This window comes from Botryllus schlosseri, chromosome 1 (genome assembly GCF_051294905.1).
Source record: "Botryllus schlosseri isolate E-star chromosome 1, Bs_hap1, whole genome shotgun sequence".
Classification (NCBI taxonomy): domain Eukaryota; kingdom Metazoa; phylum Chordata; class Ascidiacea; order Stolidobranchia; family Styelidae; genus Botryllus; species Botryllus schlosseri.
In genome coordinates this window covers 15,743,058-15,805,606 of record NC_137236.1, presented here as the reverse complement: position 1 = coordinate 15,805,606, position 62,549 = coordinate 15,743,058, and the positions used below count along the sequence as shown (strand labels likewise).

Genomic DNA, 62,549 nt, shown 5'->3' with positions numbered 1-62,549 from the left:
AAACATGTAGTGCAAAGTTATTCAGTTTAGTGGAAATACCACATTTCAGAAGTCATGATCACCCCTCAACATTGTCACAAAATGTAATGAAATCAGTATGGTCGAAAAAATACCAAATTATCTTTAATGTGATGTATAACAGGCAATATATTCTTTGTGGTGGGATAAAATAAGGTACATATTTAAACTGTGACATATGGCATTCTGTTTTGACCTCATATATAGGGATACTGGAATACTCGACTCGAAGCATATTATTATTAATAAGTGATTCAGAATCGAATCACTCAGGTACTCGATTTTGCCAAACCCCAATCGTAACCCAAAGTATAGATCACTAACCTACGGCTAGGTGGGCAACTTAGTTGTCACACTTGAATACCCACTACCCAGACACTGATGAGACAGGTAAAAGCAGCATAATTGGTCATGGTCATCCTATAGTTGGCCAGGCCCTCCGGGCGGTCAAATTTAACAATACTGATCGTAATCGAAAGCTATCGTTGCCCTGATTCCGGAAATACAATTTAAATCCTGGTTTGAAAATCGGCAATTTTCCGAATAATCGCTCGATATAATTTCCATTATCATGGTCGATTGGTCATTGTGTTCGGATTGTTAGGAGTGGTTCCATTGTCATGTTAACATATTCCAAATCAGCGCGACACTAGCTTTCGATTGAGACCAGTCTGATTAAATTTTAGCTCCCGGGACGCCAGCTATATAGGACTACCAATTACGCTGCTTTTAGCCGGCTGTGTAGTGTACACTGTGCACTAGGGCTTTTCAAAAATGACTTTTTTTCTCAAATCGCACTGGCTACTTGATAAAATTGTTAGGTTGGTTAATTTAAGCCTACACACCAAATTTGGTTCAATTCCAACCAGTAGCCGCATTGCTACAGGAGAAGAAAGTTTCTATTCATTATATAAAAATAAATAACAAAAAATTTGAAAATTTTCTGTTCACCCCATGAAAGTGTTAGGTTGTCTATAGAAACGATGTTCACCAAATTTTGTTAAATTCCGAACAGTGGAAGCGGAGTTATTGCCATCGAAAAATTTGGATTTGAATAAAATAGTATTTACGGTGGGGACCACAATAATACATAATTGAAGAATTGGTGTGCACTGTGCACTGTGCAGCCTCATTTTGCCGCCCCCTTGGAGCCTGCCGCCCCTGGCGCAGAGCCAGAACCGCCAGGTGGCTGCTACGCCACTGGGTATAGAGACACGCTAATCGAGTGCATTATTTAGTTCAAGGTCGACGTGTGTGTGTAAAGTCAGGGAAAGAGCGTCATCAAATCCGATTTGAAGCTGCGTTCCGAAGTCCGAACTCAGAAGTAAGTAAGGCTTTAACTCGGCAGTGATCGAATCTCGAATCAGCCATCTACGATCAGCACCAAAGTTACTGGCGCGCTAATATTAATAGTCTGAGAGCAGACGGCCGAAGTGCGTGCTCATAGGGTCTTAGAAGGTTTGAAGGTTAAAATTGACAATATGTATTCCACTGATTGTAAATTTGAGCGTCAGCCGTTACCGCTCCGGGGGATTTGGCTGTGACGGGGCAGCAAAAATCTGCATAAAACCGAAATTTCGACTCATTTGTACAGCGTCAGTTCCGAAATTTTAAGGAAGAACAGAATATGTATGAGCTGACGAATGATAATGGTGGTAACGCGAGATATAGGCGTCAGAAGATAGGCTTTAATAAAAAGTTCTTGGCACATTTTCCTATTCACGACCGGAACGGGAGTAGTGTTACAGCTAATATTGAGTTTTATTGTGGTGATTGTCAGAATATTCAATCGGGTCACCAATATCTTCGCAAATTAGCAAAATCAGACCACTTACCATGAAGTGAGCCCTTCAGGTTTCAGATTTCAAAATTGTATTGCCTTATTTAAACTCCACGTCTGCACTGAAATATTGCTAGCTTCCGAGTCCAGATAATTAATACCGAGTTGTAGCCTCGACGCAAGCTTTTTACTAATTCGGGTCACCAATGTCTTCGCAAATTCAGACCACTTACTTATAATATTTGCGTTTTTCTCCGTCCAAAGCGAGAAAATCAGATTCCTATGACAACGGCGATGCTAACGCATAATGTAGATTCGATACACCGTGAATAAAAGAGAGATGCAATCATGCATGACTATGTAAAACCCGCTTCGCGAAGTTCATACACTCATTTGATATGCATCTCTTGCGTAGTAAAGAGTGGAGGCAGAGAAATCAGGATTATGATAATTAATTTACGCCCAAGTTATCGCGGGCCCCGTAAGAAACCAATAAGTTTGTAGATAATAGAGGAAAGTCACCTACGCCATACCTTCTGTACGGGGCACGATCACAAAACGAAAGAGTTTCCGATGTTTTTTCAAATAGATACTGTGTATTTATTTATATCTATTTGTATTTGTGTATCTGCATGTTTGTTGGCGAGACGAAATAGCGGGTAACATTTCGTGTGACATCAGAGCTCACTTTAAAATTGTGAATGGGTGCGATGTACACTGTACAGTGATCCTAATCTATTGAATATGGCCCTACAGAACGTCAATCTTACTGAGATTGTATTAACCAAGTCGTTGAAACTCATCATCCTACGATCATCAACCGCTGCACTCACTTTAACATTGAGCCCCGATAGGCTTCGACATTCTCCGCTTTAATAGCTACAACAGCTGTTATGATATTAGACGCAGTCATACATGACAATATTTAGAAACCCGTTACGCAAAGTTTTGATTTTAATTGTTACACATTCCTTGCTTAGAAAGGGCGGGAACAGAGTACTACCAGATAAAACGTGAAAAATGTCCTACGCCATAGCCTCAGTATATAGAATGATCGTTGCGTCAAACTATTGCTCATGTTTCCCTAAATTCAAAATGCTGTAACGTATGTAGAATTTCATCTACATGCTGCGATATGTCCCGATCGAATTTATAAAACGTGTATGTGGCACCGGCTTTTCCGTGTTGATATCTCCTTACTGGTACACTCACTACTATGTCACTGAAACATTAGGAGTGTTCAAAATTGACTTTTATTCTCAAATTGTACTGGCTATTTAATAAAATTGTTAGGTTATCTCATTAAAGGCTGTACACTAAATTTGGTTCAATTCCAACCAGTGGCCGCTTTACTACACGGGAGAAATTTTTTTTTATTATATGAAAATAAATATGAAAATAAAGAATTGAAAAATTTCCGCTCCGTAAACACTATTTATTCCAATCCAAAATTTTTCGACGGCAATAACTCCGCTTCCACCGGTTGGAATTGAGCCAAATATGTCGAGCATCGTTTTTATTGAGAACTTAACAAGTTCGTGGGGTGAATAAAAAAAATTTAAATTCTTATGTTCATTTTGATATAATAAATAAAAAAACTTTCTTCTCCTGTAGCAATGCGGCTACGGATTGGAATTGAACCAAATTTGGTGTTCAGCCTTTAATTAGGTAACCTAACAATTTTATCAAGAAGCCAGTACAGTTTGAGCATAAAAGTCATTTTTGAACAATCCTACAGAAACATACTACGGGTTTCAAGAAAACAGTCTGGCATATCTCTCTGTTGTTGGCAGAGAGGCACAATAATGCTCTTCGATGGCTTTTTTCAATCCAAGGTTTACACGTGTATAAAGTCAGATAAATGGCGTCATCAAATGGGATATGAAGCTCTAGTCTGAAGCTATTTTCTGAGCTCGGTATTGATCCAATCTAGAATCAGTCATATCGCAATCTTTTTTTCTTATTTATAAATAAAATACAATCGTAACCAACTAAAACCAACAACTGGATGCTGTATTATCTATTTGATTGCGAGAATAAATAGCGAGGAGCAATTCGCGTGACACCAGACCCCATCCTTGATTGTGAATGAGTGCGATGTTTCAAGTAATCCATCGAATATGACACCAGAGCAAGTCACTCTCACGGTGCCTTGATTAACAAAGTCAGTAGCAGTCATCTTCCTAACATCCTCGACTCTAGCACTTAACTCAACATCGATTTCATAGCTAACAGAACTGTGATATAATGAGTTTGGCACTTTTGCACCATATAAAAACTCGCGGCGCGAGGCTATTATCTCCACTTGATACGAGTCCATTACGTAGTAAGGGGCAAAAGTGTAAAGTATGAAGTTATCCTACGCTGTCGGTACGATCGCAATGGGACAAAGTATCCTGTCGTTTTTTAAATTCGAATATTCGTAACCCGAAAACTATAGCTAGTAACTACATATTATACTATGTTATCTAATTGATTGAGTGTAGAATTAATAACTATTATCCCGGTTCTGGCCGTAATGACAGATGAACAAAAATGTATTTATATGTCAAATTAAAGATAGTTACGAAGATCACTTTCAAAAGCAAGTCCCGCGTTGACTGAGCACAGCCTAACCTGCGGAATCGTCGAGGTATTGAAATAAGGACACATGATCTCGCGATCTGATTTCAAAACGTGTCTGTGTTGCGAGCTGTTCCATGTTGATCTCCATATGGGTACACTTACATATGCTACCTACTGTAATATGCCACGCTAGTACCCGGAAATCAGTCTCGCACAGGGCATGCATGTATACTGTTGGCAGAAGGCACGATAATGCTCATCGCGTACTTTTTCAGTCAACAGTTGTCATGTCTATAGATGTAGAACCAGGAGAACAGCGTACACAAATGCTAGATGAAGCTGGAGTCAGAATCGATATAGAGATCTCAGTACTAATTCAATCTCGAATAAGTCACGTGCTACATTAAAGATCAAGTCAATCTCGTCCAGCTGATGTTTGCATTTTTTCTTTGTCATCTGACGCGAGACGATGCCGTAGTCAGAATTGATTTCTTGAGCTCAGTAGTAATCGATTCAGTATGGTGCTAGATTCAGCACCAAGTGATTCACGCCTTAACGGTGCTCGCATTTCTTTATGGCAAGAGAATTAGGTCAAATAGACAGCTTAACTCTAAAGCGCCATACAAATTGGATACACTGTGCGGAAATGTGAGACGCCCTCATGCATAACCATGCGATAGCTCGTGATGCCAAGATTTTACGTACATTTGGTATACATCTATTGTGTAGTCAGGGTAGAGTAACAGTGGCCTTCTATACCTAAGTTATTTTAGGCCACGAGAGAAACATAATTATTGAACGAATAACCAAAGGAAAATTTTGTCAGTACGTGCGGTACGATCGCAACGCCAAACTGTGTCCTTCTGTTGCAATTCGAGTAAACTTATCCTATTTAAAACTACGACTACATGCTGTGATGTGAATTTGCTTGAGAGGAGAATTAGCGAGTAGCATCTCGTGCGACATCACGACGCACTCGATTGTGAAGGACTACGATATCCCTAGTAAACCATTGAATATGACCCAACAGCAAGTCAATCTCACGGAGCTTGTATTAACCGAGTCGTTGGAAGTCACCATCCGAACATCATCAAATGCTGCACTCAATTCAACAGCGATAGGCTTCGACCTTTGCCGATTTCATACCTACAACAGCTGTCAGGAAATGAGAGACTCACTCATACATGACGATAAATAAACACCAGGCCTGAGGTCGCTGTGTCAATTGGTATAAATCTCGTGGTGAAAGCAGAGTAACACAGAATTTAACGAATGTGCAAAGAAAACGTGGAATGGTGTCCTACGCCATAACCACAGATCACTACGCCTAACAATTATTTATCGACGTTTTTTTCATTCAAAACTTTGTGATTCATGTGGAACCACATATACAAACATGCTGTGACATAGATTGGTTTGTGAGAAGAGTTAAGAAGTTGCGCCATGTGCCGTCAGTGCGGTCGAATAATTTGAATATTTGTTCATCCTTTCATTAGAGATTCAATTCAGAATATTTGCAATGTATTTACTGATATCTACCCGTACCAATACCCGTAGTTGGGGATTGAATCCAGTTTGTAATAAATAAGCGGATAACTAATTTATGGTATTATTCGGTTATGTCAATGATATAAGCTCATATCTCCAGACATCAGTAAATCTGTATTCATTAATTAGGGTATTGAATTCAATCCAGGGAAATCTACGATAGGGCACAGAAAGTCGAACAAAAGAAGTGAGCCATGAATATTTATTGGCGCCTCACTCAGCAGCTATGATTTTCATTGCAGCGACGTCATATTTATTCGAATAAAGTGCTTCTTTAACGGGATACAACATCATATTTAGCAAGAAATCTAATATTCATACGACGATTTGAATAATATTGTGGTGTTTATGTGGATGGCTAGTAATTCCGCATTTACGGTACGCCGCTCGACAGGGATAAAATAAAATTAATATCTTCCAGACTTTCATGCAGTCGTGAGTAAGCTATCCAGCGATTGAATAATGATGACGTCATGACTTAAAAAACAACAAATAAAAACCATGAAAAGAGCATGTTCTAGACAAGGGCCTTGTTTCAACACGTTTGTTTTAAATTGATTTTTGTTTTAAATGCAACCCTAATTCTATTGCCGAAGTTAAAGATATAATAAGAGATCGACCGGGAAAATATGTTAGGCTGTACTATATTATAACATCTATTTCAGTCTTCCGGTATTCTTGTAGCGGAATAGATTATGGACTCTGAGATGAAGATCGTTTACAAAAAATCGGAACCGCACCAGAGTAATCTGTTGTCGCAATTGAAAGCAAATGGGGAGTTTTGCGACGTCACAATTACATGCGGACACGTCGAAGTTATGGCGCATAAATGCGTTTTGGCCGCATCCACGGAATATTTTAGGGGGATGTTCTCCAATGACACGTACGAAGCCAACACCGGAACTATAGACTTCTCTTCGGCAATGACTCCCGAGGTTTTGAGCCAATGCGTCGACTTCATTTATTTGGGGTCTGTGGGGATCTCCAAGCTATTAGCGAAAGGCCTGCTTGACGCTGCGGAAATGCTGCAGATGCCGAAACTATCAGAACTATGCGTCGAATTCCTGGCCGAAAACATTGATTTGACAACGTTCGCGGAAGTGATCAACTTGTCTCGTCTCTATAACAAGGATGCTTTAAATGGGCCGATATTGACATTTCTTGATGCTAATCTACATGCGCTCGTAAAGTCTACCCGTATCAACTTGCTGGATTACGAAATGATGGATTATTGTTTCGATTTGATGAGGGGTTCGTTTCGATCATCCGAGCTCATAAAATGGGCCGGGCTGGTGGTGTGGACGAACGCGAATGTAGAAGAAAGAAAAACACAATTTCACGATCTATTTCTAAAGATCGATTTACAGCGCATTCCGCGAGAAATCGTGAAAAAGCGAATTTGTACAGTGAATCTGATTGATGGCTCGCTGAAATGCCTGCAACATGTCCGAAATTTCTTCGCAGGCAAGCTACCTCCCGCTGAGAACAGGATCCCGCCGATGAGCCACATCACGTCAATTAATAAAGCTACGAAAGTGGTTTACCAATACGATTTGTGCAATGAGACGTGGGAAAAAGCCGGTGAACTGCCATCAGCTGTTGGCCGGCATTGTCAGGCTGTGGAATATCAGGGGATACTTTACGTTGGCGACAGTGTTTCTTTGCACGCCTTCAACGGGACCGAATGGAGATGTGTAATGACAATGGGGGAAGACGACGGTAGCGACGACGACGGTAGCGATGACGAAGACGAAAGCGACGACGAAGACGGTGGCCGCGATAAGTCACAGTATAATCAGATTATTTGCACAGGAAAATGGGTGATAATGGTCTCCATTCGGTCAACTATGATGTTTGATATAGCCTCTGTTGAGGGGCACAGGGTGGATTACGAGGATATGCGACATTCAGATGGATTTTCTGTTGCGAGCGATAAAAAGTCGGTTTATGTGTTGGGCGGACAGGAAGGACATACTGATGCAGACGAAAACAATTCTGTTTCAAGATTGATACTCCAAAAAAAGGAGTATTCGCAATCTCCGTCGATGATCAAGGGGAGGGCGTACGGGGCAGCCATTTGGTACAAGGAATTTCTGTACGCTCTCGGAGGCGTCACGTGTACGGTCGAATTCCTAAACGAACAGACGAGGCAATGGCAGATATTGAGCAATTTGGAGATACAATGTCGACATGTCAAAGTCCACCTTTCCGACCAGCTGTACATATTCGGCGGCGTGTTGGGCACTGACGTTAAAACTGTTGAACTACGCGAGCTTGAAATCCCCGCGATTGAGGCGCAACCTACCAAACGCAGTGCTGGCGACATGGAGGCATGCTGCGCGTCGTATGCCAAGTATATCAAGATTTCAAATTGACCATTATTGTCCAGTGATTGGTTCTTTTTCTTGTTCAATACATTATCCATTGTGTGCGGCATTACATTGGACAATAGAGTCGAGTCATCATTCTAGTTGCATTATAGTATCAAAAATGCAATCAGTTGTAATTCAGCATTTGTCCCAATTTGATTTCGGCATGTACAGAAAAGCATGTAAATAAAAGGCATGCACACTAGATTTAGGAAAGGAAAACATAAAAGTAAGCGACAAAAATGAAGGGAGCATGTGCCGGTATTGGCGAGGTCGATATGTCAGATTGCGGTCAGGTGATCTTGAGGGCGGACTAGTATTGATTCAGTGGAAATTGCATTTGTTTATATTTGACGCATGTCGGATAGCCGGCGAGATGCTGTTATGCACTGCAGGTCCGGCATACTCAATAGAGCGATGCGCTTCCTTGTACTCCATCCTGATCATGTGATAGTTGTTTTTCGAGGACGCGCGTGTGTTGTAGCTATGCGCATTTCATGTCGATGTGAAGTCGTGAAGTAGTAGTTAAAATTGGTGAGACTTTGACCACAATGGAACTGATACAAACTTGGCAATTTCAAGCTTCATTCATATCGTCCATGTCTAGAACTCCAAATCTTTTGAGTAGCGAATCGACGTCTCAACAAACAATCATTTCTAGCTTCTACCACATGTTTTACTGTTCAATTATATACAAAATTAATGTTTGCTTGATATTGTTCTTTTTATTCATCGCTTGATTATAGCAAACGGATATTTGAATTCAATCCATTTGGCCGATGGCGAGCGCATTCTGCAGTAGACGTTCCTATGATAACTACGAGTATAGTATTTATATATTGGCCCGGTTCAATTTCTGAATCGATATAATAGAGGTTTAATATTTAGCTGCCTTTATGGTAGTAATGAATCGTAAGTAGTAAGTACAGTATTGTAAACTTCAAAATAATAAATCAGAGGATAGGCCTAATAATATTCCGCATGCGAATAAAGACCTTGCTATAATTGAGCTCTTATGATCAGTAATATATCCATAAGATTTGTTTGACAAAATATGCACACTCCCGCATTGTCGATGTAACTAATCTTGGATTCATAACGCATTTCCACGCAGATCGTGTATCACGCTCGAGGGTAGCCAAACCCCGAAAATTCGGCGCTTCTTCGATATACGCCCGAGATCGAAACAGTGTTTCACGTAACACCAGCAAGTGCTTCCCATACGCACGATACAATTTTATAACCGTAAAAAATTTTTTTTTTGGCCTTTGGAGAGACAGATATTAGGGTTGGAGGTGGGTTAGGGTCGAAGTTGAGGTTAGGGTATCCCAAGATTACGGTTGGGGACGGGGTATTAGGGAAGAGGAAGGAGGGATATTACGGTTGGATGTGGGTTAGGGTCAAAGTTGGGGTTAGGGTATCCCAAGATTAGGGTTGGAGAAGGGGGATATTAAGGTTGGGGGAGGGGTATAAGAGTTGGATGCGGGTTAGGGTTAGGGTCAAAGTTGAGTTTGGGGTATCCCAAAATTAGGGTTTGGGAAGGGGAATATTAGAGTTGGGGGAGGGGGGTCTTAGAGTTCGATGTGGGTTGGGGTTAGGGTTAAAGTTGAGGTTAGGGTTTCCCCAACCCTAATTTCCCCCTCTCCCCCAACCCTACTCTTGAGATACCCTAACCCCAACTTTGACCCTAACCCACATCCAACCCTAATCTCCCTCGTTTCTCTTCCCTAATACCCCCCTCCCCCAACTGTAATCTTGGGATACCCTAACCCGGACTTGGACCCTAACCCACATCCAACACCAATATATCCATTCCACCAACCCTAATATCCGCCTATTCAAATGAAGAAAAAAAATATTTTGACGTTTATAAATTTATATCGTGTTCATGGGGAAACATTTACGGGTGTCATGGGGAACACTGTTTTGATCTCGGGCGTATATCGAAGAAGCGCCGAAAATTCTACTGACAGCCACCTGCAGTTCAATATTAATTCCAAGCTTCCAACAAACCGATATTATTACATTTGCAGCCGGGAAATTTGTTAACTGATATAATTTAATCAACTTTACTTATTAATTGTCAAATTAATCGTGTCTAACATAACGTTGCGCTACAAGCCTGTGTTGTAACGGCAGTGCCAGCACGCTGCCTCACAATCGCATTGTGGATGGCTATGTCTGTAATTCGAATGTGTAAACGTGGACATCACTGCCAAACGAGTTCATTTCTCGCTTGCGATTAGGAAGACAATGAGGATTTGAAAAATAGATTGCCACACAGGTACCGCCAATTCTGTATTCTTCTCTGCGATTAATTAACGTATTGTGAAAAACTTGAATCAGATTCAAATCCGCGATAGGTCGGTTAAAGCGAAATATAGCAGGGAGTATTGATTGCCTAGGTATGAGGGCAATTTTGATTTGACATATATACAAACTTCATATCGAGCCTAATTTATATTATTGATTGTTTGCCATAGACTAGAAATAGTTTACGTATAATTTATAAATTTTGAAGAAATCTCTCGCGGCATCATTGCGAGATTTGAATGGCACACTAGTAGCCTATATGCCGCGGCGCACCGGTTGAGAACCACTCTGGTCATATGTTAAAATGAAGCCCCGCAGTTGGCGCATGGTTTTTGTACGCTTCTATATTTCGTTTTCCGATATTTTTACTGAAGTGGATCAGCTATAAATGTTTTATTTTGTTGGAAGCTTTTACGCCGAGTTCTCTTTCCTGTCGTGACTCTAACCATGCTGTCTGGCCTGGTATAGGGGAGGGCAGTCCTGTCGAGAAACTGGGTCGAGCATGGGCCGCAGTGAAGAAACCGTGCCAGCAATTTGTAGCAACGACGAACAACCGCGACACCATAGAAATTTATTTATGCAGCTAGCATGCGAACGGGGAGAATTAAAATTATATTGTAGCTGTAGTATACTATTACGGCGTCTTTCAGAACAACATGGCTGTAGACACCTTTTATCCCGATTTTATCTTTAATTTGACGCCACAGCTCAAATATTTAGAGCGCAGTGCCCATTTCATATGTACAATTGTACATTGTACAAGTACAACTTATCAACATGCCAATTAGTAATGCTGCCCGCTCTGAACTCTTGAAAGTTCATGTCAGGTGGTTGTATAGAACTGACTGAATCCAACCTCCGGATAGTGGAAATAGCATACGGACGAACGCAGTGTAAATACTGGCATGTCGGCAATGATTGTAACCTATCAGTATATTGTATGTTCCAGTTTATGCCACTTATAAATTTAACAGAAAAGTTTCAGTTCGTGCGAATTCGCATCTGAAACAGACACCCTCGGTCGCTTGCTCGCCTATAGTTACATACTGATAAAATAACTTTAACTATACAAGGCTCCCCGGATTTCATTCTCCATATTTTCAATTACACACTACGTAATCATTGTGAGATATGACAGAGCAATTGCTTAGAGAGTTCTTATGACTCTGAATAAGGAGATCCACGCATAAGCTGCTGGAAATAATCATTTCTAATGGCAAGAACGCGTGCCACCATGATCGTGATTCATTATTCTGTCTTGTAAAGGTAATGGTTACCGAATGCATTTTCATGTTATGAGTGCTCGAGCCGTGTGTAGGAAGCAATACAATATTACTGAAGTCAAATTTCAAACTCAAGATTTTGTTTTGCGAAGTCGTAGCCGTGCTTATTATGGCATCTACAGGTATGTAGTTCGAAGTCAAGTTAGGTGGCCGTAAAGCATGCAGTCCGATTAGGCCAATACACCAATCACTAATTGTCTATGTCTATATGGCTGAGAGAGATATGCTCCATAAATATATAGGATGTTTAGATATATCTACACCAAAAAATGTTTATGACCTGGTTCTTTATTAGTGTGCTACTTCTATCCGCTATCTAATTTAATACTGGATGAAGATTGATTCAAATTGTTTTAACTTTTGAACGAAGTGCCAAAGGAATCATAGTAATCCATGCACACTGGTCAATATAGACCAGAATAGCTAGACGATGAGACCTAGCTACGGCCAGAGTTGGTTAGTTACCAAACGCTTGATTATCGTATTTGATTACTCAAGTGTGCAAGTTGCAACGATTCGAATTTAAAAGTATTCAACGTAGATAAACGTATCTTCAAAATTTCGTCGAGCGTCACGTGTAATCGACGTATCACTATGTAGGGTACCTCCTGTATAGCAAAATTAGGGTTGCATTTAAGACAAACATGTTTGAAACAAAGCCCTTGTTTAAAACATGATTTTTATTGTTTTTTAAGCTATGACGTCACGAATATTCAACTATGCCGTCATGGTGGATTGACAGTAACATTTGAAGATATAGGGTAAATATCGCTCCTTTGACGTAATAACTGTACTACTATGCTTCTGAAGCGACTATTTTGAGGGTTGCAACCCTTCCATATCGATTGAATAGTATTGTAATAGTATATTGAAGTTCTGTACCTAAAAGAAGCTGTCCTTCCATATCGATTTACGTCGGCTATAGGTTGGTAATTGTCCGTATAGGCTCATGCAACATGTTTTTTGGAAAGTATATACACAATTACACATGTTTTAAACATGTTTTAAACAAAGTGTTTTAAAACACCGTTTAATTTAAATGCAACCCTAAGCACAATTAGGCAAAGCAAAGTCATTTTGAAATCGCATCGTGGCAATTCATACATTCATTATCAACGGGGAAGCATTTCGATTGGTTAGAGTTTGTGCGTTGGTATTGGAGCTGAAAATTTTCGCCAAAACCTATTATGTTACCTGTCTTCTACTTCCACTTGAGTGCTAACGATAACCACTTTGACCACCTCTGTATTCGCATTATAATTGTATACAACTATAACTATGATCATGTGCGCGACTTTATATTTAAATTGATTAGGTGTATTTCAGGTGAAGCTGTAAGTTGCTATGTTTGTACGGCGACGACATTACCCTATTTGTGTTTCACGATGGAATGTTCGTCTGGTGCTTCTTGTTTCACCCAAGCATGGATTGAAAACGGACAGAGGTACTGTATGTTTCCTTCTTATTATACCGATATTTGTAAATCTCAATCAAATCATAGCGATTAACCCATCATATGCGGAATTCTTGGTCGTGGTGCAAAAGACCAACAGGTGATAGGCGCCAAATCTTTCTTTTTAATAAACAACAACAACAACAATATGCGGAATGAGCTAACGATAGAAACTTATACATGAAAATGCGCAAATATCAGTATACTCGGAATATTACGAAATCGTGCATCAGTGCCAACAACATCGAAGGGGAAATTTATGGGTGAAACTGAAATTATCATCTTTTGCGATGCATTTGATGGATCATCGAAAATTAATGATGGAATTCTCCTGTTATCGACTAATACATTGCACGCATATAATACTCTTCGTACTAAACTATACTGCCGATCCAAGAGCCAGCGAAACTGTAATATGCAAGTCGCATGGAAAATATAATACATACAATAAAGTAGAATTCAAATGTAGTTGGTCATATTGCCGTATTACTTCTGATTCAGAAGGCCCCAGACAGACAGAGAAACCCGAATCACGATTAACTCTAACGTCCGCGTTTACAGTTAAATCTTTTGTATTCCTCATGACGCAACGCTCAGAGTTAGCGCGAGATTACGACTAAAACAAAGGAATCATAGACATTTGCCAACTTTTATTTCGTCATTAAAGTCAGTGTTTTAGCGGTTGAATTCAAATGATTAATCTTCGAATTTTTGCCAAAATTTCGTTGTTTGCGAATAAAGGTGTTGCTAGAATATAACCCTAAAATGTAATTATTGTGTATACAGGATTGATAAATAAAGTATTCAAGCGAAAAACAAGGGCGTGCAGTTTGAGGAAACATATTGGAATCGCGAACAGATTGAAGGTTTGAATCCGGCCTGTAAGGCAACTTGAATTTGACACTCATCACCCAAATCTGTGTTCGCGAAAATGTAGAGCAGATACGGCTATATGAGATTTAGACACTCGAATGATGGAAATAAAGTATTGATACCATATTTGTCGTTGACAAAATATTAGTCTATGAAGGCACATATTTTATTACTTAGTATTCCTCTACTCGAGTCGAATCATTGCATTTGATACTGAACAAGGATTCGATTACCCGAACCGTTGTTCCCAGCTCTATCCGTGAATTTCCATTCAATATAAAAGCTATACCACATCGCCAATTTCTTAAATCGTCATCCGAATTCTTGTTCTGTACGGATAGCTGAGCGAAAATAGCACATATGTTTTTGGCCATACATTAGGCCACAATTTCCGTCCACCATAGTTAGGATGATATTTTTCGTCATTATTCCGACTGGTCCTCCAACTTTTCAATTGATGATCAAAGTCTGCCGTTGGAAGAATCGTACCTGACATTATCTTTAACGTGTTCGCCGGAGCATATAAATCCATTCGAGTCCAATGGGTTATATCTTTGATGAAGTCCGCTAATTGCGTAATTCTATTTTGATATCTGTAGGGTTGAATCACGGGATTCGGCTTTGGTATGGCCGTGTGTAATCCTTTAATTGGGGGCTAACATGGATCATTATCTTTTTGTCGTACCAAAGCAATTCAAAATAGATGGTGCGTTTGCGAGAAGTGTATGCGTTCGCGCATTGAAAACGTGACTATATGGCAGTCGTTTGGTAACATTCGTGCCCCGTGGAGATGATAAAATACTTATTCACTTACGTGCAACCTTAACATTTGTGTAGTGCGTATGAAAATTATGAATTTTACGAAACAGGAATTATGGTGGTCGTGGTGGCATTGGGTCGAGGTCAAGGTCAAGGGGGACAATGTACTCAACGTTGCTACTCAATTGAAGTCGAAATAACGCCATAAATTTCTACTCCATTGTAATTGAAAGTACCAATGCCAGGGACATGTTGAAACAACTTCATGTAGAAGTAGAGAATGGAGGTCTCATAATTCACAAGTAGGGGAGATGTGGTACCGATGGATCACTGGGACCGAAAATACTTTGAAAATTCTCTATGATAATTCCATGATTACACTCCGTGAACTTGTCTACAATTGCTTGCTGGCAAAACAGATGTTTTTTGTTTTGGGGGGTGTAAAGTAAATTTATATCGACATATACATTTTTCTTTGAAACCTTCAACGGGAACAAACCAGCAATCATTTTTATTGTGAAGTGCAGGGCTTGTATCAGGCTATATAATGGCACCTATTAATTTTTGCAGTACTTTTCTTGAGTGGAATTTTTTTCGATTCATGTATAAAATTCGTAGGGTGGGGACCGATGATACAATAGCCAAATCAAGCAAAATAATTAAGCATACTAATCATAAAACAAATGAAACATCCCTACGTACAGAAAATCTTTATGTAATAATTGCATATGATGTTTTATCGCTGGAACGAGGTGTTTGGAAGTCACACTGTCGATTTTCGTGCAATATGTATGTACCCTCAAATTTATAAGTTCGAGCCTAAATCGAAACGTGATTTTATGACAACATTTGAGTTAATATTTATTCTATTTCTTGTCGGTTGCGATCAAACATTCTTCTTTGGCTTACTGTAGCTTAGATTATAATACTGAGCAAGAAAAGTTGTCACATCTGAGGTATTTGGGGTATATGTGTCATAGGTCCCCGGGTCGTGTGCCATTGGACCCACCGGGTGGGGACCGATGACACGTTCGAGCAACAAATTTTGAACGTCCATAAATATTTTTTGAAAAGACGGATATTCATGTATATGTGCGCGATAGGTAGAGCTTGTATCAAAGTGCTGAGCCAGCAAAAGACCTGCTGTTTTCGGCTGAACATTTTTGGGCCAGCGATCATTTTCCAATTTTTGATCCATCGGTACCACATCTCCCCTACTCAAATTAATAGTATCATAAAGTAGATGCAATCGAGAAGTGGCATAATTTAGCAGTTAACCGTGGGTGTCTACTGTCTACTTCTGGCATTCCCAAATGCAATTTAGCGACAAGCGCAAACTGAAAAATGATACTAGAAATAGGTGCAGTTTCCGAAAATAAATTCAGTTACCGCAATAATGGGCTGTTGTTTTTGGTGGTGATAGCGTTTGTCGACTACTATGATCATTTAAAGCAGGCCCATATTTTCTTTATTATGATTCCGTATCTGACGACTTGTAGCACGACCCTTGTAGCGTCTTTTCAAGAGACCGCGTACGCGGATTTGGTGGCGAGGAGGACTTTCGTCAGAATAAATTATACTCGTTACTGAACGACATGTAACTGACCTAAAGCACACGTTCCACACATAAAAACAACACACTTTACCTTTGACATATATTGCCATGTTTAGGAGTGAAGGTGACTTATTCATGTCAACAAGAATTAATGTGAACGCCACGAGGCGGGCGAGAAGCGCTCCTGATTTGTCTGCATCATATGCTATAATGTGGTATAATCCTTCGCATGAAGTGATAGATTCAGTTCATGCTCATAACCAGCATGCTTGATTATTTTATATATATTTGGACTACTATCGCGTATTGTAGTGTAACCGGCAGTCGAATGAAACGGGCGCATGCGACTTGCCACGTATATTAAGTGTGGAGTGATAGTATTTGATTATGCGATTCACACTCCTTGTCGCAGTAATCAGATACATGAATGAGAGAGAAAGCCGCTCAGACAACCTCACAGCCAGCCTTGCCCAAAGGAAAGGCGCAATCGTCAATCTCGAGTCTGGGCTACGCCCATATTCGAGTTCGCTTCATGCTCAGGCTGCAAAGTTCCGTCTCCTCATCGCGGTGCTCGGATTCGCAATTTAGAACAATCACGATCAAGATACTCACTGTAGAATTGATCCCAAAAAGTATGATCTTAGTTCATTGAGTCCAGTCGCGCGGTCCTAGTCGAAAAATTATATATAGCTTTAATGGTGAGCAGAGCGTCGCATCTCTCTCTCTCTCTCTCTCTCTCTTTACCTTTCTTTGCTGCCCACATGCGGATCGTTAATTTCAATATCTTATCTGGGAGAGTTGGGTCTGCTCTTGCATTCGGATGGTAATATGAATATTATCGCCCAACAAGAATTTCTTCTAAGCGTCTGATTATAAGTCTGAATGATAGACAAACGGGGTTACCTACGAGATGACACATGACACATGTATATGCATGGGCTATTTCGCCAGGTTGTTATGACGTTTTCACAAATAAAGGTGATGCAAAAGTACCCCAAAACTATTTCCTACTTCACAAAATTGAAAGTGTGAGAAATATGTAGTTTTGCTTAACAACTTGTAACTTGTACCCACTTGAGTATAAGTGCTGAAAGAAAATAAACCTATACTCGCGCACTCCGAAAAGCAGAGTTACTTCGTTAATCGCCTCTGCAGTACACTCGTTATTAAATAGTACCAATACTGAATAGCTTTCAACACGTTTTTAGACCAACGCGGGTGCTTCGCTCCGAACGAATTGGGCAATTGTGAAACTCTGTCCAAGTATTTCTGCAGCAACACCAACGCATTCCACTGCTGCAATGGGGATAATTGCAATAGCGAAGACCCGCTGTTGAACTGGGGTAAGATATTGTTTGTTTGTTTTTTGGTAGTCATGGTGTTTGTCGACTACTATGGCCATTTACATCAGGCCAATATCCTTCATTTTTTCGTAATTGCGTATAGCACGACCCACATATGTGTGCATGTAACGTGGCGCGAACCATCTGCGGTTCAAGTTCGCATAAGCACCAAATTTCCGTAAACTTCTGGCGTGAACAAACACTGAAGCACTGTAACTGATACAATTGCGATTTTTTGATATTTTCAATGAACCGCACTATGATTGCCTCCTCTACATAGATAGAAGGTTATTGTAACGATTAATCACCTAAGAGGCGGTGATATGACTAGAAGCGATGCAGGATGATAATAAAGAGCTTGTTGGAGGTGCAGAACTCCAATATACAATTGAATAATATGAATATTCATAATGAAATGAACCCGTGATGCGCTCGGAGAAAAGCTCACCCTTGATTCAACCCCTGAATCGTGATTCAGAGCAGGCAAAGGTCATGAATTCTGCCATTGGTAAGTAGGCCTATTTGTCAGATAATCTTGCTTGTATGAAAGCTTACGCTTATCGAGACGACAGATTTCATTCGCATCGTCAGGAGAAGCCGTTCTCACTTTCATTTGAGTGTCTTGGAGTCGACTTTTTTTCAAAATACGCCAGCTAAGTCTGTACCAACAAAAGGAGTTCGTGTACCATCTAAAAACAGTGATTCAGATTAAGCACTCTCTTCGCCATGGTTGTTTGAAATTTCATGCCGGTGACGCAATACTTTGTGATACGATTATTGACATACCACAATGTTCCTTTCCATTCTCTACTAATTGCTGACGATTACCCTGACGACTGTCAGCCGAAAATATTCGGATTCATTTCAATATGAACACACTATTTAATAGGACGATACTCTTGCTAAATGCATTGCAATGTAAAAATGACGCTCGGAAACGTATGTGAGTATATAAGATTTTGTTATCGCACTATCGGCGCGAATATTACTGTTATATATGGAAGCATTTGGTGCGGAGCTATCCTGATGCGTACATCTCTTGCCTATATATTGTGATCAAGGGAATAGACCCAGATCCCGGCCGATGAGGATATGTTAAGTTGGAAGTATCTAAAACTGAAGCAGGTATGGATTCACTCGCACTGCAGCATGACTTTGATCGATATATTGTGATGTAATATACAAAACTGTTGTTCAGTATCACCTATTTAAATACATATTAATTATAACGTCATGACAGTTTTTTTCGACGTGGAAGAAAGTTTTTCTTTGGTGAAATTCAACATGGCTTTGATAACAAATATTTTATGCCCCAACCGCCAATAGTCCCCTACATCTATCCGCAGCTGCAATTACAACATTTACGATGGGTCTCAGAAAATCGAAGACCACGTAACACTGAGTGAGGATATGCTTAATACAAACTTTAAGTCAGTACACCGACTATATTGTACGTACACCGGATCTAGCCAACAAACACTTCTTAACGATCACTCACTAATGAAATCTCAATTCCTGTGCTGAAGTGAAACATCACCATTTTGTACTCATCGTTTTCAAAGTACCGAAGATACCAACAAACTTGGAGAGTTACGTGACTGATTCGTCGGTTGAACTGCCGTGGGATCCCGACTGCATTGGAGATTATCGTTATGACGTTGAATATGCAAAATTGCTTGGCGGAACAACTGCAGGTCAAGACCATACAACAGTTGCAGTATTCACGAACGCGGTGAGTAGGCATAGCCTATAATGTGGATTTGCCACTATACACAGTTGCGAGAAAGCCAATCACTAAAGACTTGATGGAACTTTGTAACGGTTTCAAGAATGGAGTATTGACCGCAACGATTATAATCGAGTAGTTGGAGTGGGCATTTTCCAATGCCGAAGTTATGACCCTTCCGCCTAGGATTTTTTGCCGTACAGACGCTTATATCCCACCTTGAGTAAGACTATACCTGAGCCATTTTAATTAAATTGTTTACGAATGGCTGTAACAGCGACTTTCTGTTGTAATCACATAAAGCAGTGGTTCTCAACATGGGGGGCGCCCCCCTTAGGAGGCGTGAAAGCATCTGAAGTGGGCGCGAAGAAGCGGTCAACTGAAAAAATGTTCTGCGCGATTTACCTCCAATTCGCGCTGTTTCTCTATATATAGACCTAATTTCATAGTTTTTAATTCTCTCATCAACATCATAACCCTCCGAACCATCAAACAATCTGTTGGGGTTGCTACCATCCCGGTTGGATTTTGTGATATGACGATAAGGGGGGCGCGAAATTTTTCACTGTCATAAAGGGGGGTGTGTCTAAAAAAGATTGAGAACCACTGACATAAAGGGTGTAGGCCTACTTACATACAATTCTTCCGGTCCTCTTTTACTGCGTGTGACCTACTTGTATTCGACTGTTCAACTCGATACTAGGACTGGACTGAACAAGTAGGGGGACATTTCAAAATATATTTGCTACTATCATTCACCTTCTCCATCGCCCAGATGTCATGACAATTTCATGATGTATAAAATGTAAAAAGTAATTAAATTTGCTGCGAAAACTGTTGTTGAATTAGAAGTGGCAGTATAATCAACACGAAACTGCTTCAGTAGGCTAAGTAGCGAAATTGTACATAACATACTTGAGTAGGCCTATATCGCAAATAGGATTTAGGCTACTTCGATACTGACCACCCCTGACTGTTAGTCCTAGTTCCAATCCAGTAAATCCACATATTCGTAGCGGACAGAAACGATGCTTTAGCGATACATCACATCTACTTAACAGATCGAGGTTGGTTCGCTGGAATCCGGAACTTCGTACCTTTTCCGGGTGAGATCATATCACGGCGGAGTTTTCAGTGAGGCGCAGGCTGTCGAGGCCTCAACACTTGCGACACCATCAACAACAGGTCTGTGAAATAAGATAGGGTGAAGACTTCCCACGTGAAGTTATCGTGCCGATGTTTTGGAAGCATTCAAGTATCAATGTTTCTTATCCCTAGTGTTCCGTGAAGGTCAAGTCACACACTCAACTCATAGACATGATTTGTATGATGCATATATGATACGACAGTCTTGGCCATCATTAGTTGCAGGCAATTAGGCACGATCAGTAATATAATATTGACTGTTGTGGTATACGTCGTGTGTAGTGGGAGTGGTGTACGCGGGAGGTTAGGGTTCGAAACCGAAACGACCTTCTGAAATGCCAATTCTAACCCCTATATTTACAAGCAATCCAATTAAGCAGCTGGTATTACGCTGTTACGTTTCGGTCGACCAATACAATAATACTTTCCAAGGTGAAATCTCGCATTTGTGAACTGGTTTCTGAATGGGGACACCAGATGTCACATTGATTTTCAATAAATATTCATTATAATGTTTTATAGTTTAATGGTCTCGTTCTTTAAACAGAGTCTGTTGTTGCACAGTTCATTTTGTACACCAGTTATATAGGGTAATGTATTAGATGTCTAGTAAGATGTGTATGGCGGTGGTTCTTGTATTCATGGAAATGTGGGGTTCCGCGAAGGCTTGCAGATTAACGTAAGTGTTCTGCTGGTTACTAATGCTCAAGAACAACTGATCTATATACAGAGATAGTTAAAATGGTCAGCGATGCTAATCAAATAGAAAATTTTAACTCCGTTAGAAGTAGCTATTTCCAAGACATGTCAACATTACTTCGAGTGGGAGTAAGAAATGAATGGCCTGAAAATCACCAGGATTTGCATATATAATAATTTATAATATGTAAAATACTACATTTAGCTGTTAATCGGAGATTGGTACTTTCGGAATTACAGGTTGCATCTGCACGGATAACGTAAAATCATTAGCGGCAGTACAAATATAGGTTGAATCTTCCAAGTATATTCTGATACCGTGATATATCGGCTATTTCATGACATTCTCGTGGTAATGTCACTTTTGAGAGAGACTCAAACCTATCCAAAGGTATACCTTCTACTTTCCAAATCCTAATAGCAATCATTAAGTCATTTTTCCTAAGCAATGTTCAATAAAAGTGGCATTCCGCTGAAATATAATTGTGAGGCATATCGTGCATGGAGGATATCGATCTGACAACCTGCATGCGGATAAGTAAGTTTATATGTGGTAATTCATGGTTTTATCGACTAATATGGTCATTTGGTCATTTACACCAGGCCGATATTTTTAATTTTTATTCCGTAGCTGCCGGCATGTGGCACTGCCCACTTTTGGGCAGTTATAAGACACCGCTTAAACGGATGAGGTGGCGAGGAGGAGCCCAGATAAACCCCCAGCTCTTAGGTAGGAATTCTGATGGGGATAAGTAAGTAATTCCTGCAATTCCATTCCAGGGGCAAAGTGCTGGAACACCGACAGGTATTTCGAAGCTGAAAATTACTTGAAGACATGTCCTAATTCCGGTGACTGGTGCTTCACGCAAGCCGAATACTTCGCGAACACTTCGGAACGGTATTATACATATGGCTCGTCGCGTCAGTACGCGATTGGCGCAAATATTTTGAAGAGCAAAGTTATTCACCCGTGTTGTTTTTCATGACGAAGTGCGACTTGTTGCTCAAGTCAGTAGTATAGTCGATCGCTCGTGACGGGCTATTGTGGCTTATGGGCCCGCTCGCACGTCGTATTGAAAACTCGTGTTGGCATATCGTACTTTTAGACCCCCCCTATCGCTCGCACATCGTAATGTGTTCTTATGGGTGCACTCGCATGTCGTACTTTCAGGTATAGGCTGCGGCGGTGACTCGTATTGAAAACTCGTGTTGGTATATCGTACTTTCGGGTGTAGGCATCTCTCGCACATCGTACTTTCGCATGTCGTACTTTCGCGTATAGACTGTGTTGATGATTCGCTATGTGTTCTTATGGTCGCGTCGGCATATCGTACTTTCGGGTGTAGGCATCTCTCGCACATCGTACTTTCGCATGCCGTACTTTCGCGTATAGATTGTGTTGGTGATTCGCCATGTGTTCTTATGGGTGCGGTCGTGATACGCACTTTCAACCATCTCTCGCGTGGTGTTGAATAGTCACCAACAATAACCGCACAAACGGAAACGTGGCTTGTTGTGAGGATTAAGCATGCGACCTATATTTCGAATGACCTGCGTGCTGAATTGTTTCACGTCCAGCCGCTACTATCGAATATTACACTAGACCGGTCAGTGTGAAATAGTTTGATCGTAAATTATGATATATGACGTCGTAGTTTAGTCGTGTCAAATGACCGATCGTGTTCTCTTTCCTCGCTATTGATTGCTACCTGAATAATACTTTCGGCTTATTCGCTGTTTCGCGCCTACAGAATAGTCTGCTGTTCATAGTCACAGATTCATCGCGATAGCACAATTTTCACACCTCGATCAGTAGAACAACACCACACTAACGCAGTTGGCGAATCACATAGGTCATACATTTTACGCGAAATATTGTATTGTGGTATACAAATATGCAAACTATTCTTTCAATTCAACAAGTCTAGTTAACGGATCGATTTTCAAGCTGCCGACACAGTTTTTAACACGAGTGAGTTGATATTTCTTCCCGGGTACGAGCGAGGCTTTGTTCCATTGATCCAAAACCACCTCACCAGTATCATCCTTCAATGTAAAACTGTATAATTTCAACTCCTTTCCGGCCCCAGAATTGACCATCTTCTCCTCTCGAGAAACACAAGTAGCGGCGATCGAAACGTATTCATCTTTATTCCCGTATACCGATTCGCAGGTCAATAATGGGTATTCTTCAGTCGTATGTCTCGATTTTCCATGCGTGGTTACTGACGAAGCCCGTCCCAGTAATACAGCAGGTTTTCCAGTAAACTTGTCAATTTGGACCCAACCGGATTTGACCATGAGTTTTTTTCGTTTGGCGAATGCTTTCTCAATGTTCCCGAACAATTCACGATTGAAACACGTGAAAGATATCTCTTCGTTATTACCGTCGATGAATATACCTTTGAGATATTGGCTAACGCCACCTCTTTTGGGTGATGAGACGAATTTGACGCCGACGTGAAAATTTGAAGTTGCTCCGACTTGCATAGTGTTGACGCTGTTCGATGTCATATCGTTTGATAAAGTGGGAGTCATCAGTGTAACTCACTACACAAATCAAGTTGAATCGTATTTGAATGTATTGATTCGACCCAACTCAAATCCTTTGACAAATCCTATTAACGCGATCTGTTGAATCGAACGTAACCTGAATATTACTGACGCCAACATTCACCCGCATCGGATCATTCACACATTCCACGTCGGTGTTTTAACACTTATAGAATCAATACCAACTATCTCTAACCCGATAATATTCAATCATTTTGGTAATTTGCCAACTTTAAATCCATTCGCGGGATGTACTAAAGGTAAATCCAAATAATCCAGAATGAAATATTTGGACTTCGACATTGCGTGAATTGAAATAGGTTTGACAAACATGACTACCAACTTTCACCAAGTCACATTTCAAGATTATACTTTGAAACAATCCTTGAAACTGACAACTCTATTCACGACTCCGTTTCCGTTTGTAAAATAGAGTTTCAGAAATACTATCACTATGACAACTCAACATTTTAACATCTCACCATGCAGAAACGAGTTAAATACAAAAACCTTGTCAAGTCAATCCGTTTGTAACTCACCGAACCAAAGCAAAAAGTGTCCATACGAAAAGTAGACAAGACTACGCAAGTAATCACTAACCCACAAACATCAAGTTCGGTTTTAGGCATATACCACCAACTCGTCTTTTTTGTTCAACTGTAAAAGTCGTTACTAGGCCGCAAGACCAAGAAATTACTATGCGGTATATTTTGTAAGACAAAAGTAATTACTTCTCGGTGTCGGCGACTTGAGATTAACATAATATATTTGAGTATACGACATTTGAAAGTATGACCATCGTAGTTTCTTACAATCGACCGCAGGTGTTATATCGAAAATTATCGTGATGTAAACATAAGGATTGTCACATCGATTTAACATATGAGATTTTGTAATGTTCTATCATGACTTGATTATTAAATTATGACATTATTAGACCAGAGTTGTGTTGAAGGTTATTTTGACATCAACAAACTTTTCAGTGCCATTGTTATTAACACATCGAGTTGTAAAACTATGCGTGTCTGAAATGTTCTTGAATGGAAAATTATTCCACCTTGGTACATATCACCCTGCGTATCGCGGATATCAGAAAATATTTTACAAATGTAATTGTCTCCACTAACCAAGACTAAAGATGAAACAACAATTTCCTTTGTTAAACAATAACCGGTACAATACTTTATCATCGTAATCGGCAGTGAGAATTGAAACACTTTCGCACATTATCCAGCGTCAAGATATCACACTAGGTGAATTGACATACCGCCGCTTGATTAATACCTAATCCATTCGCACCATTTCACATACTTTGATCATTACAAAAGTAAATTGGAATATGTTTGTTAGATGCATTCAATTCAACTAGAAGTGTCTGGTACACAACAATCGTAATATCGAAAAAGTACTTGCCACACTGTTATTTGCTAAACGTGTTTTGTATTGTTGTCCATTTGTAGTATTGATTGTTTTTGAACCCCCAAATCATAATTCCCGACATGAAACCAAGCCGCTGAAAGTCGTTACCATCACGAAGATACAATGTGCACGATGTTTGTCAAATGTGTCCTACCTGGCCAACAGAAAACAATTTTCACTCACTCGAAATGAAACCAATGTGATGGTCTCCATTCGATATTTTGTTTGTGTCAAATATACTTTGCAATGAACACATTTGCGTGGTTGAGCTTTGCCATCATCAAGCTGTCATTTGTATCGTTTAATTAACCGACATTTAGCGATTGGTGAACATACCGAACGATACACAGTCACTTCGAAATACTCCGTTGATCGTAATTTCCATCATCATAATAATCGAAGTACAATTGCTTCGAATCGCTAGAGTGGTTGAGCTTTACATCATCAGACTGCCATCTGTACATCAAGAATACATCCGCCTTGTAACTGGGTCGTTTACCTAACCGAGTTGTATGCACAGTTTGATATTTAGCGATTGCAGAACATACCATTTCGAAATACTGCGTTGATCTCAATTCCTTTGTCGTGATAATCGAAGTATATTTGTTTCGATTTCATAAAAACCAACTTTTCTATGACATGATAAATTTTTGAAAAGTTATGCTTAGAAGATTGGTGCATCTCGCGAAAAACTAATATACCACTCATATTGATACTGTTACTCCATTGACCGGTATTTTCAAACGAGTCGATTTTCAACTGAGCAAAATTTATTACTTGAGTTGTCCCGCTTACTATATTTAAATGTAAACTCACCCGTCTTTCAACAACAAAGACATGGATAAAAAGTACACAAGCAAACACAACAAGTTTTACTTTTGTTGGACACCAATTATTATTCCACGCATCTCATTTCATACTAAGTGTATATGAAAGATATTCATGGCACACGAAAATATTCGATATTCCATGCTACGAACATACGCAATGATTGGTGACGCTTTCACACTATTTCGATTTAGTGTAACAAAAACAACAACAACAATTTTCACTGTCTTGACTTATGAAAACAACAGACGAACCTTCATTCAATATTTTGTTTTTGTCAACTAGTTACTTTTTCATGAGACCCCCACAACTCTTACAGACGTACGAAAGATATTTACATCACACAAAGTAATCAACTTTACTCGATGTTCTCACATTACGAAACTAAAGAATGGTTGGTTTGACTCTACAAACTGTTTCGTCACCTCAAGAACTTTATTGTCTGAATGGTTGTTCATGTGTCTTAAGAACCAAATAGTTCAACACAGCACTAGTACCAACAGAAACATCAGAGTTGTTTACACAAAAGTTTGTATGTGTACAGTATGTGAATACCATGTGTAAGTCCAGCACAATTGTGGTATCCATCCGGGTTTAGTTAACACAATTTACGACACCGAGGTCGCCTCATCTTTCGTAAGACAACAAACCAACCAAGGCTTCAGGATATGTCCATGTCATAGCAATACATCAGCTACTCCAACAACAGAGTACATATGTTTTCTAGTTACGGTGCTTACATCTTACACACAAATCAATCTACTTTGCTAACAAAAAGTGCTGAGTCATCAAGTGATTGCCCTAGCAACAAAACAGCTAAACGTACTATCATACAAAATGGCCGTTATAGTCACCAACGGTACATGGTACAAGTAACAAGTCTCGAGAATCCAGTTATTGAAAAAACGTGAAAGTGTTTCTCCTGCGCCAAGTCGTTATGTTGACGAAAGCGTATATTGTAATATCATGATCGATTTGCATTCGTTGGTCACAAAATGTCACTACTCTAAATAATTATTTTTTACTCAAACACAAACGCATACTTGTCACCATTCGTTTTCATCAAGCACGAGTTCAAGAAACTTACTTACTACGACATGAATTGATATTTTTATGATGTGTAAATACGTAATAATTAATTTTAGTAACACTATCAACATCATCGAGTTGTGCGAATAGATTTTCATGTGGTCTTGCGGTTTTAATCGAAGCACACATCATGGTCTAATGTAGAGTCGTCTCTATTGTACAACAACTCGGTAATCGAAATGCATGCATTAACATTTGAACAACGATCTTGTTTCGTCGCACCAAAAACATGTTCACTGTCACAATACTCTGCACAAGACGTGGAAATCCTTTTCACCCTCATAATAGTATACCAACGACCACCGACGACAACGTTTAACAATACCAACGACACTGGAAACACTGAACCCACGACACTTACCCGAGTAAAAACACATTTTCCTTTGGCTACATGGCGCTTACCAGAGTAAAAAATATCATTATCACCTGGAGATCCACCGTTACCCGAGCAACAAAACCATTTTCTTTTGGAGATCTATCGTTTACCCAGTGTAACAATACATTTTCACATGGCGGTCCATCGTTTACCCAGAGTAACAAAACCATTTTCACTTGCAAATATATTTTTCCCTGGGTTACAAACCATTTTCACTTGCAAATATATTTTTTCCCTGGGTAACAAACCATTTTCACTTGCAAATATATTTTTTCCCTGGGTAACAAACCTTTTTCTCTTGGTAACAAACCTTTTTCACTTGGAAATATATTTTTTCTCTTGGTAACAAACCTTTTTCACTTGGAAATCTATTTTTCCCAGGGTAACAAACCTTTTTCACTTGCAAATATATTTTTCCCCCTGGGTAACAAACCTTTTTCGCTTGGAAATATATTTTTTCCTTGAGCAACAGACCATTTTTACTTGGAAATATATTTTTTCCTTGAGCAACAGACCATTTTTACTTGGAAATATATTTTTTCCCTGAGCAACAAACCATTTTTACTTGGAAATATATTTTTTCCCTGAGCAACAAACCATTTCACTCGGCGGGTCGTCGTTTACCTGAGTAAAAATATCATTTTCCTTTGGAGATCTGGCGTTTACCCATTGTAACAATACATTTTCACTTGGAAATCTGTCGTTTACCCGAGTACCAATACCGTTTCACTTGGAAATCTATCTTTTCCCTGGGTAACAATACCATTTTCGTTTTGAAAACTGACAACCACACCGGTCAATTTGATATTTTTTGTATATTGTTACAACAGACAGCGACAAAATATACACCAACAACGACTCCGATACATTTGTCTAATCAAATATTCACTTGCTCTGATGCATCCCATCAAAATCATTGGTTACTCACATACAATAACAATGTGCTGTTGTACATCGACATGTATGTTTTCGGAATTGGTGAATAAAGGGGTTTCCGATATGTCAGTGATGTCCGGGTTCGTGCTTTGGATTTTCCAGAGTCAAAATGTCTGAATAAAACACCTCCTCGACTTTGGTAACTGGTTGATACACGGATAATGGTGTTCGGAAAACGGATGAATTTATGTTCCCCATCGCGCTGACAACATCGGGTTACTTGTGAGTTTCCCCGGGTCTGTTTACTATATTGTGTCTTTACTGGTCAATACATGTCGCTCCAGTCAGCTGAAACCGGATCACCAATATGAGAAAGTGTGGGGGCCGGATCCGGATATTCACTCATGACCCAACGACCGATATTCAAGTAAACATGTTACAGACCGTGTTTTGTCTCCATGAAAAATACCTATGCATACACCATCACATACAAGTAACGTCACGATTGTTCACAAGTATTCGCGTAAACGAGGTATACATACAATGTGTCGGTGTACAAACATCATGGAAAACAAATTCATGTTCTCAAGTCTCATCATGCGACGACTCTGTGGGTATAGATGACACACGACATGATACAACGGATAGTGCATTATGCATACCGATATATTCTCAGTCAAATATGCGAACCATATACAACCATATACCCTGATTTTCGCTGAATATCCACAACACCAACAAATCTGTACATTTCTTTTCCCTCGACCTCGACGATAGAGTTGTCATCCCAATGTACCAATCGAGTGTATGGTTCATCAGGTGTAAAATCCAAATCGAATGTCACCAAGGTATCGTTTTTCATTTTCAATATTTCCACCGCTGCATCTTGTCTGTGTCGTAAAACAACGGTGTGGGGCCAGAGGAATCTATGGACAGTTACGCGTAGTCCCATATTTACTCGTGGATATACTCAGGTAACGACAACGCTTTCTCAGTGGTCTGCGTGGGTGAACCGTTTCAATACGTAGCTGGATCAACTAGACCGAAAGTTTCCAACCGCGTTTTATAACGACCTATAGAATTACGAGATAGCTCCCTCTTGCGATGTGATTAACACGAAATAAGCCTTCAACTCACAGAGACACACCTTGGATTACATTATCTAATCGTAATCGAACTCGAGATTCACACACACACACACACAGAGAGTCTCTGTTTACGATTCCAATCCGGAGTCACTGCTCACGATGTTTATCTGTAGTCGTTATGTGGGAGTAGCGACATCTGACATATTCATCACGTGAAAGATTGATAACGATGGTGATCGCCAAATACATTATACCATGTGAAACACTGCGGCCTCAGCAAAAAAGTTCGCAGGTTAGGACGAACAATACGCGGAGGGATTGAGCGAGTTACGCAATCCGATTATGTCGAAGTCTGGATCACGATACAAGTCTACCTGAGAATCCGAACAATCTTACAAAATCAAGGTGTGAATCCGTGAAAGGGCTGTACTCGTGTGAGATTGATTTTTCACAAGTTGGGTGGAAGTCGGTTCAAACTAAGACCATGTTACGTCCAAATATGGCTGCTTGCCTGTCTCCAAGTCATCTATACCCACAGAGTCGTCGCATGATGAGACTTGAGAACATGAATTTGTTTTCCATGATGTTTGTACACCGACACATTGTATGTATACCTCGTTTACGCGAATACTTGTGAACAATCGTGACGTTACTTGTATGTGATGGTGTATGCATAGGTATTTTTCATGGAGACAAAACACGGTCTGTAACATGTTTACTTGAATATCGGTCGTTGGGTCATGAGTGAATATCCGGATCCGGCCCCCACACTTTCTCATATTGGTGATCCGGTTTCAGCTGACTGGAGCGACATGTATTGACCAGTAAAGACACAATATAGTAAACAGACCCGGGGAAACTCACAAGTAACCCGATGTTGTCAGCGCGATGGGGAACATAAATTCATCCGTTTTCCGAACACCATTATCCGTGTATCAACCAGTTACCAAAGTCGAGGAGGTGTTTTATTCAGACATTTTGACTCTGGAAAATCCAAAGCACGAACCCGGACATCACTGACATATCGGAAACCCCTTTATTCACCAATTCCGAAAACATACATGTCGATGTACAACAGCACATTGTTATTGTATGTGAGTAACCAATGATTTTGATGGGATGCATCAGAGCAAGTGAATATTTGATTAGACAAATGTATCGGAGTCGTTGTTGGTGTATATTTTGTCGCTGTCTGTTGTAACAATATACAAAAAATATCAAATTGACCGGTGTGGTTGTCAGTTTTCAAAACGAAAATGGTATTGTTACCCAGGGAAAAGATAGATTTCCAAGTGAAACGGTATTGGTACTCGGGTAAACGACAGATTTCCAAGTGAAAATGTATTGTTACAATGGGTAAACGCCAGATCTCCAAAGGAAAATGATATTTTTACTCAGGTAAACGACGACCCGCCGAGTGAAATGGTTTGTTGCTCAGGGAAAAAATATATTTCCAAGTAAAAATGGTTTGTTGCTCAGGGAAAAAATATATTTCCAAGTAAAAATGGTCTGTTGCTCAAGGAAAAAATATATTTCCAAGTAAAAATGGTCTGTTGCTCAAGGAAAAAATATATTTCCAAGCGAAAAAGGTTTGTTACCCAGGGGGAAAAATATATTTGCAAGTGAAAAAGGTTTGTTACCCTGGGAAAAATAGATTTCCAAGTGAAAAAGGTTTGTTACCAAGAGAAAAAATATATTTCCAAGTGAAAAAGGTTTGTTACCAAGAGAAAAAGGTTTGTTACCCAGGGAAAAAATATATTTGCAAGTGAAAATGGTTTGTTACCCAGGGAAAAAATATATTTGCAAGTGAAAATGGTTTGTAACCCAGGGAAAAATATATTTGCAAGTGAAAATGGTTTTGTTACTCTGGGTAAACGATGGACCGCCATGTGAAAATGTATTGTTACACTGGGTAAACGATAGATCTCCAAAAGAAAATGGTTTTGTTGCTCGGGTAACGGTGGATCTCCAGGTGATAATGATATTTTTTACTCTGGTAAGCGCCATGTAGCCAAAGGAAAATGTGTTTTTACTCGGGTAAGTGTCGTGGGTTCAGTGTTTCCAGTGTCGTTGGTATTGTTAAACGTTGTCGTCGGTGGTCGTTGGTATACTATTATGAGGGTGAAAAGGATTTCCACGTCTTGTGCAGAGTATTGTGACAGTGAACATGTTTTTGGTGCGACGAAACAAGATCGTTGTTCAAATGTTAATGCATGCATTTCGATTACCGAGTTGTTGTACAATAGAGACGACTCTACATTAGACCATGATGTGTGCTTCGATTAAAACCGCAAGACCACATGAAAATCTATTCGCACAACTCGATGATGTTGATAGTGTTACTAAAATTAATTATTACGTATTTACACATCATAAAAATATCAATTCATGTCGTAGTAAGTAAGTTTCTTGAACTCGTGCTTGATGAAAACGAATGGTGACAAGTATGCGTTTGTGTTTGAGTAAAAAATAATTATTTAGAGTAGTGACATTTTGTGACCAACGAATGCAAATCGATCATGATATTACAATATACGCTTTCGTCAACATAACGACTTGGCGCAGGAGAAACACTTTCACGTTTTTTCAATAACTGGATTCTCGAGACTTGTTACTTGTACCATGTACCGTTGGTGACTATAACGGCCATTTTGTATGATAGTACGTTTAGCTGTTTTGTTGCTAGGGCAATCACTTGATGACTCAGCACTTTTTGTTAGCAAAGTAGATTGATTTGTGTGTAAGATGTAAGCACCGTAACTAGAAAACATATGTACTCTGTTGTTGGAGTAGCTGATGTATTGCTATGACATGGACATATCCTGAAGCCTTGGTTGGTTTGTTGTCTTACGAAAGATGAGGCGACCTCGGTGTCGTAAATTGTGTTAACTAAACCCGGATGGATACCACAATTGTGCTGGACTTACACATGGTATTCACATACTGTACACATACAAACTTTTGTGTAAACAACTCTGATGTTTCTGTTGGTACTAGTGCTGTGTTGAACTATTTGGTTCTTAAGACACATGAACAACCATTCAGACAATAAAGTTCTTGAGGTGACGAAACAGTTTGTAGAGTCAAACCAACCATTCTTTAGTTTCGTAATGTGAGAACATCGAGTAAAGTTGATTACTTTGTGTGATGTAAATATCTTTCGTACGTCTGTAAGAGTTGTGGGGGTCTCATGAAAAAGTAACTAGTTGACAAAAACAAAATATTGAATGAAGGTTCGTCTGTTGTTTTCATAAGTCAAGACAGTGAAAATTGTTGTTGTTGTTTTTGTTACACTAAATCGAAATAGTGTGAAAGCGTCACCAATCATTGCGTATGTTCGTAGCATGGAATATCGAATATTTTCGTGTGCCATGAATATCTTTCATATACACTTAGTATGAAATGAGATGCGTGGAATAATAATTGGTGTCCAACAAAAGTAAAACTTGTTGTGTTTGCTTGTGTACTTTTTATCCATGTCTTTGTTGTTGAAAGACGGGTGAGTTTACATTTAAATATAGTAAGCGGGACAACTCAAGTAATAAATTTTGCTCAGTTGAAAATCGACTCGTTTGAAAATACCGGTCAATGGAGTAACAGTATCAATATGAGTGGTATATTAGTTTTTCGCGAGATGCACCAATCTTCTAAGCATAACTTTTCAAAAATTTATCATGTCATAGAAAAGTTGGTTTTTATGAAATCGAAACAAATATACTTCGATTATCACGACAAAGGAATTGAGATCAACGCAGTATTTCGAAATGGTATGTTCTGCAATCGCTAAATATCAAACTGTGCATACAACTCGGTTAGGTAAACGACCCAGTTACAAGGCGGATGTATTCTTGATGTACAGATGGCAGTCTGATGATGTAAAGCTCAACCACTCTAGCGATTCGAAGCAATTGTACTTCGATTATTATGATGATGGAAATTACGATCAACGGAGTATTTCGAAGTGACTGTGTATCGTTCGGTATGTTCACCAATCGCTAAATGTCGGTTAATTAAACGATACAAATGACAGCTTGATGATGGCAAAGCTCAACCACGCAAATGTGTTCATTGCAAAGTATATTTGACACAAACAAAATATCGAATGGAGACCATCACATTGGTTTCATTTCGAGTGAGTGAAAATTGTTTTCTGTTGGCCAGGTAGGACACATTTGACAAACATCGTGCACATTGTATCTTCGTGATGGTAACGACTTTCAGCGGCTTGGTTTCATGTCGGGAATTATGATTTGGGGGTTCAAAAACAATCAATACTACAAATGGACAACAATACAAAACACGTTTAGCAAATAACAGTGTGGCAAGTACTTTTTCGATATTACGATTGTTGTGTACCAGACACTTCTAGTTGAATTGAATGCATCTAACAAACATATTCCAATTTACTTTTGTAATGATCAAAGTATGTGAAATGGTGCGAATGGATTAGGTATTAATCAAGCGGCGGTATGTCAATTCACCTAGTGTGATATCTTGACGCTGGATAATGTGCGAAAGTGTTTCAATTCTCACTGCCGATTACGATGATAAAGTATTGTACCGGTTATTGTTTAACAAAGGAAATTGTTGTTTCATCTTTAGTCTTGGTTAGTGGAGACAATTACATTTGTAAAATATTTTCTGATATCCGCGATACGCAGGGTGATATGTACCAAGGTGGAATAATTTTCCATTCAAGAACATTTCAGACACGCATAGTTTTACAACTCGATGTGTTAATAACAATGGCACTGAAAAGTTTGTTGATGTCAAAATAACCTTCAACACAACTCTGGTCTAATAATGTCATAATTTAATAATCAAGTCATGATAGAACATTACAAAATCTCATATGTTAAATCGATGTGACAATCCTTATGTTTACATCACGATAATTTTCGATATAACACCTGCGGTCGATTGTAAGAAACTACGATGGTCATACTTTCAAATGTCGTATACTCAAATATATTATGTTAATCTCAAGTCGCCGACACCGAGAAGTAATTACTTTTGTCTTACAAAATATACCGCATAGTAATTTCTTGGTCTTGCGGCCTAGTAACGACTTTTACAGTTGAACAAAAAAGACGAGTTGGTGGTATATGCCTAAAACCGAACTTGATGTTTGTGGGTTAGTGATTACTTGCGTAGTCTTGTCTACTTTTCGTATGGACACTTTTTGCTTTGGTTCGGTGAGTTACAAACGGATTGACTTGACAAGGTTTTTGTATTTAACTCGTTTCTGCATGGTGAGATGTTAAAATGTTGAGTTGTCATAGTGATAGTATTTCTGAAACTCTATTTTACAAACGGAAACGGAGTCGTGAATAGAGTTGTCAGTTTCAAGGATTGTTTCAAAGTATAATCTTGAAATGTGACTTGGTGAAAGTTGGTAGTCATGTTTGTCAAACCTATTTCAATTCACGCAATGTCGAAGTCCAAATATTTCATTCTGGATTATTTGGATTTACCTTTAGTACATCCCGCGAATGGATTTAAAGTTGGCAAATTACCAAAATGATTGAATATTATCGGGTTAGAGATAGTTGGTATTGATTCTATAAGTGTTAAAACACCGACGTGGAATGTGTGAATGATCCGATGCGGGTGAATGTTGGCGTCAGTAATATTCAGGTTACGTTCGATTCAACAGATCGCGTTAATAGGATTTGTCAAAGGATTTGAGTTGGGTCGAATCAATACATTCAAATACGATTCAACTTGATTTGTGTAGTGAGTTACACTGATGACTCCCACTTTATCAAACGATATGACATCGAACAGCGTCAACACTATGCAAGTCGGAGCAACTTCAAATTTTCACGTCGGCGTCAAATTCGTCTCATCACCCAAAAGAGGTGGCGTTAGCCAATATCTCAAAGGTATATTCATCGACGGTAATAACGAAGAGATATCTTTCACGTGTTTCAATCGTGAATTGTTCGGGAACATTGAGAAAGCATTCGCCAAACGAAAAAAACTCATGGTCAAATCCGGTTGGGTCCAAATTGACAAGTTTACTGGAAAACCTGCTGTATTACTGGGACGGGCTTCGTCAGTAACCACGCATGGAAAATCGAGACATACGACTGAAGAATACCCATTATTGACCTGCGAATCGGTATACGGGAATAAAGATGAATACGTTTCGATCGCCGCTACTTGTGTTTCTCGAGAGGAGAAGATGGTCAATTCTGGGGCCGGAAAGGAGTTGAAATTATACAGTTTTACATTGAAGGATGATACTGGTGAGGTGGTTTTGGATCAATGGAACAAAGCCTCGCTCGTACCCGGGAAGAAATATCAACTCACTCGTGTTAAAAACTGTGTCGGCAGCTTGAAAATCGATCCGTTAACTAGACTTGTTGAATTGAAAGAATAGTTTGCATATTTGTATACCACAATACAATATTTCGCGTAAAATGTATGACCTATGTGATTCGCCAACTGCGTTAGTGTGGTGTTGTTCTACTGATCGAGGTGTGAAAATTGTGCTATCGCGATGAATCTGTGACTATGAACAGCAGACTATTCTGTAGGCGCGAAACAGCGAATAAGCCGAAAGTATTATTCAGGTAGCAATCAATAGCGAGGAAAGAGAACACGATCGGTCATTTGACACGACTAAACTACGACGTCATATATCATAATTTACGATCAAACTATTTCACACTGACCGGTCTAGTGTAATATTCGATAGTAGCGGCTGGACGTGAAACAATTCAGCACGCAGGTCATTCGAAATATAGGTCGCATGCTTAATCCTCACAACAAGCCACGTTTCCGTTTGTGCGGTTATTGTTGGTGACTATTCAACACCACGCGAGAGATGGTTGAAAGTGCGTATCACGACCGCACCCATAAGAACACATGGCGAATCACCAACACAATCTATACGCGAAAGTACGGCATGCGAAAGTACGATGTGCGAGAGATGCCTACACCCGAAAGTACGATATGCCGACGCGACCATAAGAACACATAGCGAATCATCAACACAGTCTATACGCGAAAGTACGACATGCGAAAGTACGATGTGCGAGAGATGCCTACACCCGAAAGTACGATATACCAACACGAGTTTTCAATACGAGTCACCGCCGCAGCCTATACCTGAAAGTACGACATGCGAGTGCACCCATAAGAACACATTACGATGTGCGAGCGATAGGGGGGGTCTAAAAGTACGATATGCCAACACGAGTTTTCAATACGACGTGCGAGCGGGCCCATAAGAATCAATAGCCCGTCACGAGCGATCGACTATACTACTCAAGTCGAAGTAGAAGTAACGCGACAAATTTCTACTCTACGACAAGTATATGCTTCGATTAAATTAGCAATATCGAAGACACGCCAAACTATACTTCATGTGGTAGAAAATGGTGATCTGAAATGTACTCGAGCACGTATATCTTAAAAGTAGCTTTGGTAGTTGGTTGCATACTTTTAACAGTTAATCGCAATTGCAAGATGTATCTTTCCCCTGTTGTCATTTCAATAATTTGGTTTATCAAATCAATACACCACAATATCGTAATATAAGGAGAAGATAAAGAAGTGGTGCCGAAACGACTTGGAGCAGTAGTCTTTTAATCAGACACCCCGTGGTCTACAGCGTGTATATAAGAGGCATGCACGCTGTATTTGAGAATGGATAACATGAAAGGAACCAAGATGATCAGACACGCTACGATATTATATTATGTTACCTAGACACGGTAGGGATGACGCCGAGTTGTCATGAAAATTCCGCTCGTAAAAGTGATGCAAGCTTATCCCAAAACTAATATCTACTTTATAAAATCTGAAGTGTCGATAGTAAGTAGTTTTACGAAGAAAAAAACTTCGAATAGAGGTGTTAGTAATCTCAAAGCATAACCCCTCGAGTATCGAATAAATTATAAGTACTTCGTTACTGGTCATCTCTGAGTGGGTTAACCATTCTCATCGACCATGAAATTAAAACACGAAACACTAAAGACCTATACTAGTTAAAACGTCAATACATTGATGGCGAGAGAAACTCTACTAATAGCGATCAGCAAAACCGAATGGTGAACTATTTCGTAATTTGTTCGACATATTCAGGCTACATTCGAGAGGTTGCATGAGCGAATCTGATTGTCAGAAATACGTGGCATCCAATGATAAGGCTTGCAAGCCTGGAGAGATCGGGGCGGTGTGCCACTTTTGCTGCAAAGGGCAATACTGTAACACAGTCGAGTGGACCGACTCTGGTAACTACACTTTTTCTGTCCATTGATACCATGAAAAGTATCAGTTGCCACAGCTAATATGCGTCTACCCACAATATACGTGTTTCCCGGTAGGATTAACCTGCGAAAATATACCCGTCGAGGAACGTATACATATGGAGCGGTATGCCAATAGCGGCTTGTCTTCAACGTGGATGTTGCTACGTGCCGTCCAATGATACAACGGCGTGGTGTCATCACGGAAAATGTAAGATATCGTCACGTGCACTTTGTTGTAGCCAAGTAGGTTGCCAAAGTATGTACGGGCGACATTGAATCACAGCCGATTTGAATAATTAAAGATTGCTTTCATCAGAATATCCATGGTAATAGTAGGGACTACATTATTTATCACTTGAAGAATTTTTGGGTGGATCTGTTCAAGAGTTATCGCCGCAGTAAAGGGATTCAAACAGATTCAAAGGTAAAACGAATATGGTACAGTATGACGCAACCCAGCGGTCTCGAACACGCGGCCCGCGAGACCATTTTGTACGGCCCGCGACGGCATTTTGGATTTCGACGTACTCGACAATATTTAATTAACATTTTTTAATTCGAGAACTTAAATTTCGCTCTAAAACTACTCCAGAAGCCAGAAACTACTCATCAAACTTCACTATTTCATCACTTTCAAAAGTTAAGACGCAGCGGAAGCTTATACATGACACTACTTGTTAAAGATGGTTAAACGTGACCCGTTAATAATTCGTACTGAAAACTATGATTTGGACTTCGGTGCTACCTTTTGTAAAATTACTCGAACTCAATGGGTGATAAAATAAAAATGACTCGAGTTGAGTCGCGTCAAAAGATACAATGAAAGAAGTACTTTTGTGACGTTGAACGCCGTGACTTGGTACAACCACGGACGAAACAAACTATCAAACAGATATTGAAAATAGTAAAATATCAAAAGGTCGTGGCTTGCGTTTCGTCGCTTATTTAGATATCTAAGAAGGTCGGTATGGCAACTATTGGCATTATGCTGTCCTCTTGATGTATAGTTGATTACATCATGCAGTCATCTCGGGTATCTTTATTCGTGTTATTATCGCTAATTAAATGTGGCGAGTATAAAGTAGTTGTAGCTTACGCTTCACATCTGTAACACAAATGGATTCTTCGGCGATTGGACATTTCTATTGCTATGGCACAGTAATCGACATTTTCATGCTGTTATGCCGAATATTAGAAGGTAAATCTAGCGCTGGTTTAATTTGACTTTGGTAATGACATGATCTATATAGCCTAGTTATCAGGAGTATACACGAGATCTGGATTAGGCTCTACTGCTGCAATGCTCTGACATCAAATCGATCTTTCTAAAATTCTAAAATTCTACTCATATTATTGCGGACGTCAAATGAAGCGACGGAAGATATTGATTTCAAGGGATTATTATATAATTTGATTGTGCCAGTTGATACGGTTGGCGACGTTTAAAACGTCAATATGTACTTCGGAGCAGGGCCGTAACAGCACTTCGACCCCCAGACCCCCCTCATGCTCTACGCTTTTCCGCTACTTATCATATATATTAGGTGTGAGTATAAGTAACTCGTCTAACCGCGCGAAGCGCGAAAAATTTGTATAATTCATGAATGAATCGGTCTATATGATCGATAAATGCATGTATTATATATTGCTATCAATTTTTATCCTCTCTCTGCTCACGTATTAAGATTTACCGGCAGAGCGGAGTGAGGTGTGTTTAAAAAGGTAGGACCACTCAATAATAATAATTAAACATATCCGGGCGTAGGCAGGAGCGAAACAGCACTTCGTCAGGCTCAAAAAAACTTGGGGTTTGGGCTCACATAGGGTGCTAAATCGACTCCCCCCTCCATCACGTTGTTCGCTTTTACCACGAAACTAGTTGTACTATTTAGTAAGCACGCGCAAAGCGCGAAAATTTTCAATGATTCATAATAAAATCGGTCAATAAGTTCGGGAATTAGGCCTACACATATATTGCTATCAATTTCTTGTCCTCTCTGCTCGCGTAATCAGATTTACCGGTAGAGCCGAGTGAGGTGTTTGTTTGTTTGTTTGTTTTGAGGTATTCATGCTGTTTGTCGACTACTATAGTCATTTACACCAGGCCGATATTCTTCTTATTTTTCCGTAACTGCCGAGTGAGGTGTCTTGGAAACTGTAAGGCTCGTAAATAATAATTAAACATCTTCGGGAGGGCGGACCCGGTGGTATGACTTCGTTACGTGATGGTATTTCGTGACCTCCGCAATATCCAAAACCAACTATAACACGCACACGATTTGAAATTGGTATTTCTTCACTGGCATATAATTTTTTCGTGCGGGATGGTATTTGTCTTATGAGGTTCAGATTGCCAAGACAGGGACATTCGGCGCCAGTCATTTCGGCACCCATGGACAATTAAACTTATATGTATCAGCGTAAGCGCAGTCGCATGTTGGAGTCGCATGTTACATTGCATAAAACTTTACATATTGGTGCGTCGTGGTGCGGTAATGGCCAACGCCGATATGCCCATTTCTATAAATCTTGCATATTCTTGGGTGAAGAGTATCCAATAATCAAGATATTTGGCAACCAGAGAAAGCTGCATAACTTTTCAAAAAAAATACTCTATAATTTATGCTAATTCATGAAATAATTTTGTGCCCCCTTCGAGTTCGGGCCCCCCAATTGGGGGTTTGGGGTGCGGCAGTTACGGTTCTGCTTCGGAGGTATCGTGTACAATGTACAATGTACATTGGTATTGGCTAATGGCTATCACTTCACTGAAAGGTAGGGTTGGAATTAGCAATATGACGTCACGTGACGTCATGAGGTTCACTTCCGGGTTCACACAAAACCTTTCAAAAAGGTTCGCGTTCACACGAACCTGAACCTTTCAGAAGTTCACACCATCATAGTTCATTCCTATTGACCACATGATGTCAAACTTATTGTTTCACTGCAGATCCTGCTGCACCTGCGATCGCTCAGGCACAGTCTCTCAGCGCGTGGGTGATTGTGTTGATAGTGCTATTTATCCTATTTCTGATCATTATCGTCGCCATTATCGTATACTGTTGCCGGAAAAGACAAAGAGAAAAACAGAAAGGGTCGTTGTGCAACTTTGCATTTATACATTGGTTAAATACCGTAATAAATGATCAAACTGAAATACAAAAGAACAGTTGCATCGACTAGCCTAATCCCTATTGCTCCAACAACTCACAAGATGTGGGTGCTAATACATACATGCACGCACGTCGCAAAATCACAACAACGAGAAGACGAGATCGCTCATGAGTTTAGAGAAACTATTAGAGAGAGAGATAGTAGTAAGAGATAATCCCACATCCCCCCCAACTCCTAACGAAATCAACGAGCATTGAGTGAGGAGTTCAAAATACAGCGTGTAGAGAACGTCCAACCAAATACTCTAATGGCGATTGAAGCGGGAATCAACGTAAAATTTGGGCCCCAATAACGTAGTCCTTGTACCATACTGGCGGGGTAACATTTCTGCCTGAGCGCTGGCGTCTATTGTTAGACGGTGCGGGTACACTAGTGTCGTCGATCGGTACTCCAGCTGGTAGATGATCTTCTGCACTCGATTCGGTGGATCTCAGCAAGCCCGGGTCTACCTCATTCGACTGTCCACTTAGAGTGGGTGGCGAAACGACTTGAGGTGACGTAGCTGTGCCGGGAGACGAGACCGTTGGCTGAAAATATGTGTGCTTTTGGTTCGGGAAGTACGGCTCAATCTTGCGTAGAAATTTCCTGTTACGTAGCGTCAATCTGCCGGAACCGTCCACTTTCACGAGGTACTGCTCATGGTCTCGGCACTGAACCATAGTGCCGGTTCTGTCCCAGCGAAGGGGATAACGACCGTTTTGGTTTTGAATGCGACAGACATCACCTCCAAGAAGTGGTGATAATGGCTTAGTGTTCAACGACAGAGATTCCAGCTGCTTCGCAAATCTGGTACGTAACGTTTGCTCGCGACTCTGCCAGAGATTCCTCCATAATGGCCTGATGTTGCGCTGTGTGAAAACTGGAACCCATTCTTTGATCGGCAACGCATCTTTCAAAGTCCTGCCAAATACTATTTCTGCAGATGAGAGTCCATTCGCGGGGTCGGGGCAATTGCGAAACTGTAGCAATGCCCGAGTAATTGCATCGGTCCGGATGCTGCCATCCTGCGAAATGTTGCCGAGAAGGAGTCGTTTCATCGATTTCACCGCAGCCTCCGCGCGGCCATTTGACCTGGAGTGGTAGGCTGACGACAGCCTGTGGCGCACCCCCCATTTTCGAAAAAATTACCGAGTGCTGTGCGCAGCAAACTCGGGTCCCCCGTCACTGCTAAGTTCTTCGGCCACACCAAACGTGCCGAAGTAACTTCGTAATGCATCTTGGAGTCCGAGGGCTCCAGACGTTTGCCCACCGTGCTTCACATGGAATATCTCTGGCCAGTTGCTGAAGCGGTCAACAACGACTAAATAGTGGTGGCCTGCAGCGGTGCAATAATCAGCGGCAACAGCTTGGAAAGGGTAGGTCGGTATGAATGGCTCGGCCGGAGGCATGTATGCTTGACTCGGTGCCATTTTATTGCAGTTGTCACAACGTGCTCGTGTACGTGCTATACACTCAGTCATCCCAGGCCAAAATACTGTGGCCTGCGCCCTCTGTGACATGGCAGCAGTCCCTTGGTGTGCCGAGTGTAAGATTTCACAGATAACCCCTCGCAGCGGCGGGGGAACAACAATCCTGTCATTATACATGACAACATCGTCTACGATCGAAAGGTCGTCGCGGTACCGCCAATATATGACTGTAGTTGAAAAGGCAGTTTGTCCGATTTGTCTGGGAATCCTGATATGATGTGATTTTTTAACTCACTGAGAACAGGATCGTATGCAGTACTGCGCTTTACATCGTCCCAGGAGACAACTTCAATGGCATTCAATGATGCTCGGGAGGTGGCCACGATGCTGATTTCAATCAGATTGGTGTCCTCATGAGAAGCCACGATACTGTCGCAGTGATCCAATGGCATGTCATCCACTGGAGATGAGGAAGCAGGGTGCCTGGAGAACGCATCAGATGCAGGAATGAGTTTGCCAGGAACATGGACGACACGGAAGCGCCATGACAATGTGCGCTGCTTCAGACGAAAAATCCTCGTGTTAGTAATTTCATCAAGGGAGCGGTCCCCAAAGATTTTTACCAAAGGTTTGTGGTCAGTGCAGATGATAAGATCGTCACATCCGAGGGTGAAGAACTTCGTATCTTCTATTGCCCATGCGATTCCAAGCGCCTCGCCCTCTATAGAACAATAACGTTGTTCGGCGGATCGGAGGAACCTTGAACCAGCGAGAGTGATTTTCCACCCATGGACGCAACAGTCAGGGGTCAAGGAAACGCATTTGCAGTACTTCTGTCGCAGCCAGTATAGCCAATGCCAGACCTTGACCAGTCCGGGGTCAGGCACGTTCTTCTAGTGGGGTCAAAGATACGTACTCCATCTTTGATTGCGTTGATGAGCTCGAGCTTGGAGTTCACGAATGCATCATCAAGTTCGGAAGTCCAGCAAAATGGAGTTTTCACGCTTAGTAACGGTTTAAATGGTGCCATAATGGTAGAAAGCCGGCCATAATGAGAAACCTGGTTGACCAGCCCAAACCATGCACGTATATCTGCGATTTTTGTTGGCCGTGGGAAGCACTGTATTGCTTCCAAGTATTTGGGCAGAGGGCGAACATTCTCGGCAGTAATTTCGAAGCCGGCGAACTCGATATGTCTGCGGCAGAACTGGAACTTGGAGGCGTTTAGGATGATACCTTCACGACCCATTAATTCTAGATAGTCAATCATCCTCCACCAGTGCGTGACAAGGTCATCGTCCCAGAGGACCGTGTCGTCCACGCACTTCGTTTTGCGTGGTGTGTCGGTAATGATGCTGTCGTAGCGGTAAGCGTACCCGTCGTCACTGGCCAGGTATCCCTGCGGGGCCACTCTATACCGATATCTCCCGAACTCAGTGATGAATGTCAGAAGGTGTCTATCCTCTTCACGCACGGGCACGGAATGGTAGCCATTCCAGGCATCTGTGACAGACCTGTAAGTGTTTGGAGGTATCGAGCGTGCTTGTTTGAAAGGAGGCACAACATGGTGTGTTTCTCGAGAGCAGAAGCGGTTCAGCGATTGGAAGTCAACAACTCTCCTCGGGCTGCCATCTGCCTTGCGCACCCATATGGCCCTATGACACCAGGTCGTTGGCGTGTTCGGCTCCACTTTTTCAATCACCCCTAATTTTACGTCCGCCTCCAACTGCTTCTCGATTTCCTTTTTCCAATGAAGTGGAATGGGAGCCGGTGTGTGGACTGCAGTCGGTGTTGCCGACGGATCGATATGAATGGAAATAGGCGGCCCAGTCATGGTTGGTAGTGGGCTGTGTTTGCACTTGTTGAATGTGGACGATGCATACCTCTCAAGTAACCACTGCTTCATTTTATCCACATTCTCCGCACAAGGCTGGAATGGCAGCTGCTGGGGGCGTGGAGGAGGCGTGGACCTCCGTGGGCAGCTACATGTTTGATGCGGGTTACCCTCAAGGGTTGACTCTCGTGTCGCGTGGAGTGCCGCTGCCCCAATTTGAGGAAAATCGGGCCCAATGATGCCCAACTGCTGCATGGCATCTCGGCTAAGGTAGAAGAGTTTCGTAGAATCCGTAATGTATACCATCTCAGCGGTTTCTATGACATCGCCAGAAACTGCTGCACCCGAAAGTCGCAGAAACACAGCACCCAGGATGTGGATACCCTCATCATTAGCTGCAACCAAGCGTTTCTTTACCGGGATGAGATGCTGGTCTGTAGTATCCTACCCGGTGTCCGATATCACACGTATATGCAGTCTTATTCCGATCCTTTATTCACTCCGCTCTTACTCTATCACCCGCTTCACTACCCGTCTCATGCATACGCGCACACCGCGGTCATGTGACTCCTACCCACAATGCCAAGACACTACATTCTCTTTCCTTCTTCGAGGAAAGCAATATCAACGAAACGATACAATACAAGACCAAAACAATATGAAAGATCTACAGACCTTCACGGTCTTTACCCGAGGGCGCTAGGCTCACCTCAGTTCCCTACAATGATGTGCATAAATGGCGAATACAAACACAAATCAGCTACCCATACTTGTGTCCCCTCCTATACCAAACACTGCCGCAAACATAGTCTTTGTACTTGATAGGCCTTCTCGGATGTCTCTTCGGCATCGCCCGAGATGGCTGTACCGGCACCGGAGGCTGTTCTGTTGCAGGCATGTTATTACTAGGAGTTCCTTCGTTCACAGAGTCGTTCATTCCAGAATCATTTGCTGAACCGTTCTCTACATCTTCTTCCAACTGCACAAGAGGCTTTACAAAGGAACTATTTCTTTGACATCGAACTCCATCGCTAGATTCCAAAGTCAGCTCTTGACCGCACCGTGTTTTCACAGTGTAAGGTGAAATTCGAAATCTCGGTTCCAGCTTTCCTTGCTTGTCATTCTTTAGTAGAACTTTGTCTCCAGGCAATATGTTGCACTTCACAGCTCCACGTTTTGCATCAGCTTCGATTTTCCCTTTCATTTTACGTTGCCAATCTCTGTCACGGATTTCCTCATCCGTTTCTTTGGCTTCCCCCAAAAGCTGTGGAAGCTTGTTGCGAATTTGCCTTCCAAACATGAGCTGGGCAGGACTCACTCCTGTCGTTGATTGCGGGGTAGATCGATATGCCAGCAAGAATTTGAACAGCTCCTCCTGCCACCTCTTTCCTTCGGCATGCGCCACTTTCATTGCCTTGCCAAGGGATTTATTCTGGATTTCTACCTCCCCATTCGCTTGCGGCCAGAGTGGTGGAGACGTTCTATGTTGTATACCATATTCACGAAGGAAGTCTTCAAACTCCTCCGATGTAAATTGGCTACCATTATCAGTCTTCAAAGACACTGGAAGTCCGAATCGTGCGAAGATCTCATTTAATGCATTGATGATTTTCGAAGAAGTAGTTGTCTTCAAGATGACGACTTCAAAGAACCGGCTGTAGTAATCGACTACTACAAAGAGAGACTCTCCAGTCGGCATGGGGCCAAGGATATCTGCGGCGAGATCTTGCCATGGTCCAGTTGGTAGAGCAGTTCTTTCCATAGGTTCAGGTTTCGCATATCCACAAACTGCTTGACAGCCATAACAGGCTCTGCACATTCTCTCCGCGTCTTTATCAAGTTTTGGCCACCAAACTTTCGTGCGCAAGAGATTCTTTGTTTTAACGATTCCTTGGTGCCCCTCATGAGCAATTTTCAGTATCTGCGGCCGCAGACTTCTCGGTATGATTATGCGATTTCCTCGTAATATTAAGTTCCCAGAAACGCACAGTTCCTCCAAAACCCCGAGATATCCTGGCATCTTGCAAGTTTTCCAATTTCCAGACTTGATGAACTCTTTTAACGTAAGTAGTTCATCATCTTTTCCAGATTCATCCTCAATCTCCTTTATTGACAAGGTGCCTGTTATGGATGCCTTGACGACTGCGCGTACCCAATCCTGTCTTGATCCACTATCGTCACTCTGCTTAGTCGGATTCAATCGTGACAATGCATCGGCAATATTCCCTTTTCCCGGTCGATATACAACTTTGTAGTCATACCCCTGCAATCGGAGCACCCATCTTTCAATTCGAGCGGAAGGCTTCGACTTAGCCCCATAAATGAACTCGAGAGGCTTATGATCTGTTTCAATTTCGAATTTCCTCCCATACACATATAGGTTGAATCTTTCGCATCCCCAAACAATTGCCAGAGCCTCCTTTTCTGTCTGGGAATATCTGCGTTCCACTTCGCTCAAACAACGCGACGCATATGAAATGACTCTCCAGTGTCCATCTTGGAGCTGTGTCAAAACGCCACCTAACCCAGCCGGACCAGCATCTGTTATTATTCTGGTTTGGCAGTCATTGCGAAAATATCCCAGTGTCATTGGTTTTGTAATCATATCTTTCAGTAACTCGAATGATTTTTTCTGACTCTTCCCCCACACGAAGGTAGCACCTTTTCTTGTAAGCATCCTCAGAGGCTCAGCAGTTTGTGAGAAATCGGGTAAAAACTTGGAAGAGTACTGAACCAATCCCAAAAACGAGCGTACCTCAGCTGCCGTCCGAGGATGTTTAGCACTCCTAATCGCCTCCACTTTCTCTGCACTGGGAGAAACTCCATCTGCGCTAAGGTCGTGTCCGAAAAATGTGAGTTTTCGAAAACCGAACGTGCATTTATCAGCATTAACAGTCAGTCCCACATCCTCAAGTCTCTTCAGGACTCCTATCAGGTTCTTGTCATGTTGCTCTTTGCTAGCCCCAAAAACAATTAAATCATCAGCTATGCTTTTTACCCCAAAACAGTCTCTCAACATATCAGTCACAATCTTGTTGTACTTCTCGGGTGCACTGCTTATACCAAACATGAGCCGTTTATAGCGAAAAAGTCCTTCGTGGGTCACAAATGTTGTGATCTCTCTCGACTCCTCATCAAGTTCTATCTGGTGAAATCCCCATTTGAGATCAATCTTAGAAAAGAATTTTGCCCCAGACAGTTCATTAAGTACGTCTTCCACAGTTGGAATTGGGTGACGCTCTCGTACAATTGCCTTGTTGGCCATCCTCATGTCCACACAAAGGCGAACATCCCCATTTGCTTTTGGGACAACATGCAAAGGAGATACCCAAGTCGTCGGACTATTCGGTACGGGTTCAATTATCCCGTGTTCCTGCAACTCCTCCAGTTTTTTCGCAACCAAGTCTCGATAGCCATATGGAATAGGCCTGCAAGATTGGGCTACTGGTCTGACATCACCATCTATGTGCAGGTGCATCTGATAATTCTTCAGCTTGCCAATACCATTGAACACAGCCGGGAATTGTTTCAACATTTTCTCACGAATGTCCTTTTGCTGTAGTACAACTTCTCCAGCTAGCTCATCTGTTGGAGGTCCAACTCGCAGCAGATTTAATGCTTCCGCAGCTCTTTTCCCTAACAGCGGCTTTGCACGTTTATTAATCACGTAAAACTTACATTTGCATGATCTCGTCGTTTCTTTACACTTGACACGGACATGGAATACACGCCATACACTCAATGGTATGTCCTGTCCATAAGCAAACAAATTGCCATCTTTCTTAACCACCTTGTGTCTGAAGCCTTTGGATATCAAGTATTTCCAGGTGGGTTTATCCACTGTGTTGACACCTGAGCCACTGTCAATCATGAGTCTTTGTAATTTAACTCCTCCCAATGTCAAGTCAATAAATCCATCGCTAGTATCCTTACACCCACCCTCAGTAGAGTAGGCAGTTTTTGAATTACTCCTCTGAACCTTGTGCACATTGCATATTGTGTCCTCCTGATCATCTGACGAGTTACTAGATCCATCTGAAGAGAACGTTTCTTTAACTCGGTATGCCGGTCGTCTGGATCTGCAGCGCTTTTCAAAATGACCCTTTTTCCCACAGCGACCGCAGTTCTTCTTCCTGGCCGGACAAGACACGTCAGTCGAGATATGACCGGTTTCGTCACAGCGATAACAACGCACGGAAGTATCAACTCTCTTTCTGTCACTGCTACGCCTTGACCGAGTCATTTTCCGCCCTCTACCGGAGCCTGTGTGACTGTGACGGTCATCACTTACAGCAGCACACTCTTCTTGCTGACTCATGGTCATAAGGTGCCTAGTAACTGCTTCATGCGCTACAGATATTTGCAATAAATCGGGTAGTTTCATTGCAGTACTTTTCTCAAGCAGTTTCCTTTTCAGGGAACTATCCGTACACTTTTCCAATACCTGATCACATATTGCTTCGTCTTCATCTTTAAAATTGCAAGACTTAGCTTTTTGCTTCAGTCTACAAACATACTGATGGATAGTTTCTTGTGGATTTTGTTCCACTTGCCTGAAGAGGTATCTTTCGAAAGCAGCATTGCCTTTCGGTAACAAATACTCGTCAAGTTTTTCAATCACCTCGGCATAGGTTTTAACCTCAGTCTCTGGGACTAGTGAATAATATAGGTCCTGCAAATCGAAGCCACCTGTGTGCAGCAATTCGGAGACTTTCCTTTCATCGGCTGTGATGCGTTTCACTGATATGTACAGGCCAAATCCCCTTTTCCACCTTTTCCAGCTGGTGGCAATCTCAGTGGGATCTCCACTCATCTCAAATTTTGGCATGGGGCTAGCGCTGTATTCGACAGTACTAGCTGCCCCAGCCAAGTTTCCTGCAACATCCTCGTGATTATTCTCATCCGCCATTGTCTCAGAACACGTTATCCTCGTCGCCAAATGTAGTATCCTACCCGGTGTCCGATATCACACGTATATGCAGTCTTATTCCGATCCTTTATTCACTCCGCTCCAATGATATATATACAATGATTGGAAACTGCCACGCCCCCTAACGCTGTAAGGTTTACTCCCGCCGAAATCAGCGTGTGCGCGGATAAGGTTGACTGCATACACTTCATTGAGTAATGTTGACCGTGGTGGAGTGCTGCTATCACCTTTGCTGGCAGTTATTCCACTGTTTTTTCGTTTGCTGGTTGATTGTTAACAGGATTTGCGAGCATAGTGAGACAGTACTGCATGCTAAGGTCTAATCAAACTTCCGCCAATGCGCAATTTTCAGGTACTGACTAGCTGCTTAGGTTTTTGTAGCTGTGGATGAGCGTAAAAAAGCTTGGAAAATTAGGACAGATCGAGATTCAAACATTTTAAATTCGATGAGACCCATTTAACAGAAAGCAATTTTATTGAAGGCTACTATAATATTTATAACTCTTTTTTCTCATTAATAGTTGATTGATGAATAGTTGGTTGCGTCAGATGTGAGATAGTGTTGCATACCAGGGTGTGCTAAAATCTCTGCCAATGCGCATTTGTTTGAAGTTTCCGCAAAACGTTTTTGTACTGGCGCCAAATATGAATGGGTGGAAAACCTTGAGAAATTTGTAAAGAGCATGCGTCAATATCGTGGCTGGATCAATTGTACAAAAAAAGACGATTTAAAGATTTCCGAACTTCATTCGCGTCATCTGATTTGTTGAAAGGTGAGGAAATGATTCTATACTGTAGCCTACTCTTCATCATTGCATAAGCAGTAAGCACTACAGAGTGGTGGGCTACCTTGGCTATATATTTTGATTCCCACGGTAGTTGACTGGTAAGCTGTTGAAACGAGTTTTGTTTTAATGTCTAATGCATTTGCTCTTGCGTATAGGACACAAATCGATCAAATTGCAAATTGGAGCAATTCCAACCTTGAATTTGCCTGTAAATTGGCTAGATTGTGTTCTCATGACTTCATAGCTGTGTCGAAAACTTCATCGCGAATATTTCAGCAATGCTGTTCACGGTGATGTTTCATGTGTCTAACTACTTCTGATTTTTTGCATTTTCAGTGAAAGAGAATATTGTATTCAGTACAACGAAAGACGGAATGGTAGGATTCGTTGATCTTGGGGAGTCGAGACCTGTAGATGATGATGAACCATGCAGCTACACACGCTCTTCAAGTTTATGCCAGTGGCCTGGTAACGTCCGTTTCCAAACCCTTGGCATACTGCGCAACAAAGTCGGTGGCTTCATTTCGACTTTCGAGTAGGCCTATATTCTGGAAATGTGTCGGCATCGTGGAGGATTGTGGATTTCGGGTAGCTGCGTTTGTTGCTGATGGACTCAGTGCAAATCGCAAGATGTTCCAAGAGCGTACGCAACAACCTCTACGCCAGCCGCACTGGTGGTACGAAACTTCTCAACAAGGATGGTAAATTTATTCGATGGCGGCATTTTACGGCTGTTTGAACTGACGGAATTGAGATGCGGCAAATTGACGGATGCACATTTTCGTATGCAAAGCTTGGCAAAGATGCGGGAGATTTTTGCAGCTCAGCTTCTCTCTAATAGTGTTGCGCGTATTATGCGAGCAGGAGAGGTGAGGCTAAAGAAGCTTCTGCATGGTTTGCCAGTATTTACAAGTGGTTCGACATGAATACATCAACCAAGTTCAGCTACAACGCCAACTTGAAGCCATATTGCAGTCCAGACGATTCACGCTTGGACTGGCTGGAAAATGATTTCTTGCCTAAAATGCGAAAATGGATAGATTCTTGTGCTGAAGGAACAGCAACTTGAGAAACCAAAAAATTCTTGAGTCTCGATAACCATTTATGCATTTACTAACCATGGACAAGTACGGTCAAATAGCCGAATCCTTATTCTGCACTTACAGATATTAATGAATTTGGTGACACCTTGATATCATATAAAATTACGGAAAAAGAATGCTCCCCATCCTACCAATGATTCGGGCAAGAGCAAGCAAAGATGGACAAATAGCTAAACAAGGCAGATTTCATCAAGAGTAGATACGGCATCATTCGGGTCGTATTTGGCCATTCTTGAGCCAACGAAAGCGAGCGTACTGCTGCATTATTAAGGACATCATCCAAATACTTTTCCCAAGTTGAAGATAACAAAACTTGGTATCTAGCACTGATATTGCTTAACAAATCAGGCATAAACTGTTTTTGTTGTCCACATGGTTATTTTTGCATTGGTCTAGTTCTGTACAGTTGCATATTAATGTTACTTTTTTCAAATGCCTGCATCATTATTTCGGTCATATACACATGAATTAAGGATTTGAGGATTAAATTATGTATTCGTAAATGTTCTATATCTGTGAAGTGTATGTATCTTCCTCATTTCTTTACATAACATGATGAAATCCTGAAAATTCAATTCTGTATTGTAAGGCATCGAGATTTTGTGGAATGATCATGGATAGGTGACTTTTTTCAGAGGTGGGTGATGTATGCAGCGTTGCTACTGAAGTAGTGGAAGTATTGCTACAATGATTTACTCAGGTTCAAATAGAAGTAGCGAAAATATAAATCGGTATAGTACTTTTAAAAAGTTCTAAAAGTAGATTTGGTTGTTCGCTCTGAGCCAGTTGGAAATAGTCACTTTTGAAATTGCAGGGTTAAGCTTAGTGACTGCCGCAAAATGGCCATTAAATATGTGCGTGCTATTTTCAAAAACCTTCAAAACTCAGGAGATCTAGATTTCCCCGGAAAAAAACAAGTTGTGATGTTTTTGTTTGGTGAGTAGTATGAAAACAATCACCCGCGGAAGTAGGCAAACCTACTCGAATACTCAAAATAACTAGAATTACTCCTTTAAAAACTACGTCTGCTTGATATTTAATTATATATAATGTTATTGATTTAGCAAGTTGGAATGAAGGTTGTGTCACTTGCAACAAAGGTTGAACGACCACGACTGTGTGAACATAAGCCTCGTTGGTCGTCACAAGGCTACATCACGGGAATTGCGAGTCGTCAATGTGTGAATTGGATTTACGATACGCGCATGACGCGCGAAATTTATCTTGTGAACTAGGTGTACGACTGTACGAATTACGTGAATCAACGTTTATATGGCAGCGGTCCGCGAGCATAATCAGAAGAAAAATGCCAGACGCGAGAAAGAAATGCGCTTTTAAAGCTATTCAACACGTTAACGTTAATTGCCACTGATAAATAAACCCAATGAATTATATATCATCGCTAGTTCCTCAAAGAAGTATTGCTGAGGAAGCCTTTGTTTACGGCACAACTGTGTATGCGATGAAGCGTGACCAGGAACACGCTGAAACGCAGAGCTCACGGTAGTTTCCAATCATTGTATATATATCATTGCTCCGCTCTTACTCTATCACCCGCTTCACTACCCGTCTCATGCATACGCGCACACCGCGGTCATGTGACTCCTACCCACAATGCCAAGACACTACATGGTCCTTGAAGCCGCATGCTCGAAACAGTTTCAATCCCATCAAGGATGATTGTGCACCAGTGTCTGATATCGCCTTTATCTTCTTGGGCGATATTTTGGGACGCTGGATATTGAACTGGGTATAATCGGCTTGCCGGGTGGAGACCAAAAGATCAATGGTCGGTTGATCATGTGCAACTTTGCATTTATTCATAGGTTAAATACCGTAATAAATGATCAAACTGAAATACAAAAGAACAGTTGCATCGACTAGCCTAATCCCTATTGCTCCAACAACTCACAAGATGTGGGCCCTAATCAGGGCCGTAACAGCACTTCGCCAGCCCCCCCCAAAACGTTGGTCTTGGGCCCCCCATAGTGTGATAAACTTAACTTATGGGGGGCTACGCCCCCCAGACCCCCCTCAGGCTTTACCCTGTTTATGGCTACTTATCATCTACATTGGGGGGTTGTTTGGTGAGTCAGCTTTTCTCGCCTAAGCCCGCGAAGCGCAAAAATTTCTAGAATTCTTGATTGAATCGGCCAGTATGATCGGGAATTGCATATATATTGTTATCAATTTTTATCTTATCTCTGGTCACGTAATCAGATTTGCTAGTAGAGCTGAGTGACGTGTGTTCGAAAAGGTAGGACCACTCAATAATAATTAAACATCTTCGGGCGTATACCGTTGGCAGGAACGAAACAGCACCTCGTCAGAGAACCCAACAACTTGGGTCTTGGGATCCCATAGGATGATAGAATGACCCCCTCCCCAATCACGTTGCTCGCGTTTGTCACGCAATGAGCTGTACTGTATAGCGAGCCAGCGCCAAGCGCAAAAATTTTCGGTAATTTATGATAAAATCGGTCAATCAGATCGGCAATTGCATATATATTGCTATCACTTTGTCCTCTCTACTCACGTAATTAAATTTACCGGTAGAGCTGAGTGAAGTGTCTTGAAGACGGCAGGACCCGTAAATAATAATTAAACATTTTCGGGCGCGCGGACCCGTTGATATGACTTCGTTACATGATGTTATTTCGCGACTTCCAGTCTGCTAGATCAAAAAATATAGAATCACATGAACGTACTAAACTGAAAGACGCACACGATTTCAAATTGGTATTTCTTCACTGGCGTAAAATTTTTCTCAGCGGGATGGTATTTGTCTTGTGAGGTTCAGATTGCCAAGACGGGAACATTCGGCGCCAGTCATTTAGGCGCCTATGGACAATTAAATCTATATGTATTTTGTATATATAACGAAGTCTTCGGTCAGCATAACGGCATAGTCCTTTTCGGCAAAGGTTTTCTCGCTGCCGATCGTTTTGGCACACTTCTTGGAGTCTCATGTTATATGGCTTACAACTTGATTGTATGTCTTGGTGGGTCGTAGCGCGGTAATGGCCCAATACCCAATAATCAAGATAAATGGCATCTTGAATTCGCGCGCAGCGCGAAAAAATTTTTGAAAAAATTGCATAAATTTTAAAAAAATACTCTATGATTTATGCTAATTCACGAAATAATTTTGGGCCCCCTTCGAGCTCGCCCCCCCCCCAATTGGGGGGTTTGGGGTGCGGCAGTTACGGTGCTGGCCCTAATACATGCATGCACGGATTGCACGCACGTCGCACAATCACAACAACAAGAAGACGAGATCGCTCATGCGTTTAGGGAAACTACTAGAGAGAGAGATAGTAGTAAGAGATAATCACACAGTCGTATGATGTTTACGCGGTAAGTATAACGATGCTAGTATTTCCATAGGTTCGTGTGGCCAGGTAGCGCAGTGGTACGTTCCACAGCTGCGACACCAATGGCTTGCGGGTTCGAGTACGGCCGAGATCGACTCCAGAACCCCTATATCCGACTCCAAACTCGCGATTTCGGGCTGAACTATCGTGTGCACGGGATCGTATGCCATGACATAGATTATGTGAACTGTGCACACAGCCGGAATCAGTGGAACGTTTTCTGCTAAAATATCCGAGATGCTCAACTAGCAGACAATATATCAACGAAGCTGCAAGCGCCATGACGGCAACATTGTGTTATAGGAAATTCTTACTAGGCCTTTCGCAGCAACGCTTATTATGGAATTCGCACACCTGTCGAATCGAATAATGTAGAAAAGTCTTGTTCTCTAATCAAACTTTCGATTTGGTGCACAATACCACAGTTGCCGAGCATCAATAAAAACCGTACCAATCAACCAACCCTGTAATTCAAATGTCTTCAAAGATATTCGCTATCTTTGTACTGTAGGCTAGGCTATCCCTGGCGTCATTAGGCATTTTGAGTCGCGAACGTACATCACAGCCACCCCCGATTAACGGAAAAGAGTTTGCCGCACTTCGACAAAATCTACTGTTTTCAACTACTCATTTAAGTTATTTTAACACCATTCACCTCTGCTTCCACTTGATGTTGCTTAAACATTAAATATTTAAAAATGCTACTTTTATTTCTACTTCAGTAGCAAGACTGTAAACTTTGACCGCTTCTGATTATTACACCAGGGCTGCGTATACTGAATTGTAAGTGCATGGTTGCTAACGATTTGCCTTCAATATCAGATCCCATGCAAAATCTCGACGCGAAAGAGGACAGAATATTTCAACTGTATCGAGAGAATCTTACGACAACATGGTCATCGATTGATTTCGTCGCTGGAGCCAACCAACGTGTTCTGTTGCTAAATTTATGCAGTTGTCGCTGCTAAGCTTCGCGGAATATGTACCAATTTTCCCGTGCCTATGTTATTGTATATACGACTTGAGATGGCGAGTGCTATGCGCTATATTACCCGGCTTCTACAGTTCTATTCGTCTCCGACTGTTTTTCAATGCTCGTATTTACACAGAGGTTGTCAGTTACTATGTGCTTCTACTTTTCCGAGTATACTCAAGTATCTTTTACACACCTGATCTTACTTAGTCCATTTGATATGGCTTTAGACCAATCCTACTTCTATGCTTATTAACTTTACTTTCCGGGCAATACTACTTCCTACTTTTACACTTTGGATTGCGAAAAATAGAAAGTAGTTTTGAGATATGCTTGCGTCACTTTTATGATTGGAGTTATCATGGAAACTGAGCGAAAGTAACCCATGTAACACATGCAGCCAGGGTTCAAAGAACTCGTCAAAAACTTTGACTCACCACAACTGATTGATATTGTTGATAAATTCATTGACTACTGGTTTTAGTCTCCATGATTTAAGCTTGAAGTTTATACATTAAAGACGATTTATTCGTTGCATAGGTGGATAAATACGCGAATAATTTATATATTCGGTAATCCAGCCAGCCAAGTAGGCTACTTCATTTTCCCATGTTCGGCCCGTCGACCGGAGAATTTGCCCGCCCCTGCCGTAGGGTGGGGAGTTATGCAGCCAGTGACAAAAAGGTCCGAAGAATATAAGTTTGTGTTGATTTTATTGACCTAAGCATAGTGTCGAATTCAAGCATGTCGAAATAAAATACCAAAATTCTATTGGCGTAGCAAGAAATATGGGATTCCGAACTCTGATTAGCTGTGCACTTGTGCAGCTGCTACAATTTTTTGATGGCGCTACAGCGCCCCCTTGGGACCTGCTTCTTTTGCGTAGGCTATGCTTTGAGTCGTCATTTGTGCAGTTTCAGTACGTCTCGCGTTTTTAACACAATATTTAATGAAACAAGTACTGTCTCAGCTCAAGATTTTCATGAAACGCTAACTTTGATGAGCGTCAGTGAAAATCTTTCAGTTAAAGGTAATTAAATTACATGCACGTTTGTCGTTTACGTAGTGGTGGCGATAAGCGTCTGCCACCCGGCACCCGGCGGTCCGAGTTCATAATTGGGTTTATTAGCAAACAGAGGCTATTCTGGGCTTCGCTTCTCCCATGTCGCTGTTCTTACAGCATCAAAAAGCCAAGAAATACCCCAGATGAAAGAGTGCACTTTCAAGGAATGGAAACAACAAACAGTGATGCGTGGATAGAGACAAAAATCAAAGAAATAACTGCAAGATCGGATACTGTTCAGAGGTGGATGGCCGTTTAAGAGACCGCAACTGCAGCAGCAATTGGTCGTTCGGCATCCCCCAATCAGTTCATTACGTCTCAATATGCCTTATCGCTTTGATATCGAGTAAACATGTACCCCGATACCTGAGTGTCGCTGATTGCATCGATTTATATCTGTTCATTTGTAACTGGCACTGACCCACGAACCTCATTTTACGCTCATCAAGGGCTTCTACACAGCTTTGTATTGTAAATGCTCAATGTTCATATTCGAAATTGTTTGCTCGAATATGCACGTAGACCCGAACAGTCTTAGCTTCGCCCTGAATGTCTTTACTGTTGAGAAGATTTCGTGAGCAAAAGTACTAGCTCTTCCCTTGAAATCTGGTGTTCATGGTTCAATTCATTAATGTGATCAAAGACATCAACTAAGATCCAAGAACAAAGAAACTAAGAAAAAAATAAAACAAAGAACTAAAGTATTAAGGGGGGAAGGTACACCCAGACCATCAAAATTTTTCAGAATTTTTTTATTGCAGGATTACGAAGTATCAGACTGGCTCTTTCATAAAATATATTCATCTTGCATGATTTCAAGCAATAAGTAGGTTAAAATTCCATTTAAAATCTATCATTTTCGTGGAAAATCGAGAATCCCACCCCCCATATTTTTTAACTAGCTCAAAATTGTCACCAAACACCCTGTCCTTGTAATTTAGATAGTTATAACAAAGAGCCATATCGGTAATCACTCAAGCATGAATATCATAACATTATCTGGCTGACAAAGCAGTTGTGAGCACTCACAAGATGTGTCATTAGCTATCCTGTTGTCGGGAGGAAATTTCTGAATTATTATACTTTTCAAGATAATATTGTGAGAAAATTGATAGTTAGTGGTGAATTTACAATGGGTGGGACAAAGATAACAACAAAGCAGGCATATAGCAAGAGAAGGAGCGAGGTATAATATGGTAAAAGAAAAGTTTCTAAGAAACCGAAAAAGTCATTATAGAAAAGATTGGACCTTTTATCTGCTTCGAAGTCTGATGGTGGATGATGAAATTCTGAGGAAACCTTATTCCTAGCAAGTCATGCATCAGTCATTCAATGTATTGTGACTTGCCCTGACTGTGGTTCAACAGGCAAGGGCTGTTGGGAAACTATCCAGCAAGGCTTTGCTAAAGAGATTAGCATCGGAGTGTCGTGCTACAAGAAAGAAATTTTTCGTTGGTTCACCTCGTCAAAAAGAGATGATGTTGAAGAGGAAGGCAAAAAGCACTGTCATCACCAGATCAATACCAAAGTGGAGCCAGTATTATCATAATGCCATCGTAAATGGTGCACCATAGATGCACAGAATGCATCGACTAAAGTGTGGGCAATACTGATGCCTAACAGTCCAACTCCAGAAGAACCGATGCACGGTAATTGTGATGAAAAGTGGTGCTTTTACTTGAAGGTGCTACCGATCCAATCCGTAAGTATCCGCTAACAGCCAAAATGTATCAAGCAGTCAAACCCGTCTTCAAGGACCTTGCAAGTATGGATCTTCACAGTGCATGAACTTGCAAACGTAGAATGCTAACGAGTGCCTCCATAGCACCCTATGGAAGCGATGCTCCGAGGAGACTCGTCTTGAAAGAGACTACCTGGAATTTGCGGTAGCTCTAGCAGTGATAAGATGGAACACCGGTGCAACAGGTGGTAGGAATTCCAATGAGCCTCAGAGTCAGATATGTAGGAATTAGAGACGACGCAATTCGGACCGAAAAATTCTGACGCTCCAATTGACACAACTTGTGATCGAAAACGAAGGAAATTAAAAAAATGATGCAGTGAAAGAGAGTTTGAGAAGGAAGGCACTGCTTACAGTGCAGGGAAATTTTAATCATATCCATGCTGCATCCTTGGCTCTGGGCTCTCACTGTTGTACCGTTCTTCCATCAACTAATTTTTCTTGCGTTATTTTTATTATAAATTTGATGTTATAAAATTGCATCGTTGAAGGAATCCAGTGTAATGTTGCCATAATATGTTCAATCAGTAACAACTGCATTGCATCTTGACAGTGTCGCAGGGATCCAAATATGTCATTTCAACTGTTCTAGATCCAACTGTGATCTTATGCTTGTCCAATTCAAGGTTTGAAAAATGTTCATATATGGAATAGCAGTTTTGAGTGAAAAACTGTAAAACCCGTCATACTTTATGTCACTTATTATGCATTTATGTATATTCAATCTCCTTCAAATTTGGCTATATCCTAATTCAAGCATGCCTGATTACTGGGAGAGCATCACATTTCGCATATCTGTTCTAATTTTTCAAAAATACAATTTTCAATTTTCAAAGTTGATTTTCTCAGCTTTTTAATTTTCACTGGTATTGTTTCTCTGCGGAAGGAAATTTTGGTATCAAATGATCTCCAATCTTCATCAAACTTGGCTCAATTACAGAAGTAGATGTGTTCTACCTGGTAGAATGATGGAATTTTGAGTTTAGAGTCAGAGTTTCAGTTTGCTAGTTATGATTTGTTTTGTTTTATGAAAAAAAATGGAGAACTCGGTAACGTATTAGTGTCAAATCGACTTTCATGTGATTTTTTCTGCGTAATTGGAAATTCCAAGCATTCTACCAGGTGCTTAGGGGTATATAGATACATAATCAATCATTATCTGGAGTTTATAAGCATTCCTTGGAGAGACAGACTTTCCGCCATGCGAAGTGTCCGATTTGAAAATCTCCCCCCCAATTTGGGCCCAAGGAATTATTTTAAGAAACCGAAATTTATATAGAATATGGAGTATGGTATATTGAACTCACACACCAAATTTTAAGACGCCAGACTGTATATTGTAGAAAATATAGCAATTTGAAATTTTACGTAAGGTAGGTGTACCTTCCCCCCTTAACTAGACGAGTCACTCTAATTTGACGTAGCAAGCAAGTAATGGGGAATTGCGGCAGACTGTGGTCGGGGCCGCTCGAAATCCCGTCGCGGGCCGGATCCGGCCCACAGGCCGTATGTTGTCCACCCCTGCACTGAAGTATCAGCAATTAGTATGATTTAGTTAGTCTTTTTCCGGACTCTGAATTTCAAACACTTCTTTCATATTTCGGTCACCGAACTTCAGATGACCAGTCGGAGCCGGATGGATTCGGAAATGAGACCATTTCTGCTCTCCGGTAGCCCGACCGTTATTAACTGCTGTATCAGCTAAGCCTCTTAACCATATTTGTTATAATATTTCCTTCCTCCGTATTGCTGTAATCATAGGTAGGCCCATGCTACAATCATTGATTTGCTCGCTGGTTGACTAGTAAATTCTCTCTTTACCTCTCTCTCTCTCCCGCTAGAAAATAAACAATAACATTGAGTATTTGAGTAGGAGAACACGCTGAGCACAGTGAGCAGACTACTGATGATGATTGGTATCCAGTTGTTCAAATGTCAATGTTTATATATTTGACAGCCAATCGTTGTTTATGATGGCTAGTAGTAGTTTGTGCTTGAAGATCTAGTGGCCTTGCAGTAAATGAAGCGAGAAGCGCACGGGTCGCATATCACAGGTATAATCGGATCGTAGCTTGAGACGGCGACAGGTCCGACAATTAACTCGCGTGACCGCTTGAGTGTGAGTCAGTAAAAAGACAAAAATTGTGCCGGGACAGACGAGGAAGCGCAAACACACCTTCCCAGGTTGCAGTCAGTATCAGCGAGCTAGGAACAGGAATATCTGCATGCGAGAATGAAACAAGGATAAATTCAACCTGTTGTCTGTTTAGGTTGAACGCTGTGAATTTAGAACCCTCTCTAATGTGATATAGAGCCATTAGAGCTAACGCTCTTCTTTTGATCTATCCTATTTCAAAATGTTTTATGTGTTTCATACTAATCTGTTTGGAAGTTAGCCTGCAACTCATTTAGGACCAGTAATATATGGGAAAGTTACACAACTTTTTAAACAAACTTTGACAAAATTTATCGCTGTCAGCAATATTTATTTGGAAGTAGGCTATAATAGATTCTAGGAAAGTCAGATTTATTTCAAAACAAATTCAATTGTCCAAATCAAGTTGGTGGTGGTTTTATTAGAACTTGGCCTTGCACAAACTTAAATAGAACAATGCTCAACAGGCGACTTCAGCCATAATTGCATTCTTGGTCGACTTTGTAGAACCACTAGTATACATTGTTCGAAATTAGACTACTGTTATTTTTACTTGGCATTACATTGTAACAGTGCTAGGCCACTTGAATATTTATTTAAATGCTGTTAAATCTGTCTAATATTGGATATGAACGCAGTCCGATTTGGTGTAGGCTGACATATGAAAATTACTATTCATGTTCATTGTTAAATCATTTAGCCTTCTACAGTTCTACTCTATTAATCAGAATTGTAATGACTGTCCAGAGTCATGACTGGACTCGAGTGGCGAAATTTTGGTGACTCAACTTGACTCGCGTCATTTTGTCAAAATACTGAAAATGACTCGACTCGGCCAATCTGTGCATTGACCCGACTTGTACTTGCGCATGACTCGAATCAATTCATATGTCTGGAGACTCGGTCGACAAATACTGACATTTCCACATCATTGCTATTTCGTCTATTAGTACGGGTAATAGAAACTGCGTCTAGAAACTGTTTCAAGTGTTGAAACTGGTATATTCTCAATGAGAAGCATTCAATAACACCAAGCAGCATTGTAAAAAGTGAGTTTAACAAGACTTTAATTTGAAACTGAACTGTCAACACAATGACTTGGACCCGGACTCGATGGTGAATTTAAAATGAATTGACTTGAATCTAATCAAAACTGTAAAAGTGAATCGGTTACAACCATTAATATAGTAATACCATCGTTGATTAGAACTCCCTGCAGTTTTCTAATGCAGGTTAATCCATCAATATTATTTATTTTGACAATCAACACTCCCTAATTCAATACCTGTTTATATATAATCATGTTTATTTTCAAAACAGAACTAGTCTCTATTATTGTATCCTCTACGGGTGATTAGTTATCATGGTACGAGTTGTACGTCCTGATGTGGAAAAGCACGCAGTTTGTATGATGGCTGAATTGCATCGAATGAAGCAAGATAGCGATTATTGTGATTTCATAATTCAAGCTGGAGATCATGTCTATCGCACCCACAAAAATGTATTGTCGGCTGGCTCCGCTTATTTTAGAGCTATGCTTAAACACGACACGAAAGAGAGTCGCGAAGGAAGGGTCGTTTTCAAAGACGTTGATTCAGATTGTGTAAAAAATTGCATCGATTTCATATATTCCGGTGAATTTGAGATTCCTGATGGAAGTATCGTTGATCTTCTTCACGTCGCAATTATGATGCAGCTGGAAGATGTAAAGCAAGCCGTGTCCAATATTTTGGCGGATTCACTTACTATTGAAAATTATTTCTCTACCAGAAATGTGGGTGATATTTATGGACTGGCTGATGTTTCTTCGAGATGCAGATTATTTTTGCTCAAAAATATCTTGGATATCTCAAACCAACCTGGATTTGAAAGCATTGAAAAAGATGATCTTCTCAATCTTTTGAAATCGGGAGAATCAAAATTATGCGAAGAAGAAAAACTTGCGTTATCGCTCAAGTGGATCGACAAATGTCAAAGTAAAAGCGAATTTTTGCACGAATTTCTCGAAGTAATCAAGTTTCATCAAATCTCCTCGGTGTATTTGCAATATGTTTTAGAAAGTCATCCCCGTATAAGCAAGGACTT

The 62,549-nt window shown here is 40.9% G+C and overlaps 1 protein-coding gene and 1 non-coding gene across 2 annotated transcripts; one reads left to right on the top strand and one right to left on the bottom strand.

The window, feature by feature from the left end:
• Positions 1-10,256: 10,256 nt before the first annotated feature.
• On the top strand, positions 10,257-41,014 carry LOC145433782 (uncharacterized). Its single transcript, XM_080311014.1, has 9 exons — positions 10,257-11,998; positions 13,203-13,325; positions 17,725-17,859; positions 19,422-19,591; positions 20,647-20,770; positions 22,211-22,328; positions 37,754-37,902; positions 37,996-38,128; positions 40,871-41,014. Exons 1-8 carry the CDS (start codon positions 11,986-11,988, stop codon positions 38,097-38,099), a joined length of 936 nt encoding a protein of 311 aa, XP_080167140.1. The 5' UTR covers positions 10,257-11,985; the 3' UTR covers positions 38,100-38,128; positions 40,871-41,014.
• On the bottom strand, positions 16,956-17,158 carry LOC145451674 (small nucleolar RNA U3). The gene has a single exon (XR_013918990.1). It is a non-coding gene; the product is annotated as a small nucleolar RNA U3 (small nucleolar RNA).
• Positions 41,015-62,549: the final 21,535 nt, after the last annotated feature.

Coding starts and splice junctions, on each gene's coding strand:
- LOC145433782 (XM_080311014.1), top strand. Junction 13,326..17,724: donor TGAAAACGGACAGAGGTACT/GTATGTTTCCTT, acceptor ACACGTTTTTAG/ACCAACGCGGGTGCTTCGCT. Junction 20,771..22,210: donor TGCGACACCATCAACAACAG/GTCTGTGAAATA, acceptor ATTCCATTCCAG/GGGCAAAGTGCTGGAACACC.